The sequence below is a fragment of the Hypomesus transpacificus genome, chromosome 22 (assembly GCF_021917145.1).
Source record: "Hypomesus transpacificus isolate Combined female chromosome 22, fHypTra1, whole genome shotgun sequence".
In the NCBI taxonomy this organism is placed as follows: Eukaryota; Metazoa; Chordata; class Actinopteri; order Osmeriformes; family Osmeridae; genus Hypomesus; species Hypomesus transpacificus.
Window position 1 is genome coordinate 6,233,120 of NC_061081.1, and position 69,597 is coordinate 6,302,716.

At 48.2% G+C, this 69,597-nt stretch overlaps 6 protein-coding genes across 9 annotated transcripts; 2 read left to right on the forward strand and 4 right to left on the reverse strand.

Annotated features, from left to right (window-relative positions):
- Positions 1-21,061: 21,061 nt before the first annotated feature.
- Positions 21,062-39,699, reverse strand: galt (galactose-1-phosphate uridylyltransferase). Its single transcript, XM_047045449.1, has 11 exons — positions 39,582-39,699; positions 38,974-39,143; positions 38,761-38,836; positions 38,452-38,500; positions 37,844-37,973; positions 37,694-37,750; positions 29,361-29,483; positions 27,358-27,490; positions 26,020-26,103; positions 22,274-22,428; positions 21,062-21,783 (listed from the first exon to the last, which is right to left on the reverse strand). The coding sequence occupies exons 1-11, from the start codon at positions 39,613-39,615 to the stop codon at positions 21,715-21,717; spliced, it is 1,080 nt and encodes a 359-aa protein (XP_046901405.1). The 5' UTR covers positions 39,616-39,699; the 3' UTR covers positions 21,062-21,714.
- Positions 39,700-39,733: 34 nt separating this feature from the next.
- On the forward strand, positions 39,734-41,782 carry sigmar1 (sigma non-opioid intracellular receptor 1). The gene is made up of 4 exons (XM_047045450.1): positions 39,734-40,296; positions 40,505-40,705; positions 40,832-40,924; positions 41,050-41,782. Exons 1-4 carry the CDS (start codon positions 40,152-40,154, stop codon positions 41,277-41,279), a joined length of 669 nt encoding a protein of 222 aa, XP_046901406.1. The 5' UTR covers positions 39,734-40,151; the 3' UTR covers positions 41,280-41,782.
- Positions 41,783-41,973: 191 nt separating this feature from the next.
- katnal2 (katanin p60 subunit A-like 2) lies at positions 41,974-47,013 on the forward strand. Its single transcript, XM_047045817.1, has 14 exons — positions 41,974-42,031; positions 42,535-42,605; positions 42,710-42,876; positions 42,984-43,020; positions 44,518-44,638; positions 44,818-44,916; positions 45,017-45,103; positions 45,293-45,370; positions 45,609-45,707; positions 46,026-46,089; positions 46,202-46,320; positions 46,408-46,496; positions 46,637-46,747; positions 46,845-47,013. The coding sequence occupies exons 1-14, from the start codon at positions 41,981-41,983 to the stop codon at positions 47,011-47,013; spliced, it is 1,362 nt and encodes a 453-aa protein (XP_046901773.1). The 5' UTR covers positions 41,974-41,980.
- Positions 47,014-47,705: 692 nt separating this feature from the next.
- On the reverse strand, positions 47,706-51,215 carry hdhd2 (haloacid dehalogenase-like hydrolase domain containing 2). 4 transcript variants are annotated; one of them, XM_047045815.1, is made up of 7 exons: positions 51,131-51,215; positions 49,437-49,549; positions 49,034-49,242; positions 48,857-48,941; positions 48,513-48,729; positions 48,305-48,368; positions 47,706-48,220 (listed from the first exon to the last, which is right to left on the reverse strand). In XM_047045815.1, exons 2-7 carry the CDS (start codon positions 49,535-49,537, stop codon positions 48,120-48,122), a joined length of 777 nt encoding a protein of 258 aa, XP_046901771.1. In that variant the 5' UTR covers positions 49,538-49,549; positions 51,131-51,215; the 3' UTR covers positions 47,706-48,119. The 4 variants fall into 4 exon arrangements, with proteins under 4 accessions (XP_046901771.1, XP_046901767.1, XP_046901768.1 ...); XM_047045811.1 differs by having other exon boundaries at positions 49,034-49,245; XM_047045812.1 differs by lacking the exon at positions 51,131-51,215 and adding an exon at positions 50,554-51,115 and having other exon boundaries at positions 49,034-49,245.
- A 623-nt stretch (positions 51,216-51,838) lies between these two features.
- Positions 51,839-52,794, reverse strand: ier3ip1 (immediate early response 3 interacting protein 1). The gene is made up of 3 exons (XM_047045816.1): positions 52,704-52,794; positions 52,271-52,372; positions 51,839-52,168 (listed from the first exon to the last, which is right to left on the reverse strand). The coding sequence occupies exons 1-3, from the start codon at positions 52,792-52,794 to the stop codon at positions 52,113-52,115; spliced, it is 249 nt and encodes an 82-aa protein (XP_046901772.1). The 3' UTR covers positions 51,839-52,112.
- An 840-nt stretch (positions 52,795-53,634) lies between these two features.
- Positions 53,635-59,127, reverse strand: skor2 (SKI family transcriptional corepressor 2). Its single transcript, XM_047045689.1, has 8 exons — positions 57,292-59,127; positions 56,674-56,737; positions 56,309-56,386; positions 54,550-54,615; positions 54,322-54,420; positions 54,078-54,145; positions 53,887-53,949; positions 53,635-53,711 (listed from the first exon to the last, which is right to left on the reverse strand). Exons 1-7 carry the CDS (start codon positions 59,125-59,127, stop codon positions 53,890-53,892), a joined length of 2,271 nt encoding a protein of 756 aa, XP_046901645.1. The 3' UTR covers positions 53,635-53,711; positions 53,887-53,889.
- Positions 59,128-69,597: the final 10,470 nt, after the last annotated feature.

Genomic DNA, 69,597 nt, shown 5'->3' on the forward strand with positions numbered 1-69,597 from the left:
TGTGTGCATGCTTACACACCACAAATAGAGATGTTGTGTTTCCCCCACAGTCCGTGTGGGCAGTCTGAAGGTCTCTTAGTCTCACAACAAAGCTGCTTCCTGCACAGCTGCTCCTACAGTAATGTCATCATACCCACCCTGTCTGTGTCCTGCTCCTGGTCGTGACATCATAACCTGCCTGTGTCCTGCTCCTGGTCGTGACATCATAACCTGTCTGTGTCCTGCTCCTGGTCGTGACATCATAACCTGCCTGTGTCCTGCTCCTGGTCGTGACATCATAACCTGTCTGTGTCCTGCTCCTGGTCGTGACATCATAACCTGCCTGTGTCCTGCTCCTGGTCGTGACATCATAACCTGCCTGTGTCCTGCTCCTTGTCGTAACATCATAACCTGTCTGTGTCCTGCTCCTGGTCGTGACATCATAACCTATCTGTGTCCTGCTGTCTGTCTTACTTACAGCCATACAGTTAGAATTAGAGTGAGAAACACAACCAGACGCACACAAACACACACACACAGTCACACACGCTCACTCACACACACAGACGTACACACTCATACACACGCTCACACAAACCTGCGCACACACCCGCACAAAGACAGAGACACCCAGCTGAGCAGTATGGTGCAGGTGACAGTAGGGGACAGGTGTACTGTGACAGTTCCAGCTCCACAGGTTCCACAGCAGAGAACATTCTGGAAAGTCCCCTAATTAGAGTGGATGGAGTGCAGCTGTCTTCATCACCTGAGAAAAGCTTCTAAACTGCACCGGGGTAGTGAAGAAGTCAACACACAACATTTCAGTAACAGTAACAGTGATTCTGACTCACAGACAGGTAGTTGACAAAGTAAAAAAAGAGAACTGGGTGGGGAGGAGGGTAGAGAGGATGAGAAGGAGAGAACTGGAAAAGAGAGACAGCCATAGAAGACAGAGGATGTAACGTGGATGGGGTGTAACACAGAGAGAGACACCTGAAGAGAAGGAGTAGGAAAGAGAGAGAGGCAGGAGAGAGAGAGAGAATGGTGTGAGAAGGAAGGATAGACAACGAGGAAAAGAGAAAGAGGGGGGAGGAGAAAGAGAAAGAGAGGGAGAGGAAAGGAGAGAGACACAGAGTGGAGAGGACAGGGAACCACCCAGGGGTCTTCTTTTCCACCTCATTTGGAGATGAGTCATGTGTTGGACCCCAACACCACCCTGAACGCTGCTCTCGCTACAGGTCTACAGTACACAACAGCAGGAACAGAAGATCAGGGGAGCTGGAGAGGATAGAGAGAGGACCAGGAGAGAAGAGAGAGAGAGGACCAGGAGGGAGGAGCAAGGGAGGAGGGAGTTGTTGGAACAGGGAAGGGTCAGTAGAAGAGTAGAAGATTGTAGTGGTGGTTATGAAACCTCTTCTCAGCAGTCACTTACGCTTCCACACAAGTGCACACGCACACACATGCACTCACACACAAAGAGCCACAGTGTTTCCACTGCGTGTATGACTGAAATTAAACACCCTAGTATGAAGATGTGGTCAAAATAATGACACATAAAAGCCTGCCTTTCACCCCTTCTCCCCAGCCTGCCTGCTTTACACTCTTCTTTATTAACTTTAAATTGTCTCAAGCTGCAGAGTAGTTGTAACAGAGGGTTGGCAGACATGTTCCATGTTCCATGTGATGTGGGATCACAGACCATGATATTATCACCCTAACCGTAACCCTAGCCCCAGCCCCAGCCCTAGTCCTAGTCCTAGTCCTAGCCCTACCTCTAGAGAAACATTTAGGCATGAAGAAATAGTTAAAAAATAAAGAGTTCAAGAGAGCGAGAAGAGAGTTAGAAAGAGAGAGGAGAGATAAAGAGAGAGATAGGGAGTTAAAGAGAGAGGGGAAGGGTTTGACACAGAGAGGAGAGAAGGAGAATTAGGAGGAGGGAGAGGTACAGAGAGAGGAGAGTTAGAGAGAGAGAGGAGGAGTAAGAAAACAGGGTGTAACAGCTCTCTGTGCTCCAGTCCTGCTGACCTCTCACCTGCTCTCTTCCTCTCACAGTGTGGATCTGACCTCAGCTCCCCTCTGCACTGTGTTAGTGTGCACGTGTGCCTGTGTATGCCTGTAAGTCTGTGTGAATGTGCATTGGTGTGCCTGCATGAATGTGCATGTGTGTGTGTGAGTGTAAGGTGTGTGTGCATGTTCTGCTGCTGGGAGCCAGATGTGGGTGCATATAGACATCCTTTCAGGGACTGTGAGGTGTTTACGACCTGCAGGCTACACACAGTAAAAGACAGGACATGTGTTCACACACACACACACAAACACACAGGATGCAGCACAAGGACAGGCCGGGTGCACATATTCAAACACACACATACATATACACACACAGACACATGTACACAGGCACACACAGACACACAAAAACACCCATACAAAACACAATATTTGTATGAATGAGTGTGAGTGTGCGTGTGTGTGTGTGTGAGAGAGACAAGTCTTTAGGGTGTGTGAGGAGTGTGTGTGACAGGACACATGGGACAGGCAGGAAGCTTCAGGAACATGTTCATCATCCTGCTGCAGCAGTCTGACAGCCCCAAACACACATCTGGAAGAGAGGGAGAGAGACGTGGGGGGAAAGAAAGATAGGGAGAGAGGGAAGGAGAGGGGTAGGGATGGCGGGAGGGACAGAGGGTGGATAGGAGAGGAAAGGAGAGCTAGAGGAGGAGAGGTCGGGCGAAAGAGATGCTGCTTTTCCTCTGGCTGTTTTATGTGTCTCTTCGGTACGCAGCTATGTCTCTGTCTAAGAGCTCAGAGACCAGCTCTGCTCTCCGTTCCTCCTCCACTTCTACTTTCCTCCTTCACCTCTCCTGTCCTCTATTTTACTTTCCTCTCCTCCTCTCTCCTCTCCTCCTCTCCTCACTTTGCCTCTCCCCTCTCCTCCCTCCCCTTCCCTCCCCTCTCCTCCTCCCCTCCCCTCTCCTCTCCTCTCGTCTCCTCCCTTCTCCTCACTTTCCCTCTCCTCCGCTCTTCACTAGTCTCCCCACGTCTTTATCTTGTTATTTTCTGAAACTCGACTTCATGAACTTGACACAGATTCTACAGAGACCAGGGTGAACGCAGGGGCCTTCTGTAACACCCTAACCAGCAAAATTGTGTCTGACTCATTCTAATCTCTTAATCGAATCTAAATGATGTGGTGTTTGACAGTGCTACCATGGTAATGCACATTATGTATCCTTCCTGTCTGAGCTGGGGTCAGGGCTCAGAGATATTGTCACGTCTGCAGCCTAGTGCTTAAACGAGACCCGTGTCAGGGCTGGAATGCTTCAGGGTCTGCCACACCTGGTTCTGTTTTGGCTCCTCTGATAGCATCTGAGCGCGCTCAGTCAGAGTGTCCCCTGGTGCAGACTTTTCCCAGAGTTCCTCTGCAGCCACATCGGGAAGTATTCAGCAGCGAGTCTGGAGGGAGGAGGGGGCAGTGGTGCTGGCAGATGGGACGGTGCTTTTGGAATAATATACACACGACCGGTACACACAAGCACACGCACACACATACCTGTGTACACACTGCATGTTCTTCTCTGCCTGGGGACTAACAGTGGGTGGAAAACCACCTGCCTCAGAACTATCTCTCTCTGTGTCTCCCCCTCCCCCCTCTCTCTCTCTCTCTCTCTCTCTCTCTCTCTCTCTCTCTCTCTCTCTCTGTCCGTCTCTGTCTCTCTCTCTATGGCTCTCTCTCTCTCTCTCTCTGGCTCTCTCTCTCTGGCTCTCTGTAAGCTGATGTTTCTGTTTTGACTGTTCAGGAAGTGATAGTGTTTCACATCCCCCTCTCTGCAGGCAATAGTATGATTCTTTTGGTGTGTGTGTGTGTGTGTGTGTGTGTGTTTGTAAGTTAGTTGAACTGAAAAAGCTTTTAGTGGGTCTTGGGAGGAATAAACAGAGATATCTCCTACATTATCCTCTCTCTCTCTCTCTCTCTCTCTCTCTCTCTCTCTCTCTCTCTCTCTCTCTCTCTCTCTCTCTCTCTCTTCTCTCTCTCTCTCTCTCTTTCTGTCATTCTCTCTCCCTCTTTATCTACCCCTCTCTCTTTGTAGTTGGACACACGTCAAATCAGCCTCACAGATAAACAGTGCAAAAGTGCTGGTTCTGCATTGTTACAGGAAAGTAGATAAGCTAGCTATAATAACATGATTTAATAGGATGTGTGATAAAGGATTAGCAGTATCTAACCATGTAGCAGCAGTTGAGACAGAGGAGACTGAACGGTACATTTCCAAGAGTGTTAAATTCCAATTGACCCTCCACATACTTTGCAGTCATTAATATGTAGGCTTGTTATTTACCTAATTAACCAGTCAGTCACTGTATGTCTGGTAGAATGTGATAGACTACAACACTAGACACCAGAGAAACAAAGACCATCCATGACCGTTCAACTGTGTATTTTCCACACAGGAGTTTTTAACTATGGACAGAACCACTAATGGCCTCAGTGTCAAACAATTTATTCTTCAATCAGGGTTTTTTTTTGTAAACCAAAATCACGGCAGCAGCTGTGCGATAGAAATGATATATATTTCTGGAAAAGAAGAAGTTGTCAAATCCACAGCCCACTGAGTTAAAGAGGCTCTTACACTCTGTTCTGTCCAAGGTCCACTGCAGTTCTGAGGAACACGGATGAGCCAGAGTCCTGAAGTGCTGGACCAGACCAGCGGAGCATGAAGGACAATAAACCCTCATAGATACTGCAGAATTCAACGTGCTTAGCTATGCGTGTGTGTGGTGTGTGACTGTGCGTGTGCGATGTGTGAGTGTGTGTGTGAGATAATGTGTCTGAAAGGGAAGCAGCAGCTACCTGAGGAAGAGGCTTATCAGGTCCACTCCTCGTCATCCTTTTCTGGACACCCCTGTCCCCACTGTCCTCCCTTCCTCCTCCCCCCTCCCCCTGCCCTGGTCCTGACCCCTCCAGGGTCCAGAGGGGCTCCTCTTTCCCAACGCTGAGGGAGGAAGTTCACTTTTACTGGACCTGTGTGCGTGTGCTGATTGTGTGGTGTGTCGCTTTGTCTGTGTGTGTATGTGTGGTGCGCATGTGTGTCTCTGTGGGAGTGTGTCTGCTTGTGTGCGTGTTGGTGTGTGTGTGTGTTTGTGTGTTTGTGTGTCCGTGCATGTGTGTTTTACTGGACAGGACAGGCCCTGGGGTGAGGGTGGAGGCAAGGTTTTATGTGACGTCTGCTCTTGGTTACAGACCTCGGTTACAGGTTCTCTTCCGTGCCATTGGTTCTCCCCCTCAGCCTATAAGAGAGATGTTAGATGTTTCCTGGACCATGACTTGACCTCAGCTCGGCCTGCAGCAGCCAGTCCAACAGAACCAGGATCCCAAGGCCTCCAAGCCACCTGTTCATCACCCTGATACTCCAACTCTGGGTTTCCTAGTAGCTCAGCCCAGCCTAATGTGCTCCCACACACAAACCCCTCGCACTGCTGTGGTGCTGCTGTGCTGGGTCAACAGTGAGCAGAGACACCTGGAACAACAACCACAGCCTACTGACCTGACTGCTGACAGACCAGATGATCTACTGACAGACCAGACGATCTACTGACAGACCAGACCAGTTACTGACAGACGGGACAGAGCTGCTTTCAAACCTGGGACGGATGGATCCCAAGGATTTTATGGAAGCTGGCTTCTTGGAGGAACCTGTTCTACCAAGGGGTTCTCCTTTAGGAACAAACGGTTCCACCCAGCGCTTCTTTCTTCGGAGCGTGTGTCTCTGTCGGTTCTGTCTCTGAGGAGTTCCTGTCTGCCTCCCTGCCATAAATAAGGTCAGGGGAACTACCTCTCTCACATGAAAGGCTAGCCTCCCCACTGCTGCATGCTAATGCAGTCATATATCAATGTGTCCTGGGACTCCTGGGGAGCGCTGGCCAGATGTCTGGGGCTGCCAGGGGGCCAGGTGAGGGTGGAGGCTGGAGGCTGGAGCAGGAGGAGGTCAGGGGACAGCGGAGGAGGCCGGGGGAGTCTGGAGGAGTCTCGGTGAACATCGGTGGAACCTTTGGGAAACGTTTGGAGAACATCGAAAGGAACTTAGGGGAAGGTTGCAGGACATGAAACCAACACCCACAACTAACCCACAGCCAAACAGAGTTGTAAATCGATTTTTTACTAACCCTAATCCTAACCCAGTTCGAATCAGGAATGGCTCCGTTCTTCATTGTGCAAGAGTAGGAAGAGGCTCTAATGACACAGTCAGCGGGAGCTGTGCTGGGAGAAAACAAGCCAAGCACAGCAGACTGAAGCGCTGAGGCCAGAATAGAGAAGCAGAAAGGTTTCGACACTAGCAGCACCCACGACACTGCTACAGTCAGTGTTCTACCAAGGGACTGGAAGCTTCTATGAACACAGCGACAAACTGCAGCGTTGCATTATTGGCAGGGAGGAGGGAATGACTTTCCGTTCGTTGCTTTCTGGGTGTGTGTGTTTGTGTGCGTGTGTGTGAAAGAGAAAGAGAGAGAGAGAGCCTGCACAGCACTATAATGAGCGGTCAGACCTACATCTAATCCTTGCCCACACACCACATGCTCAAGCACACACACACACAAACTGTAAACACACGCAGACACACTTTTAAAGGCAGGTGAAGCAGGTGTCTACTGCAGGTGTGTCTCGCGGTGTCATGACAGGCTAACTCATCAAATGTTACGCTAGCATTTATAAACGCCGGGAGAAAAGCCTTCCCACAAGGCTGAAGTGTAACAATCATGTCAGGGTCTGAAAACCTGAAGGTCACGATCCAGGGTTCAAGGTTAAGGGTTTAGGATCCAGGGTTTTTTATGGTTGCAGGGATTAAGGATTGGTGTTTAGGAAACTCACAGCCTGTACTCTGAGCTTTCTCAGTGACTCTCTCCCCACATGCATACACATGAGCAGAGATGGAGAGCCTGAGGCTGTGCCTGTGTGTGTGTCAGGATCTGATCTGTGAGCCCTCTGGGTCCTGCCGTCCTGTGATCTCCAGGTCCGCTGAGTCGGCGCCGGGCTGATTAATGCATCTCCAGAACCCTTCTGGCACATCCCTCTTCCCAGGCCGGGCCCACGGGCCTCCCCAGACAGCACTAACACCAGCTCTGACAAAGACGGGTGGGCGACCCGGCTGCCGGAGGTATGACCCGCGCCCGAGTCCTCGTTGGTGCCTAATCACATGCAGATAGAGGGGAATTCCTCCACTGGAGGAGAACCGGGGCAGAACCGGGGCTGGTCGCGAGGAGCAGGAACCACAGACCGTGATTAATGAGCAGCTCGGCCCAGGGAAAAGAGAATAGATCTTTGTGCGTTTGTGAACTCGCACGCAGGAACGCAGGAACGCATGCAGGCGCACGCACACACACACGCACACACACACGCACACACGCACACACTCACACACGCACACACAAAGGCACAAACACGTGCATACACACACACACACACACACAGATGTAGCTCGGCAGACAGAAAGAACATTCTGGCTTTGATGCTCCGTCTCATTAGGTCTTCATGGGAAAGGCCTGTGTTGTTTGTGAAGCAGTGTGGGAACGACTCCCTGACACAAACGCAGAGAAACGTGGGGATCGTACACGGTCGGTAACACAACACACACCTAGATAAGAATCAGTCACCAAGGGAATCGGTGGAAACACTGAGTTGTGAGCGTGCGTGCGCACGGCGCGTCAGTCCCGTTCGCAGCGAGCGAAAAGCCACGGATGGCTGCCCTCCACTTTTGGCAGGTCTGAATTCCCCGACACGCTCGCGTTACAAATGTTGACTCTGCTCAAACCATCTCACACATCCAATTATGGCTTCACACACGTCCCTCAACACGCGCCTACTGGATGTCACTCTCCTTCCTGCTCTCCCTTATCCAAACACACACAGCCGGGTCGGGGAGCAGGACGACCCCTTTCATGTGCGGAGCCCCAGGAATGGCGGAGCGAGTCTTCGTCTCCACAGCGTTTATTTGTCCTCCTGAAGAACCCCGCACCTGTGTGCTGGATCACGTTGCAGCTCACGTCAGGGGGTGGGGGGAAAAAACCTGACACTTCTGGGGAAGGAGTCGGGTGCGTGTGTCACACACACACACGTGCATTCACGCGCCTCTCTCTCCCTCCCTTTCTTTCTCTGATGACTATTTAAAAGGACATCAATCCAACACAGGATATGTTGCTTTTACAAGTGGCCACGATGACGGCGTTTGATTTTGATTGGACGCATTCACGCTGGAGAGCAGGAAGTGTCTGAGAGAATGAGAGCGAAGGTCTGGAGAGCGTCAGGCAGAGGGCAGAGGGAGGGAGGGATGTGAGGATGGAGGGATTGAGGAGGATGGAGGGATTGGTGATTGAAGTAGCACATGTTCCAGAGGCTTTTGAGGGCTGGGTTATTTACCCTTTGGTCTCACAGAGGAGATGACAGGCGAGGAAAGGAGCAGTGGAGAGGTGGAGGGAGGAGGGGAAAGGTGAAGAGAAGTGAAAATATGACCGCTGAGGTGAAAGAGAGAGAGAGAGAGAGAGAGAGAGAGAGAGAGAGAGAGAGAGAGAGAGAGAGAGAGAGAGAGAGAAAAAGATTAAAAACAAAAGAGAGAGGGGAGGTGACCTGAAAGTACAGGTGTTAGACCAAAAGACTGGGTTAGCCAGTAAAGCTTCAAGTTCAAGTCTTTTATTTGTCAGATGCACAGAACAACACAAGGTCAGACTGGGCACTGAAATTCTTAAGACAAGACAACGCAAGCACCTGACATAACATAACATATAAGTACACGGAACAAATTTACATCTATGCTGAGCTTAGATAAGTGAACTTACTGAATATACAGATAGCAATAAATAAACGACTATACTAACCCTAACACTAAAACTTCTAAAATTACAGATAACAATAAATAGTACGCTATACTAACCCTAATGCACAAAAAAAAAAAAAAACTGTTTCAACCCTATAACCTATCTAACCTAAGTGGAGTACAGTGCAATAGTGCAAATTTGCAGATCAGTGACTATGTCAATGACCAAACAGGAGCCTGGTGGCGAGGTACAGTGAGGTACAGTAGTGCAATGTTACTGAAAGAGCAACCAGTAGCTGAAAGTGACAGTGTATAAGTGACTAGTGTGCAGTAAAAATGTCCATATCAATGTCCATTGAGAAGCCTGATGACCCTTGGGTAGAAACTGTTGTCCAGTCTGCGTGTGCGCGACCGGATGCTGCGGTAACGCCTGCCAGAAGGCAACGGGGTAAAGAGACTGAAGGATGGGTGGGAACAGTCTCTTAGAATCCTGCTGGCTTTCCTTAGGCAACGTGTGTGGTAGGTGTCCTGTAGGGCTGGGAGCTTCCTGCCGATGATGAACTCAGCTGAACGGACCACACTTCGTAGGGCCTTGCGGTCCCGGTCTGTGCAGCTCCCATACCACACTGTGATACAACCAGTCAGAATGCTCTCTATAGTGCATCTGTAGAAGTTAGTGAGGATGACTGAGTCCATACCAAACTTCTTCAGTCTCCTCAGGAAGAAGAGGCGCTTACGGGCCGCTTTGACCACCTTGTCCGTGTGAACAGACAGGTGAGGTCATTGCTGATGTTCACCCCGAGGAACTTGAAGCAGCTGACCTTCTCCACTTCCGATCCATTGATGAATAGGGGTGCATGCTCCTCCTCCTGCCGCCTCCTATAGTCCACAATCATCTCCTTGGTCTTGCTGATGTTAAGAGAGAGGTTGTTGTCCTGACACCATGATGTCAGGGTGTCAACCTCCTCTCTGTAGGCTGACTCGTCACTGTCAGAGATGAGGCCCACGATTGTTGTGTCGTCAGCAAACTTAACGAGGAGGTTGGAGCTGTGCGTTGCCGCACAGTCGTGGGTGAACAAGGAGAACAGGAGAGGGCTGAGCACACAGCCCTGGGGGGTGCCTGTGTTGGTGATCAACACAGGCTGAAGCTGAAGCTCCATGCACATTCACATCCCTTAGTGGTGTCTGAGTTAGTGTATTTGTGTGTTTAATAGTGTTGGTTGATTGCTACCGCTAGACCAAAATGCTTGAAGCCCCCTGAAACTCAAAGGCGGCAACCTCATCATGCTACAATAGTTCCAAACCACCTCTGCTACACAGCATCAGACATACACCAGCTACTGGAACCCTAAGGCCTGCTTCATCCAAACTCAATGTTGATATCAAATCGCATATAAATGCAAATGACATTTCCAATACAGAAGAGAAAGATGGGTTGGATTTGTCATGGTGGAGAGCAGCGGAGAAGAGAGGAGAGGAGGAGAGAGGAGGAGAAGAGGAGAGGAAAGAGGAGGAGAGGAGAGAGGAGGAGAGAAGGAGAGGAGAGAGGAGGAGAGGAGAAAGGAGGAGAGGAGGAGAGGAGAGAGGTTGAGAGGAGAGATTCATTGAGATGGGCAAAAGGCGAGTGGTCCTCATTACAGAGAGCTGAGAGATGGATAGATAGAGACAGAGAAAGACAAAAGAAAAAACTTTGAGATTAAACATGCATACATAGTGGCTTATAACAGACCCCTGGGATCAGAGTGCAAATGAGAAGAGAGAGAGGGACGGGGGGAGGGGGGGTAGAGAAAAAGGGGGTAAGAAAGAGAGGTAGAGAGACGGAGAAAGAGGGGAGGGAGAGAGTGAGAGAGAGAGAGAGAGAGAGAGAGAGAGAGAGAGAGAGAGAGAGAGAGAGCTAGAGGGGGGTACAAAGGGAGAGAGCAATAGAGTCAGACTTGGGAACATGGAAGAAAGAAAGGAGAGAGGGAGGATGGAATTAAGCCTTTTCCTCTCCCACTGGATGAGATAGGGGACAAAGAGCAGGCGGGGGCTGATATTGGACATGATATTAGATTCCAACCTTAATATACCAGGACTCTGGCAATATTAGAATCCTCTAAATGTGAAACCAAGGATATGTCACCAGGAAGCTGGAAAGTGGAGATAAAACTCTGTCAGGGAAGCTGAGGCTGAACTGTACTGGTAGGAATGGTTGTGGAGAGAGAAAGAGAGAGAGAGAGAGTGGGAGAGAGAGAGAGAGAGAGAGAGAGAGAGAGAGAGAAGGAGGAAGAGAGACAGAGACATAAGACAAGGGGAGAGGGGAGAGGGAGAGAGAGGAAGAGAAAGGGGAGATAAAGAAGGGGCGGAGAGCGCAGGAGGCATATGGATAAGGGTGAAGAAAATGTTCTGAAAGCAAACCTGATGAAGAAGCTAAATTGTGTCATTTAGAAGGATATCACATGCAAAAAAAATTCTCGTAATTTCTTAACAATTATTACTGCTGACCCTTTTGCCACAAAGTGTTTCAACTGTCATGATTTGTGCACAGGGCGTTTTTTGTGCAATGCTCCTAAACTGAATAGAGGTTACACAAGCAAATGATTTACCTGAGCTTGAAAAAAGTGGAGGATTTTTTATATTTACCCCAAACTGGCTACTGGCAGCTGCACAGTTCATGTTTTCCTCAATTGCTCCCTTGGGTCTCCTAAACCAAAAGTGCTTGTGGCATTGATAAAGTTGCAACCCACACACAACAACAAATCTACTGAGCAGCATCCGCACGTGTAGAGGTAGGTAGCAATGGATGATGTTTTGCAGAGGTGTGGCAGGACATGTAATATCCATAAAGACTCTAATCTACTCTCAATTAAATACATTTGACTCTCTCCAAAATGCAGTGCTGTACTATGTAACTACATCTCCCACAGTGCTCTCTGGCTGTGTGGGGTTTTGTAAGGACTGGATGCCTCTGAAGGTTGGTGGATCTGCTGGCTTTAATGAAGGGCTGGTTCCCCAAGGACCATCCTCTGTCCAGAAGCTTCTGTGTGGAGAGTCAACAAACATATCCTAGAACACGCACCCACAAATGGGATGGGGAGTTAACTTTGAAACTCCAGTTACACCAGGGAATACGAAACACAGAGATAGATCAGTGTGTGTTTGTGTGTGTAAATGTGTGAAGATTTTGAAAATTGGAAATACATGCCTCTACCCTGAACAAATATGGGTCCAGTATGTGTGTGTCTTGGACGCGTGTTTGGGCATCGCTGGGTGTGTGTGTGAGAGAGAGAGAGAGAGAGAAAGAGAGAGATAAAGAAAGAGAGTTAATAATCCTAGGATCTCTCTGTCTATGGTAATGACTCTACCATTACCACAGCTGTAAGTCCCACACGGCTGTGTGTGCTCTGGGCCATGCTGCGTCGGGAGCTGGCGTTCAGGGCTCCGTCTCTGAACAGCAGCTCTAATGGAGGAGAAGCAGCAGCCATCAGGACCAGCTCTCTCTGTCTGTACGCTCTGTTACCTCACTCTGCTCAGCAGGCTGACTCAGCACACGCACCTGCGCACGCTCCCCCACGCACGCAGAGGAGGAGAGGAGTGGGTCTGGGGGGGAAGAGAGAGGAAGGAGAGTGGAGCGGAGTAGAGAATCAGAAGGGGAGGGGAGAGAAAAGGGAGAAAAGAGCAGAGGAGGGGAGGGGAAGAGAGGAGGAGAGAGGGGAAGAGAGGAGAGGAGAGGAGGAGAGTAGAAGAGAGGAGAAGAGAGAGGAAGAGAGGAGAGGAGGAGAGGAAAAGGGAGGGGAGAGGGGAGCAGAGGAGGAGAGGGAAAGAGAGGGGAAGAGAGGGGAAGAGAGGAGAGGAGAGGAGGAGAGGGGAGGAGAGGAGGAGAGGGGGGAGGGAGGAGAGGGAAAGAGAGGAGAGGAGAGGGGAAGAGAGAAAGGGAGGGGAGGAGGAGAGGAGAGGAAAAGAGAGGAGAGGAGAGGGGAGGAGAGAAAGGGAGGGGAGTAGGAGAGGGGGAGAGGGGGGAGGGAGGAGAGGGAAAGAGAGGAGAGGAGAGGGGAGGAGAGAAAGGGAGGGGAGTAGGAGAGGGGGAGAGGGGGGAGGGAGGAGAGGGAAAGAGAGGAGAGGAGGAAAGGGGAAGGGGGGGTTTGGCTGGGAGGCAGTCCCCAGGAGGTTGGTCAGTAATATAGCTCTCTGCCTCTGGCAGGTGGTGACATAACATCCATCACAACCTCTCAGGCTGCAGCTCCCACTGGAGCCTGTCCACTGTGGCTGTGTGCCTATGTGTGTGTGTGTGTGTGTGTGTTTTTGGGGGGATAAGTGAAAAAAGGAAATATAGCCCTCTATCCTGAACAAATCTCAGTGGTATCATTTATCCTTTTATCCATCTATCCTGTCTGTCTGTCCGCCCGTTAGTCCATTTATCTGTCTGTCTGCTTGTTTTGAACAGTAGATCAGAATCGATTCAAGGCTTCCTGAGACTCTCTCGTGTAACCATCTGTGTCACTTCCTGCTGATTGCAGTCAGCTTTTAGCACGGCAGACATGCCATTGCTCTCATCCAGTGATGATGACACAGCATGGGGCGGCAAAAGTCTCTCTCCTCTTTCTCCTCTCTCTCCTCTATCCCTTTCTTTCTTCTCTCTCCTCTTTCTACACTCACTCCATCCATCTCTCTTTCTCTCCTCTCTCTCTCTCTTTAGGGTGTAACTTTACCTCCCCGCTGAACTACCTCATGCTGAAGAATAAGCAGGCAGTTTTTCTCTGAGACGTTAAGTTTAAACGCTGGTTTATAATAATCAATATCCTCCTCACCAGGCGTTAAAATGGGGGGCCGCTCCTAGGCTCGCTGGGAAACGGAACATGAATCACTTTCTGCCCTACGGCTCTTTAACTGGAGGGGGAGAGAAGGATCCGCCGCGAACACACACACACACACACTCAAGTATCTCACTGAAACCACAGCGCAGTCGTAAATAATATGAATATGCTAATCAAGCCACCAGGTTCTGTGGTACAGAACCAGATATAGAAACAAGGGGGAGGAGGGAGGAGGGAGGAGGGGTGGAAGAGAACAAAAAACTGAGGGAAGGAGAGAAAGAATGTATTCCTTCATTAAACCTTTATTTAGCAGGGAGGTCTCAGCTCCCTTTTACATGCGCACCTTGTCGTAACCACCAACAATGTAAAAACATAATGACTACTGACATAAAATATAGATGGCAAACAAACAAAGCAGAAACAAACGCCATGAGGTAAAACACATTACTGAATAATGTGTTGCTCATCCATATATAATAGTCACGCGTCAACGAAAACAAATGTGTGTGTATCATTTAGTACAAAATCCTTTGAAGGGTATTTGGTAAGGTTTGAGGCGGGGGGGTCCTATTTCAAGTACCTTTCGAAATAAAAGAAATAGAAGGAAAATGTATGGATAGTGTAAAAGAGAGAAAAAAAGGGAGAGGGGGAAGGGTGGGGAGCAAGGGGGGGAGGGGGGGGGGGGTCAGGGAAAGGAAAAGAGCTGTCATGGGTCCCTCTCGGAGAGAGCAGCCAATCAATATGGTGTGTATGACATGCCTCGTGAGACCCTCTGGAGATGTTGCGACAGAGAAAGGGAGAGAGAGGGACGGCGAGGCCGAGGGAGAGAGACAGAAGAGCGAAAGGGAGTGGGAGACAGAGAGGAGGAGCGGGAGAGAGAGGGCGAGAGACAAAGAGTGTTTGAAGATCTTGTCTTTATTAAGTAAAGACAGATGAGCTGATGTGCCTTGAGATCAGGGCTACCCCAGAGGGAGGTGAGGATATGTGCGCACACACACACAAACACACACACATACACTCACTCACACACACACACACACACACACACAGAACATGGTCAGTCATTCACATGCACATACAGACACACAAACATACACTGCACACACATCAACCTCCCCATACATCCATATATAGCATAGAAATCTATTGGCCCAGTGAGGTAGACATACCAGAGGACAGAATCTGTAGATATCATTAAAGCTACACAAGCACACACACACACACACACACACACACACACACACACACACACACACACACACACACACACACACACACACACTAAAGCCCTGTGTGTTGGAAACACCTGGAGAACTCTACAGGTTCATCAACAGGTTCTCTATCCACATATGACTCCTCTTGTGGGATCTCCTGTATCTCTGCCTGCTTCTGCCTGTCTCTGTCTCAGAGAGAGACAGAGAGAGAGAGAGGCAGAGACAGAGAGAGAGGCAGAGAGAGAGAGAGAGAGAGAGAGAGGCAAAGAGAGGCAGAGAGAGGCAGAGAGAGAGACAGAGAGAGACAGAGGCAGAGAGAGAGACAGAGAAAGGCAGAAAGAAAGAGAGAGGCAAAGAGAGAGACAGAGAGAGAGAGGCAGAGAGAGAGAAGCAGAGAGAGAGAGAGATGGAGAGAGAGGCACAGACTCCCCCCCCCCCTCTCTCTCTCTCTCCCCCCCTCTCTCCACCAACACATCTGGGATACATATAATGGATCTGTACTCTCGTTGGCTGTGTGTACATGCTGCTGAGACTGCCAGCACTGTTCAGTCCGGCCATGTTACCACATACCCACAATCCCACTTATGAAGCTGAGCAGCTGACCTCCTTTATGAGGCATGGCTGTCATTTCCTCCTGTAAACCAGAGAGGAACACAGTGTCCATCAGGCTGGAGCGGGACAGGACCTGGCCGTGGTCACGTGACCTTGAGCACATGACCACTTCACTGCAGATACTTTGGGACATGCCGATGGATGTTTCTGAGGCGGGTGAGTTGTGCTCAACATCTTATTTCTATCTGCTGTTACTTACATCGGAACCCCCCCCCCCCCCACACACACACACACACACACACACACAAGCACACACACACTTACCTCTGCGGCTCTTTTCAATAAACGTGGAGATATGAGGTTCTATAAATCTTCCCACCACAGAAGACTTCTCTCTAGAGCACAGACCACATTTTGTAGACAGAGCAGATGAATTGGATATCCAGACAGTGTGTGTGTGTGTGTATGTGTGTGCGCATGTGATGATGTGTATATGTCAGTGTGTGTCAGTACGTGCGTGTGTGGGTGAGAGTAGACAGAGAGAAACAGAAAGCTTCAGTTCCAGGTTCATTGGCCGACAGGTCAAGTGGGGTCCTTCTGTCCTCCAATGCAATATAAATGACTGTAGAACCCCCCCCCCCCCTCCCCCTCCTCCTCCTGCTGTAGATCCATAAAGTGGACCCCCCCTGTGCTGGACTACAGGGATGTTGTTGTTATATTAATGTCTGATCCTCGTTAAATATTAAGGATGAGTTAAATGTTCGTAACATCAAAAACAGCACAACCAGACATGAGGTCATGGTTCGGATGACCTGAACTTGATCCTAGAATGAGACATGCATACTGCACACACACACTATAAAGTATGTGACATCAATCTTGATGCACTCTCATTGGGCCCTATCTTGCACCCAGCGCAATTGACTTTGTCAACTACGCAAGTATCATTCCTAGTTTGCACTCGACGCAAAGCGGATTTTCCCCTCCACAGACGCACGACGTTACGCCCAAACCACACCCGTTAGTAATGTAGCTACTTCGGACCAACCCATTTGAGATTTGCGCCAGGCGCAAAGTCTTTATCCCACCGGCAAAATAGCAACCGCGACGGAGTCCCGCCCACAAAGTTACTTGCGCTTTGTGTTTTGATACTTGCTTTTCAGATAGTTAAAATAGGGCCCATTGAGTCACTGTGCTGAACTGATATCGTCATTGGCTGCACTACAAAATCAACCAGCCTGACCACTTCCTAAACAGAAGATGACCTGTCTGCCTGCCTGTCTCTCTGTTGGTCGGTCAGTCGGTCTGCCTATCTGCCTGCCCGTCCGTCTGTTTACCTGCCAGTCTGTTTGCTGGTCTGCCTGAGATAGATAAGAAGAGAGAGGCAGATAAAGAGCTAGAGACCTACAGTATATATAGAGATAAAGAGAGAGACGGAGAGCGAGAGACATACAGTATATATAAAGATAAATACGGAGAGCGAGAGACATACAGTATTTATATATGCAGATAGAGAGAGACGGAGAGCGAGAGACATACAGTGTATATATATAGCGATAGATAAAGAAGGGACAGAGAGCGAGAGACAGGGACAGCCACGTACAGAGTCCTGTTTCTGACATGTTACCCTGGAGAGAAACAGAAATTAAATTTAAATCAGAAATGAAGTCTAAACAGGCACCAGCCCCAGAGAGACCCCTCCCTCCCTCCCTCACACCCAGCTATCGTATATAAAGATAAAACAAGCTGGGAGAACTTGGAATGAATCCCAATGAACCAATCATCATGTCCTCTGCAGCGGTAGCTCCACACCACAGAGCAGCTTGGACCGAGGACGTGTGTCCAGGTCCAGACTCCTGTAGCAGTGTCCTCCACCCCCCTCAGAAGCACACAGTCAGCCTTAGTCACACCTACCAGTGTACTCCTCACACCTTTACCACTAGAGGATTGGGTGTTGGATTAGGTTTGGAACTTTGTCAAGGGCTGTTGCAAAAGCCATATGCTACATTGGACCAAAGGGTATGCGGAATTGCGGAGAATATCACTGCAATTCCAATACAAAAGGGACAGATGATTGTAAGACTACAGACTACTAAGAAATGACATAGCGCAGTTCTTGCAAACTCATCGACTGAAATCAGGTCGAGTCAGTCTCATAATCCCTGCTACGCAGGATTTTGATGTTCATCCTATTACCAGATATCCAAATGAGCCCCCCAGACGTCATTGATCAACCCTGATCAAATGTAACTACAGCTATACTCTAACACGCTCTTTTCCACTAGCATTGACGTGAGGAGAGCTTTGTTTCTGATTTGTAAAGGACATGTATTATTGTCTGCATATCATCTTTAATCATTTAGATTTGAATAATAGACTCAACTCAATTATCTTGACCCAAACATCTATATTCTGTCTTTCTTTAAATGATACCATTTAATTTTAATTGAAACCAAACCGTCTCTCACGTCAAATCATCTTAATCTAATATTTTCTTATCTTTAATAGATTCTTATAAATATAAATGTAACCAGCGTGTCGTCATTGTTATGGTCTACTCTTAGAAAGGAAAATAATTCACCCATTATTTCAGAATATTTCAATTAATGCAGTATCTTTTTTTTTTCTTGATTGGTGGTGCCTGTTAAATTGATTATTTTATTAGTCATGCCAATTTCTAAAAGTATCGCCACACCTCGCTAAACCCTATTATACAATTAATCCAAATCTCAATTATGTGTGGCTGTCGGGAGTGTGCGTGTGTGCATACAATGTGTGTGAGTTGCAACACACAGGTTTAGCTCTAGCCCAAACCTCAATCCAGCCCAGGCTAAAGCCAAACTTGTGGAGCCCAGTGGATCCTCATGAGACCTTGGGTCGTCCTTCTCTCTCTCCCTTGTTCCGGGAGCCACGTCAGTCGTGTGTATTTCTGTGGTTAGAGTCCCAGAGCTCTGGCACTGCAGCCCTCCTGGGAACATGTCATCGGTGCGTGCACTGTGCACGCATGCACCTACAGGCACACGCGTGTGTGTGCACACATCAGCGTAACATACAGCAAACTCATCCTTAATTATACAAGTGGAACAGGGCACTCGGGAGGTGGTGTGGGGGATTGTGGGAAGGTCCCTCTGGTTTGGAGACCGACGCCCTGATACTGCATGCCAGGCTAGCTTCACCAGGACAGCAGCTAGTGGTGTACGGTTGGCACCAGGCTGGCAGAAAGCTGCAGTGATTAGTCATGCTGTTCTCAGACTGCCAATACCTCGTCCTGTCACAATCAGGAAGGTCCAAAGGGTAGGGTGTGTGTGTGTGTGTGTGTGTGGGGGGGGGGGGATGGAGCCAGGTCTGTGGTCTATAGGAAAACTCTTCACACTAAAGAGCTCTCCACAGACTGGTTTTAGCCCCCTGTATTTGTGTGTGTGTTTGTGTGTGTGTGTGTGTGTGTCGAGTGTGTGACAAACAGATGGGAGCGCTGGCAGAGTGTTGCAGTATAACACAGCCCAGTGTGTCTGAAGGAGCCGTCTGAACACGTGCACAGAGGAGTGAAGCACCGTTAGGGGCGTTTCAGTGCATGCTCATTTACATGTGCCTGTGCACGTATGTGCATGCATGCGAGTGACCGTGGATGCGTGCGCATGTGAATGTGATTTTTGATTACATGGAGCATGAAATAGTTTGTTCAAATCGGATGCCTCCCTGCTGTTGTCTTGAAGGGTATGTTTAACTGAGTGATGGATTGGAGCCACATTCGCATCTGTGCTTGAATGTGTGTGTGTACTGTAGGTGTGTGTGTGTGAGTGTTTGGGGGGGGGGGGGGGGGGTACGTGCGTGTGTGTGGGAGGGGTATTCTATTTGCTGGCTCATTTACTTCAGGTGTGTCCAGGTGGAGTGGGTTGGCAGGCAGACTAGCCCCTCCCCCTGACTGTTACCAAGGGCACAGAAAGGTTGGTCTGCAGGAGAAATACCAAGGACGTCAGACTGCGGCTCCTAGCACACACACACACACACAGACATTACATACATACCACAGGCAAAACACTTGTCTGGGGTGGGAAGAGGGGCTGGATGGGGGAGGTGGAGAAAAGAGACATAGGGTAGACATAGGGTAAAGAGAGAGGGGTAGGACAATGGAGGTGGGGGGAGAGGAGAGACAGAGAGGAGAGAGGGGTAGGACCATGGAGGTGGGGGAGAGGAGAGACAGAGGAGAGAGGGGCAGGAACATGGAGGTGGGGGGAGAGGAGAGACAGAGAGGAGAGAGGGGCAGGACCATGGAGGTGGGGGAGAGGAGAGACAGAGAGGAGAGAGGGGCAGGAACATGGAGGTGGGGGGAGAGGAGAGACACAGAGGAGAGAGGGGCAGGACCATGGAGGTGGGGGAGAGGAGAGACAGAAAGGAGAGAGGGGCAGGAACATGGAGGTGGGGGGAGAGGAGAGACACAGAGGAGAGAGGGGTAGGAAAGACAAGACACCAGCAGAGCCCAGGACCCGTGTGAACAGGAGGAGCGCTCGTCAAGCCCAACCGTGACCAGGTCTGTCATTTCCCAGCGTGCCCAGCGGTCAAGTCCCACTGCCTCGACCTGCTCTGGAATCTCTCGAATGAAGACGGGCACGCTGCCAACATTCCCTCGGGAGGGATGACAGATGCTGTCACGGCAGCTGGAGTCAGTCAGATAGACCATACCAGACAGAACTGGAAACACACACACACACAGTAGTGGTCCAGATGTTGGGGTATCTGTCAAACATCCCAGTGCTCCTGGGAGGATGATTCTCTCCAGCGTCATCCTCACCCTCTTCTTCCGCCTCCCCTAACGAAGCACACTGGAGATCGTGTCTGTCTGACTGTGGGAGATATCATGGTATGGATTGTTTAAATAATGGTGAGAGAACACTGACATCGATACTGTATTGTCCCTTCAGCAAGAGCCGCGCTCCACAGAGAACACTGACATCGACCTGCAGCAGACTCTGGAATAAACACATATTTGTCTATGGATCTTCCTGGACTGACAGTAATGACATTCATGAATGAGGAGAGGAGAGAGGAAGTGAGAGGGGAGAAAATGGGGGAAGAGGGGAGAGGAAGGTAGAGGAGGAGGGAGAGGAGGGGAGAGGAGGAGGGAGAGGAGGAGGGAGAGGAGGGGAGAGGAGGAGGGAGTGGAGAGAGGAGGAGGGTGTGGAGGGGAGAGGAGGAGAGAGGAGGAGGGAGTGGAGGGGAGAGGAGGAGGGAGAGGAGGAGGGAGAGGAGAAGGAGAGGGTTACAATGACAAAGCTGTCTTCATGAAGAGGAGAGATGGATTAGCTTGACCACTCAGCCTCTAGTCGAGGTTTCATCCATAACAGGAATTTAATGAGAAACTGTACTCTGGGCTAGGATCGGAGTCAGGGAGGGAGAGGTAAGTGAAGCAAGGGGGGGGGGGGTGATGGGGGGTTGTTGAAGGGGTGTTGATGATGTTAGGAATGAGTGCAGAGTGTTAAAGAGAACCAGTGTTAGTCAAAATGCTGCTGATGCCACTGGAGCTGCTGATAGCTAACATATGGTTGTCCCTGACATGCTGGATCCTCACTGGGTTACACACACACACAATCACACACAATCATGCGTGTACACACGCACGCACACACACAGACATACATACATGCATGTATACACACACACACACATGCTTGCATGTACACACTCACACTTACACACACCCACGCACGTACACACTAAATCATACACACAAGTAAAGGCAAGCACACACACACACAAATACCTCATTAACTTACTTTCCTTAAGGCGATGGAAATAACTGAATGTTTCAAAAACAAATTTTAATTTCAGATCAGAGCTTCAGCTCCATCTGTAAACATGTGTTCAGGTCACGAAGTAAAGATGGGTAATTGGTTGATTAATTAACAACAAGAGCTAACATAGCCCCATCATCAATTATTCTATTAGAATCTGGCTGACAGAGCACAGGGAGGGAGACAGAAGCCTTTTCCCAGTCATGAAAACAAACTGACAACAGTGGATCTGTAACACACTACTAAGCCCTGCCTGGGAGGAAGACAAACATTTGTTATTTACCTGATAAGGTTGTATTTATTTATAACAGTGCAGTCTGGTTGGGGAAAACATTACAGTCTCTCAAAGTCTTTCTGACTTAGCCAGGAGAGCGTTTGTGTGTGTGTGTCTGTTTGTGTGTATGTGTCTCCCTGATATAGGTAGGACTGTGTGCACATCTGTGTGTGTGTGTGTGTGTGTATCGGTGTGCATGAACCTCTCATCCCAGCATCAACATCTCAACGTGTCCACACACACAGTAGATTGCATGAACCCCGACCTAAAACCCCTCCACCTCTTCCCACCTCCTCCAGTCTCCCCTCAAGCCTTCCCCCCCGTCTCTCTGGTCTTGTAGTGGACTTCTGGAAGGTTCCTTAGACGCTCCGCAGCCTGCAGAAAAGAGATGGGCACACCCCCATACACAGAGAAGACGGAGGGGGGAGAGATGGACAACATTATAGCTGCAATATTCTAGAAGAGAGCTGGGTGGGGGCAGGGGAGGTGGACAGACAGTGCTAAGGAGGAATAGGCTGGAGAGAGAGAAGGATGACAGGGGGGAGAAAGGGAAAGAGAAAGATGGCAGGGAGGACAGAGAGAGAGAGATGGCAGGGAGGACAGAGAGAGAGGGATGGCAGGGACGAGAGGGATATCCAGTCTCTTATTTTCCCCTCCTGTCTTTAGCTGAGGAGCACTCAGGTCAACCTTCAAATCAGGGTGACAGAGAGGGAGGCTTGGGAGAGGGTGTGTGTGCATTGTAAGCATGTGTTAGGCTGGAGGATGTGTGTCTGTATATATATATATATTGTTGATACATAAATATATATATATATACTTAAATGTGTATGTATAGTCTGTGTGTGCATGCGGTTGTGTCCCTCACCTGTTCAGGTGTGAGGTCTCTCTGCTCCAGTGCCAGCATCTCATACCCCACCATGAACTTGCGTACGGAGGCAGAGCGGAGCAGGGGGGGGTAGTAGTGTGCATGGAGCTGCCAGTGGCACTGGTCCTCCTGGAGGTGGGGGCCAGTGGGGGCTCCTGGGGGGGGGGGGGGGGGGAGGGGGGGTCAGTTACAGGACAGGTTACATTTCACAACGCCTCTCACGGGAGACGTAGATTCCTCTGGTGGCGTCTAGGGGTATGGGGGGGTCTTCACGGTGCTTATTAAGATATGAAGTGACTGTGAGAAACAGCAGTTTGGCTTTTCTCCCAGACCTTATCCCCCCCACCCCCACACACACAAACACACACAAACACACACAAACACACACAAACACACACAAACACACACCACTGAAACCTCTGCTGTCTGCATATCTGTATGCTGCCGCAGAGAACAATCTATGAGAGACAGAGTGAGAGATGCAGAGAGAGTCAGAGATAGAGATAGATCACTAAAACAATACAGAGAGACGTACGGCAAATACTGCGGTGTCATCCATCTTTCATGGAAGAGCTCATTTAGTCGATCTCCTCCCATAATGTGCGTGATGTGTTTGGTGCCGCCGGTGGGTAACAACACTCCCTGCTAGTTCACCCTCTTTCACGCCACAGGGAGGCCCTCCCCCTGGATATTAGCGAAACAAACGGAACCAGGAAGTAGCTGTTGACGAGAGTTGCACACCCACGCACATGCCAAACACGCTCGGATGGTGTGCCATCCTTGGTCTCTCCTGCACCCGAAGGTGAACGTTGTGTGCACAGCCGCCTCCCCCCGCCTCGCCCCCCCTCCCCCAGCCAGACTAACTGTTTCTGCTTCTGCTCCGTCTGTTTCCACAGCTAGACTTCCTGAGTCATGGATCGGTGGAGGATATCGATCAGGGAGCCGAGCGCGCTGACCGGGGGGGGGGGGGGCTAAAGGGATTGGAGATGTGCAGTGTGGAGCAGGAGTTGGCCGAGGAGGACCGCGGGGGGGCCATGGCTGTGACAGCACTGCAGAGCAGGGGCCTACTGGGCGAAGGTGGACTAAAACGTCCAGCTACCCCCAGTCAGGAACTCGCTAAAACAACGCTACGCCCGATTAATGTACAATTCATTAGGGCAAAGCAAATATGACAGAGCGGGAGAGGGAGGGAGAAGGAGGGGGAAGGAGTGGAGAGACGGGGAGTTCATTTTTCTGTCGAGTTTCTCCTGCAGGGAAATTACCAGAGCAGACTGAGAAAAATACTAGTTACCTTCCTCTGACTGGTGTGCGTGTGTGTGTGTATATATCTGAGAGCACCAAATGAGAGGCTCTGCAACCAGTTACGACTGTTCCCTCTCTCTCTATCACACACACACACACCTCGCACGCCTAAATGACATCCTCTACATCCGAGTGTGTCTGTGTGTGCGTGTGTGTGGTTCTGAAATTGCGTGCATGCCTGGCTGCATATTCAAACAAGCGTGACTAAAGGCCATCACCAGAACTTCCACATTGATAATTCATCTGGAGAGGCTGAAATAGGCAGTAAACCCACACAACAAGATGAATCAATCCGGAGAGGGGAGAAGAACGAGCCTGCATTCAAAACATTTTCTCCTCTACTCTCCTCTCATCCATTTCCTCTTCAGCCTTTCATTACCATGTCACTTCCTGTGTTAAGGAGGGCTGGCAGCCAATAAGCTCATTTGTTTACAGTAGTTATTATGGATCAGCTGATTGATGAGGGCCGGGACAGCCAATAAAAGGGTCCCACGGAGACAGGGGACAGGAGGGAGGAGAGGTGGGAGAGAGAGAGACGGCGGAGAGCAGGAAGCGCAGGAGGGGGAGAGCGGAGATGGAGGTGAGGACCGAGAGAGAGGACCTCCAATTACTGAGTGCGTCGAGAACAGTGCTGAGCTAGCTGACAGGTGATTGGTTGCTTTTCATATCAGAGTCGTGGTAAGTGTTGCACAGAACTTACATTCACACCTCCATTACACGCTGAAGGGGAGGGAGGGAGGGAGAACGTTAAACGAAAGGCTAAAATGAACGGAGAAATTTTCTCACTTTTTATCTCTTTACCCACCCACCCTCTCTCTTCTCTCTCTCCCTCTCTCTCTCTCTCTGTCTCTCTCTGTCTCTCTCTCTCTCTACCTGCCTCTCCTTCTCTCTCTTCCTCTCTCACTCTCCCTCTGAGTTATTGAGCTGTGAATGATGGAGGGATAAAGGACTGCTCCATTAATCACTGCTGTTAATGGTGTGTGTGTGTGTGTGTGTGCACGTGTGTGTGTGCATGTGTGTGTGTGTGTGTGTGTGTGTGTGTATAAAGGGTCAAAGGGATAGAGGGCTGTGAACATCCAGGGAAATATGACCTGTAGTTGATATCAGCAAGTACAATAAGGGAAGGACAAGCCATTTGAATATGATATATATATATAAATAAACGCACACACACACAATTATATATCAGACAGCCTTGGTAACCTTAGTTCTCATTAACTGTGGATGGGGCATGGGGGGGGGGGGGGGGGGGGCTGTGGGCTGAAGTAGAGAGATCCTGTAGACTAGACTTCACACACATGCTGTGTGGGAGTAATAAAAGCCAGCCTTAAACTGCAGATATCCTGTCATTCCTTTCTCCTGTTCAAATTGGAGAGGGGGGTAGCTGTTTGGTACAAAGTGGAGCGGGGGGAGTGGGGGGGTGGAGTTCAAACACACACCCTGTCAGAAGCCATTACACACTGGAGATGGTGGGGGGGGGGGGACTACATTGGGAGTTGGGGTGACTGTGTGTGTGTGTGTGTGTGTGTGTGGGGCACAGACCAGGCCTTTCAGCTTTACAGGCCCATTAGTGGGACATGATGAATGTATGGGGTCTGGTACAGAGATGTGTGAGAGAGCATGTCTGGACAAGTCCTGGTCAGACCTCTTACAGACACGCACACTCTCTCCCTCTCTCCCTCTCTGTCTGCCTGACAAGCTTATTCATTCCAGGCTAGCCTCGGTCTCCAGCAGGTAACTTTGTCTGATGGCTGATTTCCCTCCAGAGTTTGCCGAGCCGCTCTCAGACCAGAGGCACATGGGCCGTAGAAGAAGATGACTTCCTGTCTTCCTCTGAGACTGTTGGCCAAACTGCACTGACAGACACACACACACATCTCTTTTCGGCCGTGCCCTCTCCTCTCTTCTTCCCATCTCCTGTCTTGTCTCGTCATTTCATCTCCTCTCTCTCGGAGTCGTCGAACCCCGACACAGCTAACAGGGCTTAAGGCAGAGCTCATACTGAACTTGTCAAACAGCACAGCACCTGTTCACCAGCCCCAGTCAAGCACACGTTAATGACCTCCCTCCCCATCTACATGCCACCATGTCCTCTTCCTCCTTCCTTCTATTGCTCTCTCTCTCGCTCTTTCTCTCTCTCTTTCTTTTATTCATGACATCCTTCCCAAGTCTTATTTCTTCTGAGGTCCTCTTTTATTCATGACTGCTGTCCATCATTACCCTCCTCTCTCCATCTTGGTGAGGTCTCTCCTACAAGGACCTGTGGTTGGTCTGCAGATGCCTGCAGGCCATAGACAGCCCTGTGTGGTTGTGTGAACCACACAACCACACTGTGTCTGATGATGAGGTAAGGTACAGTAGTATAGAGGTATTTAATAAACAAGTAACACTGCAGAGATCTTCAGTACCCAGGGAATAATACATGATAGTAGAGTTGGTCTTACCGTGCCACCCCATGGAATAAGGGAAGGAGATCTCAAAGAGGTTGTCATATTTGGTCAGAAGTCTTTTCATAATGTCAGCCAAGCCTGTGGAGAAGAACAGAACAGTGGCTTGTGACGCACTCCTGTTATGCCTCACACACACTCCTGTTACCCCACAATCACTCCTGTTACCCCACACACACTCCTGTTACCCCACAATCACTCCTGTTACCCCACACACACTGCTGTTACCCCCCCCTACACACCCACACGCTGTCCATCACTGGAGACTTGCTCTATCCTCTTGCAGTTAAGGCCAAAGAAAACAACACTTCAATGAATACCCCTTACAAACACACACACACACACACACATATATATACACACTCATGTACATGTACACACACACAAGCACCCTAATTAACATTTGTAGCAAACTGATCACACAGACGTTGTATAATCTGCATTTTCTATCAACTGCAAGATGGCAGCATAATTTCGCTAAATGGGCCTTCTGCCTGTGTTTGGAGTGAATTAAGTTTGTCCTTCAAGGATGGAGCTGTAATCCAAACACTCCAAGTCCATTTCCTGACACAAACAACAGCTGCCTCTGTCATTTAAACGCTATTAAAATACAACCTGTCAGGAAAGGGAATCAAACAAACATGCAGACAAACAGGCAGGCAGGTGAACGTGCAGACAGACAGGCAGACGGACGTGCAGACAAACAGAAAGGCAGGTGGATGTGCAGACAAACAGACAGGCAGGTGAACGTGCAGACAGACAGGCAGACGGACGTGCAGACAAACAGAAAGGCAGGTGGACGTGCAGACAAACAGACAGGCAGGTGGACGTGCAGACAGACGGACGTGCAGACAAACAGAAAGGCAGGTGGACGTGCAGACAGACAGACAGGCAGGTGGACGTGCAGACAGACAGGCAGGTGGACGTGCAGACAGACAGACAGGCAGGTGGATGTGCAGACAGACAGGCAGACAGACAGGCAGGCAGGCAGGCAGACAGGCAGGTGGACGTGCAGACAGACAGGCAGGCAGGCAGACTGTATTTTGGGTCTGTTTGGTGTCTGGAGTGGCTCTTAATTCCTTTGCTCTGAAGCAGGTTATCTGTCTGACAAGCTGACCAACACATACACAGACACACACCCAGACACTCACGCACGCACACGCGCACCCTCGGCCTTGACAGAGTAGCTCCGTAATGTGACATTTATTTACATAGAGGATTAAGTCTGTCAGGCAGGGCCGGCCTGGGCCACTCATAGCTGTCAGAGAGAGATGGAGGAGGAAAGAACAAGTTGGTAACGGAGAGGAGAGGAGGGGTGGGGGACGTGACCCTTACTCTCTCTCTCCTGGACTGTCAGGTCCGTCAAGCGCAGGACATGTCTCCGCGGCAACAGCAGTGTCTGGAATGGCCAGGTGGCCCAGTATGGAACCACTACCAACCAATCAGGACTCTCCACAACCACTCGCTCCTGCAGAGAGAGAGGAGCGAGCGTCTTTATTTAACCAATCAGAGATTATTGACAAAGGCAGGATGAGAGTGTGAGGGTGTGTGTGTTTACGTGTGCGTGTGTGTCAGCAGTGTGTAGCAGAGGGAGGCAGTCGTTTGGGCGTTAATAATGATGGATGAGGAGTATGGTGGAGCAATTCGGAGGTGACAGATATCAGTCACACTAAGGACAACTAGATAGGGGGAGGAGGACATGTGTGTGTAAGTGTGTGTGTGTGTGTGTGTGTGTGTGTGTGGGTGTGTGTGTGTTTCCTGTTTGAGTCATGAGGCTGCCGCCTGCCCCCCAATCCCTGCCCTCCTCCTCTGTTTATCTCACCAAACCTTAACAGTGACATCATCATCATCATCCTAATCTGGCAGTCCTGCCACAGCAGCTCTGTTCCCTTGCCATGGATGACGATGTTAGATGTCGCCGTGGCAACAACTTTTCTTTTTCAGACTCATCCCAAACGTTCAGCCTCAAATTAATCATCACTTCTTCCTCTTCCCCTTCACCTCCGCTCATCTTATTTTCTGTCTGTGTGTGTGTGTGTGTGTGTGTGTGTGTGAGAATGTATGTCTGTGAACACACACATCTCCCGAAAGATACACACAGGCGTTATGCAAATGAACTGTGCAGGGCAGATCAGGATTGGACTCCGCGCTTAATTTGCATGAAATGGAACAATGCTGATTCGATTTCCTTTCTGGCAATAACAAGGTGATCTGAGCTTCGCTGCTACAGCTCCAGCTACCTGGCTGATTGGTTAATAACCCTCCATTAGGAATACATTAGTCTAGAAGGCACTTACGCAGACAGGCAGTCACAGAGAGGTCTTGGCTTAGTAAACGTGTCTGTGTACGTGTTTGTGAGTATGTGTGTGTCCGTGTCTGTGTGAGGGATTGTGTGTCAGTGGCACACATTAGAACTCTGCTGGGGCTCACATCAACAAAGACAGCGGCCGGGACTGATCCCAGCAGGACCAATCAGAATGCTCTCGGTCCTCCCTAATAGCTGTGGTCGCTAGGCGACAGCTCACCATATCCTCACCCTGGTCCGGCCTCTGATCTCTGACATGGCTTACTTCCTCTTCTCCGACACGCTAATGATCTGCCAATCAATCAACATCCCATCGCCGTGGAAACATCTGAGTTGTTAGTATAATTGTCAGCTAGCCACACCCCCAGGCTGGTGGAAAATGTCTTGGTGTTGGTCTTGGTCGAATGTTATTAGTTTGGGTTCTCAACAAATGCTGTGATCGATGCATCTTCTTTCATTCACATACACGGACACAAACAAGAATAAATGATCCCCCCCCCCCACACACACACACACACAGTCCTCATCTTTTATTCTCTGTGACAGATCAGTATCCGTCCCACACTGGGGGGGGCACAAACACACTCAGCATGACCACAAGTCCTGCACACACACAAACACAAGCCTAAGTGCACAGACACACACACACAAAGTCACTCACACACAAACAATCACTCCAATTATCTGCTTTATTTTCTATCTGCTTCATCTGCTTTATTCAATGTGTGTGTGTGTGTGTGTGTGTGTGTGTGTGTGTGTGTGTGTGTGTGTGTGTGTGTGTGTGTGTGTGTGTGTGTGTGTGTGTGTGTGTGAGTGAGTGAGTGTGCCATACGGCCAGTTGCCACCTGCTGAGGTGTGAAAGAGCTGCCATGGGGACAGCAGCAGGCTAAGGGGAGTCTGGGACAGCAGCCAATCACATTGAGAGTTACAATACTGACCAAGCTACTGCCAATCAAAAGCCTCATGGACTCTATCCTCTAAGTACTAAATCTAAGTGTGTGTGTGTGTGTGTGTGTGTGGGTGTGATTTGTACCTGTTTCTCGGCCTCCAGTCTGGCGTACTGTAGAAGTAGTGGTTCTCCATGTTGCTGTAGAAACTCTCTCTGACGCCTGTCGGCCAGCGCAGGCTCGTTAGGAAGGAAGTTACTGGCCCACACCTATGACATCACAAAAAGAGATACACAAACACATCAGAGTAAGGACGGGAGACAGGATACGACGAGATAATTTAAAGACTGATGAATACATGGATGGTGAATGGATGGATGTATGGTGAATTGATGGATGGTGAACGGATGTATGGATGGTGAACGGATGGATGGATCTCTCGCAGCCTGATTGAACCTATTTTATTATATCTTGTATCACTTCCTCTCTCCCTGCATTTTCGTACTTGCCTGGCCATCCCTCCGTCTCTCGAGGTTGACTGAAAACCAACTTTAGAAAGTAACGTTCTTTTCTCTGTGCCTGCAGCACTGAATTAGGGGGGGAGAAGGAACAGGGGACAACAGTTGGAGCGGAGTAGAGAGGTATCTCTGGCCAAGAACAAGCCAGCCAGACTTTACAAGAGAACTTTAAAGAGAAAGAGAGAGAGAGATGGAAAGAAAAGTGAAAGAGCCCTCCTTCCCTCCCCAAGGGAACCCGGCAACCATTACCAAACCATCTGACAGCATAACAACCTCACTGTACTAACAACAACAACAAAAAGAACACAGACTCATGAGCTGGTCTGATACAATGACAGTCAGCTTATTATCTCAATCCCCTCCATTTCTGGGACACCGCTCTTCCTGTTGCTGGAACGTCCGGCCTTTTCCGATTCTCCTTTCTTCTAGAAACCTACAGGCTTCTGCCATGTTTTCATCAGAGGAATCGTATTTTACAAGAATCTCTTCATGCCATATAAACTCCCCTTAAAAGGCTCACTAATCCACTGCTCCCCGCTCTGCTCCCCTCTCCCCTACTCTTCTCTCCTAACAATTCAACGTGTTTAATGCAATAAAACGGCTGCGGATGAGGCAAGGAGAGGAACAGAGGGAGAGAGAGAGAAGGAGAGAGGGTAGAACGAGGGAAAGGGCTGAAGAGACAGGACGGTTGAGCTCCCACCAGTCAGTCTGGATGAGAGCCAGCAGAAATGGGCAAAACACAGTCGGACCAAAAAAAGAAGAAAAGAAAAAAAACAGAGAGCAGCATATCACTTTACATGTAAAACCCAGTCCAGTAAAGCAGCCATGTTGCTCCATTTTAGAAAACTTCCACGAAGCCTGTCTCCTCACAGTTTTATGCACTATAAAAATCAAATAACACTTGGGCAAATCAAGGTCCTGTTTTACAAGCTGGGAAGTAAAATCTGTCCTGTTCCTCCCAGAAGCCCCTGGGGGAGAGCAGCAAAGTGTTGGTGTGTCCTGATCCTGTCTACAGAAACCTTGCCAGGCCAGACCGGAGGTTTGAGAGCAGACAGACCGCATTTCCCAGAGTTCACCTGCCAGTTCACCTCAGTGAGTCATGTCTACACACCTGAAGCCTGACCCTGGAACACTAACACACACATCAACAAACCCACCCAAACATCCACACATGCATATTATCTCTCTCTCTCTCTTTCTCCCTCTCTTTCACACACTCACACACACCCTTACTGTTAGAGAAATGAAGGATGGAACCTTTATACTGCGTAAAAGTATACTGTTGTGTTCAGCATTCCTTGCGTGCAAAAAGAGGAAGCCCCCCCAAAGGAACTCTAGGCAACACCCAGCTTATCTTTACAACATGCCATTGGGTGAGCCTAGCAGGGTCAAAACTCCAAAACACGCACACACACGCGCGAGAACTTTAGGATAAGAAGGGGTCCTTCAGAATTAAGACGTCAGACAACTTTGTACCACCATGGACTTGTCTCCTTGCTGCATGTGGCAAGTAATAAACTTCATCGACTGTGCACTACTTGAAAAAAAATGTTCCTGACATTACATTAACAAACACCCACACAAAGTCCACAAACATACACATGAACTCTCAACAAAACCATTCACACACACCTCCACTGTAACCAATGGCATTCCAGCAGCATGACTCCTAGCTCGTCCTACAGTGTTGTGGGTCGGGTGAGCCCAGTCAAGCTGACCCTGGTACCCTTCACTCTGCTTCCCACTACTACAGGCAGGGTGATTGGGGTGGTTGGGTGACCAGCTAACTTAGCTCAAATTTCCAAACTCTGTAAACAAAGGACGCACCGACTCAACAGGCCAGGCAACGTGTTAGCATGGAGAAGACACATGATCTGCCAATAGCTTGTGTGAGAGACCCTCATGTAAAGGCAAATATAGGAGGTCTCCTGAGGTCTTCCACTGGGAGGGTGGGGGTCATGGGGGCTGCATTAACCACCCCACGACGGGCCATTGGAGAGTCCTAATGTCATAGAACATCCATTAGCCTTCCACTCTGAGCATGTCTGGGTATGGGCAAGGCCTGAGTGTGTATGTGTGTGTGCTCTTAGGCTAGGCTTGTGTGTGTGTGTGTATGTGTGTATGTGTGTGTGTGAATGTATGTGTGTGTGTGTGTGCTGGTGTGTGATTATGGCGAGGCCTATAAAGAACCCTGTGAGGACTGACTCACCTTTGAGGAGGATATTAATTATGCATAACAACAGAAAGATGTGCTTATGCATTAAACATTTAGTCCCAGTTCATCAGATTTCAAACATGGACTGAATGTCCCTCCATTTGGCTGCAAATTCAATTAATTACCTCCCACAGCACGGTCCAGGCACAGCACTTGGAGTCTGCACTTAATGGATGTGGACCGGTCTGGTGGTAAGGTGAGCCTGGGTGAGCTGAGGAGAAGACGGGCAAGGCAACAAGGAAGAAGACAGGAGAGGAGAGGTAACAGGCTCCCGAACAGGACATCTCCACTCTCCAAAGCTTCAGTTGCACTTGATCTATCTCACTGGTGCACTGAGTGCTTTTTATGATGATTGAATTGATGTGACGACTTCAGGCCAGCAACCTCAAGTGTATCTGAAGCATATGCAGTCTGAAAGGCCAAGGCCAAGGAACAGCCCGTAAAGTACTGACCAAAGTCTATGTATGGCCCTCAGGATTCCATCTAGTCCTCATGTATTCCATCTCCTCTAGGATTCCATCTACTCAGTATTCCATCTACTTCTCCGTATTCCATCTAGTCCTCAGTATTCCATCTCCTCTTTAGTATTCTGCTTGGCTTTCACTTTTCCATCGACTCCTCAGTGTTGCATCCCACCCTTTGTACACTGCCTGGCCCTCAGTATCCCGTATGTTGATTTAACTGTCAGAAGTGATAGAGCAGAGCAGAGGAGAAGGAGAGGAGGGAGAGTAGGAGGGAAATGGAGGGGAGACTAATGTCAATCCCTAACAGCACCCCCCCCCCCCCTGTCCCTGCCTGGGGGGCTCGTCACTTTGTAAACACTCCCCTGTTCCCTGAAACTACCACCACCATGTGTGTGTACCTTGTGTATGAGCAGCCTTGGGACTAGTGACAACTACTATACTTCTCCCTCTAAAATATATTCTGCTCTCCTCTGTCTACACACACACACACACAGACACAAACACACACACAGCTGGTGTGAGTGGAAGGTGTGTGTGACCGACAGGTCTCTGAGGCAGAGTAAACGTGCGAGGTGAGCCGTCTCTCCAGTACCCGCAGCCTGTTCTCTGTCAGGTGGGCCTCACTGGGCCTGACTCCCTCTCTCCTCCTCAGGCTGTCTCTATCACCGTGGATAATGTCATTCAGAGACCAGAAGATAAAGCGCCCCTAACTGGCAGTCCCAGTCTGACAGGGCAGCTCTAATCTAGCAGCTCTGAGGCCCACAGCCTGGTGTGGAGCTGGCCTCCTCGGGGCTCCTGTCTGCTGACAGACACGTGGCAGCCCACCTACTGCCTGCTCCTCCTCAACTTCCACACTCTTCCCCCTCCCTCCTCCTTCTTCTTGATTCGCCGTCTTCCTCATGCGCGTCCTCATCCCCTTTCTTTATTCTGTCCTCCTCCTCTGTCCTCCTCCTCTGTCTTCTTCCCCCTTCCTTCCTTCCTGCCTGCCTGCCTGCCTGCCTGCCTGCCTGCCACTCCCTCCCTCCGCCCCTCCCTACTGCGGCTGGGTCTCATGAGTCAGTCCATTAGGGGAGCCGTGCACACATGGGCGTCCCCTGTGATGTTCCGGGCCTGATGCGTGTGCGCTCCTGGACCCTCATTGCCTGTCCGTCCTCCCCTCATTCCTCCTGTCTCATAAACGAGAAGGGATAGAGAGATAGATAGAGGGCCCCCCCCTCCCCTTTCAAATAAAAGAGTCTGAAAATGTGTTCTCTCCCGTTTTCTCACAGTCGGGGAGAGCAGGGGGAAATGACCCGACGCATTTCGATTGGATATCGTATCTATGTATTTTTAATCCTCTCTTGTTTTCATCTCGGAATATATTTCGGGAGATAAAAGTTCGAAAACACTACTTGAGCAAAAAGAAATACACGATAGACCTTGAGAAGATCCTTCCCCCGTGGCTCCTGACAAATGAGAACAAGGTCCAGAAGAGATGCAGGGAGAGAGAGACATGGAGAGAAACAGACAGACAGACAGAGAGAGAGAGAGCAGTCGAGAAAGAGAAAGGATGGAAAGAGAGGGAAAAGACAGACAGACACAGACAGACAGACAGACAGACAGACAGACAGACAGACAGACAGACAGGCAGAAAGCAATAGAGACAGAGACAGGGCGAGCGCGACAGAGAGAATCTTTCAGGATATCACTCGTTCTCTATGTCCTGTCCCTTCAGGCACATAACCCAATTCCTTCATCCATTCTTTACAACCATCTTTCGATTCTGTTTCAACTCTTTTGTGAGCACTCTCTCTCAGTGATGCTGTGAAACCTCCCCGTCCTCTCCAGGCTGCGTGTCAGCTACTCCCCCTGACTCCCCTCAACCCTGCTCAGGAGGGACACTCCGTCCTGGAAGAGTTTGCCAGTTTGGCCCTCATTCTCTGTTTATTAGCTACTCTCAAAAGGTCCACTCCCCTACACACGCACACACACACAAGGATTCAGTAGCTCAGCCTAGGAACTGAGTTCACACTGAGGCTGTCATCTATCACTGACTTGGCTCCCACAGACATACTGATACTGTGCAATACTGATTCAGTCTGTACCTGATGCCGTCCAATATCGATCCTTTTTAATACTGCTCCTGTCTAATGCTGCAGTACTGACACAATATAACACTGCAGTGCTGAAGCTCTTGAATACTGTAGTACTGATACTGTCTAATATTAGAGTACTGATACTGTCATACCACATAGTATACTACATACATTGTTACTTGTGTCCTCTGTGGTGCCCTGTTTTAACCAGACGTAGGCCTGCTGTGACCTGGCTGAGCAAGTCTAGGGACTGGGGAAGATCATGTGGTCTTGTACTTATTATCCAAACATGCTCCGAGACACCGTTGCCAGGGAAACAATGTCGGAGAGGGCCCTTAAGGACCATTTCCATTTTGGGAGGTGGAATATTAATCAGAGCGGGACTGCAGCAAGCTGGAGAGAGGGCACCACAGAGTCTCTCGACAAAGCAGGGGAGAGGGCACTGTAGACTTTATAGACCAGGAGAGAGGGCAGCACAGTCTCAGACCAGGAGACAGGGCAGCACGGTCTCTATAGACCAGAAGACCGGGCAGCACAGTCTCTATAGACCAGAAGACAGGGCAGCACAGTCTCTATAGACCAGAAGACAGGGCAGCACAGTCTCTATAGACCAGAAGACAGGGCAGCACAGTCTCTATAGACCAGAAGACAGGGCAGCACAGTCTCTATAGACCAGGAGACAGGGCAGCACAGTCTCTATAGACCAGAAGACCGGGCAGCACAGTCTCTATGGACCAGGAGACAGGGCAGCACAGTCTCTATAGATCAGGAGTCAGGGCTGCAGAGTCTCTATAGACCAGGAGACAGGGCAGCACAGTCACTATAGACCAGAAGACAGGGTGAGCACAGTCTCTATAGACCAGAAGACAGGGCAGCACAGTCTCTATAGACCAGAAGACAGTGCATCACAGTCTCTATAGACCAGAAGACAGGGCAGCACAGTCTCTATAGACCAGAAGACAGGGCAGCACAGTCTCTATAGACCAGGAGACAGGGCAGCACAGTCTCTATAGACCAGAAGACCGGGCAGCACAGTCTCTATAGACCAGAAGACAGGGCAGCACAGTCTCTATAGACCAGAAGACCGGGCAGCACAGTCTCTATAGACCAGAAGACAGGGCAGCACAGTCTCTATAGACCAGAAGACAGGGCAGCACAGTCTCTATAGACCAGAAGACATTTACATTTACATTTATTCATTTAGCAGACGCTTTTATCCAAAGCGACTTCCAAGAGAGAGCTTCACAAAGTGCATAGGTCACTGATAATAACAACAAGATAGCCCCACAGCATTGCGGGTAGTCAAAAACAAGAAGTACATATTGTGAACAACCAAAAAATAGTGCTAAAGGGAAGAAACCATAAGAGCATGTAGTTAAACAAGTTAAAATTACACAACATTAATCTCTAAGTGCAGGTGTACCTGTAGGAAAGCAATAAAATTAGGATTAACTAAAAAAAAAATACAACAGTTTAAATCAGCTACCACTAACCAACAATAGCAACAGTCTAAGCAAGAGTCATTGTGAACCTTGAGGAAACTAGCGTTGGGTTCAGCAAACCATTCCTAAGTACCATTGTACTCCCGGAACAAGTGCGTCTTGAGCCTTCTCTTGAAGGTGGAGAGACAGTCCGTGTCTCTGATGGAGGTGGGAAGTTGATTCCACCACTGGGGTGCCAGGCAGGAGAAGAGCTTGTGCTGGGACCGGGCGGTCTTGAGAGGTGGGACCACCAGGCGGTTGTCTGAAGAAGACCGTAGGTGGCGGGTGGGGGTGTAAGGCTGCAGGAGAGACTTGATGTAGTCGGGCGCAGTCCCGTTCACTGCTCGGAAGGTCAGTACCAGGGTCTTGAATCTGATGCGGGCCGTTATGGGTAGCCAGTGGAGGGAGATGAGGAGCGGGGTAACGTGGGAGCGTCTGGGTAGATTGTAGACCAGACAGGGCAGCACAGTCTCTATAGACCAGGAGACAGGGCAGCACAGTCTCTATAGACCAGAAGACCGGGCAGCACAGTCTCTATAGACCAGGAGACAGGGCAGCACAGTCTCTATAGATCAGGAGTCAGGGCAGCAGAGTCTCTATAGACCAGGAGACAGGGCAGCACAGTCACTATAGACCAGAAGACAGGGTGAGCACAGTCTCTATAGACCAGGAGACAGGGCAGTACAGTCCAGTCAAGAGTCAGGGGAGGATAGATGATAGGAAGAGGAAGAGAAGAGGGTAGACTAAAACGTCTGCTGCTAATATTTGCTCTGTTATTTACTCCTCTCTCTGAACCTCCCCCGCCAGCCTGCGGGGGGTATTAATAAGCAGCTCTTCTCTGAATCAATACACCAGTGGAGACTAGGTGCTGGATCCCTCAGCAGGCACATCTAACTTAATCAGTCCTATATGGGATTCAAACCCCAGGTCAACCCAGGCCAACCCGAACCTCTAACATTAGACCAGGAGGACACACAAATAATTCAGAACTTTAAATACAGACATAGATGTCTTATCATGAGAGTATGGAACCAAAGCGGTGGAGATGGAGATGGAGGGATAGATAGGGAGGCTTGGGTGAAGTAATCTACTGCCCCCTGTTGGTAGCTTCACATTCCAAAGCACCACATCACTGAGAATCAGTAAACTTTTAAATATGGTGGAATAGAGGCAGCTAGAGCGACAGGAAAGTCTGATCCAAATCTTCCTACCCTTATCTTCTCTGAAAATGTCAGAGAGAGAGAGAGAGAGAGAGAGAGAGAGAGAGAGAGAGAGAGAGAGAGAGAGAGAGAGAGAGAGAGAGAGAGAGAGAGAGAGAAAGAGAGAGAGAGAGAGAGAGAGAGAGAGAGAGAGAGAGAGAGACAGAGACAGAGAGAGACAGAGGCAGTGAACAGAAGAAAGGAGAGAGGAGAAGAAAGGAGGGCCTCCCTCTTTGCTCTTTAATTGGCGTCTGCAGACTTGGTCAAACACAAAAGTATGAAAGTTATGACCTTTTAAAATATCTTTACCAGACCATTTGTGATGACAGAGAGAGGGGAGGACTAGAGGGAGGGAGAGAGGGAGAGAGGGAGGGACTGCAGACGGCCAGGGAAGAAGGAAGGATAAATTGAGTGAAGATTCTCCTGAGCAGGGCGATACACCTCATAGAGCAGAGCTGTTGCTGGTTGGCAGGATGGGGCTAAGTGGAACAGAGCCAGTGACCTGTGTGTGTGTGTGTATATCTTACCTGACAGTGGGGGTGGGGGTTGGAACAACCCATCATGGCACCTTTATTCTCAAATATCTAAAGCACATTAAGAGCCAAACACTTGTATTACTGTCGTGCAGCTGGAAGTCCTCATGATCGACAAGACAAACGTGAAGTCCAATCCCATACCTGAACCCAGGGGTAGGTGGAGCCCAGATCCTTCACCAGGTCCGCCCACTTGTCAATCACCTTAACAATCTCCGACTGCTGCATGAGTGGCAGAGTGACATCAGACCAGGGATGGAAACACATCACCTTGCTGTGTAAACACACACACACACACACACTGTGAAAAGGGCTGGCTGATTGGCTGTCTAAACATGAATCCTGGCAAACCTGTGTGTAGTGTTGTAGTGTTACATCCACAGAGTTATACAACAAGAGTATACAATAACCCTTCTCTATACAAACACTATAGACAATGTATTAAGGGAACTGCGACGATAACTAGAAATTGTAAACTAACATAACAACAAAAGGATGCAACAGGGAGGATGCTTGAAGGCTGAATATTTTGTTGAACTGTGATCAAGTCCAAAACACCACACCCTCAAGTATAGCCCTGTGAAATGTTGGAACACCCCCATGGACTGGTGCATGTGCATGTCAACATAGAGGAAGTGTCTGTGTGGCAGGATGTCCTTGCTCACAGTATCATCTGGTGGCTATAGTGTGGAACTGCATGGCTGATAACGTAAGGGTGTAAGAGTGCAGTAGATCCTTCTGATTATTCTCACCAGACTCCTCTAGCTGCCCTGGACTGGAACAGAGGATGCTGGATCGGACCTGAGAGAGAGAGAGAGAAAGAGAGAGAGAGAGAGAGAGAGAGAGAGAGAGAGAGAGAGATGGGGAGAATTCAAATTGCAATAGCCTTATTGCACACTTGGGTTTTGTGTTTGTTATGGATGTATTGTTGTGCTCTCTGGGTCATGTTGATGTGTTATGGACCACTCGGTCATATCCAACCAACCCAAAAGGGACTAATAAAAGGTGTTTCAAAACGGAACTCTTTCCATCTCTCTTGCTCTGTCCTTACATCCTCTCACCTGGGTCAGGTGCATCAGGCTGCAGGGCAGGGAAATCATTTTCAAACTCAAAGGTGCTGTCATAGTCTGGGTTCACCTGCACAGACATACACAATAGCCATGCGGTCATGACAGAAATGACTAACAGCCATGACGAACTATGGCTACCAAGCTTTTGGACAACAGTAAATAACAGTGATTGCCATGATGAGACCTTGTTTTCTCACTCCTCACCTGCCCACTGGCACGGATACTGCGGGGGCAGAGGGGGTTGCTGGGGTCATGACGGGGCACGTTCTCCTGGGGGGGCTTCTCCACCTGCCCCTGCCAGGGACGCTTCATACGGTGAGCGGACACAAGGACCCAGCTGCCCTTCAGAGGGTTGTACCTTAGGTGCTGGTGTTCTGATGACACACAAACACACATATATATATATATATATACATACATATATACACACATAGAGATATACATCACTCTCACATAACTACTGCATTAACTGCTGACCTGTTTTCCGTTTACTTGATACAAAAAAAGAAACATACACAAAACTTTAAATAACACAACTGGTAACTTGCATCATGACTGATCTACTACAAATATGCAACCATGCCATTGAACAGAGGCGTGCTCATCCATATGCTTTAAGGATCCGCACAGACAAACAGGAACTAAATCACGTGGAACTCCTTGTGCAGAAATATATAAAAATGTGTGCTTTTAAAGTGTTCTTATGTCCTGTTCACTGTAGGCTACTGTGGTTCTCGCTCGGTCATGCAAACCAACGAGTGAATACCGACGATCGCCTACAGCATAACTACTCAGAATTGTATCCACTGTACCTTTGGGGTCGAAGCTGTCGCCTTTGCTGTTCATAGTGACGAACTGTCAAGCTATATGGATTGGCAGGCGCGTGATCGTTCCGTTCGATGGATCTGAGTTCCAGACTTCCAGAGTTGGAAGTCTACCTAGTTTGGTGTATTTAGTACGCAATAGTGTTTGAGATATAAAAAACACTGTGCTAAAAGCTGCTGGCGATATTTATAGCTAACATCTATATTCTCATTTTACTAATTAGATTAGTCAGCAATACATGTGAAAAAGAGCCTACTAAAACCAGAATAAATACGGTACGTCCCACATACACCCCAATCCACACGGTAGAAATATGCAGCGTACCCGATGTTTCGATAAGGCTCGCTTAGTTTTGCGCGATTCCGATTGGATACGCGTGGATTAACGCTCACTCTGATTGGCTACATCCCTTTTGTACATGCTCCGTCGGACCAGGAAGGAATTGAGGTTTTATGTATCAAGCCTACTCCGTTTAGAGCGCGTGTTTATCTGTCGTCTCTCCTCGTCTTAATGTTAGCTTGTCAGTGCGTGGGGGCTGATCAAGATAACTACAAACAATGTCTTTGATCAATGTAATTTTGAAACTAATAGTGCTTACGGGAGTGTCGGTTTTGATAGTGTTATTCCTGCGGCACTGGATGGACACAAAACAGTACGTTTTCACTCAGGAAGATGTTGCCAAATTGGCCAAACAGTATGCAGGTAAGTAAAAAAAAAGGGTATGTTTTGATGTTGATGTAGGCCTAAGCCCCAGTTGTGACATGTCATAGCTATTCCTGTAACACTGAAACCGACACAAGCTGGATAGCAAATCCTTATACTATCTAGCTAGCCACATACCGTAGTAAGCTAGTTGAATGATAAGCATGTCTCCCTGCCTCCACCGGTTTCTCTCTTCCCCCTCCTCCAGGTCAGGACCACGACCAGGCTTTCTCCAAGGTGGTTGTGGAGCTGAGGAGGAAGTACCCGGGTCACATCCTGCCAGACGAGGACCTCCAGTGGGTGTTTGTGAACGCTGGGGGATGGATGGGCTCCATGTGTCTGCTGCACGCCTCTCTGACGGAGTACGTGCTGCTTTTTGGCACGGCGGTAGACACAGGAGGACACTCAGGTAGAGACAGGAAACAGGAAATACTTTGGTACCGTCCCTGCCCGGCCATCATTCTCTTGGCCCCAGCCAAGAACCACATAACCAGACCAACCTGTTTGTTCGTGTGTGTGCCCTCTCCCTCCCCAGGGCGCTACTGGGCAGAGATCTCAGACACCATCATCTCCGGAACGTTCCGCCAGTGGAAGGAGGGATCTACCAAGAGTGAGATCTACTACCCTGGTAGGATCCACTGACCAGCTAGGCGACACTTCTCCCCCCCAGTCACACAAGACCTCCCCAACACTGTTGAAATGTGGGAATAGCTTTCTTCAGATAACAACACTGTCTTATTTCTCTCTCTCCAGGTGACACGATCGTCCACAGCGTTGGCGAGGCCACGTCAGTGCAGTGGAGCGCGGGCACCTGGATGGTAGAGTACGGCCGTGGCTTCATTCCCTCCACGCTGGGCTTTGCCCTGGCTGACACCCTCTTCAGCACCCAGGACTTCCTCACACTATTCTACACGGTGCGGGTGTATGCCAAGGGCCTCCTGCTGGAGGCCAGCACCCTGCTCACTGACACTGGGGTTCTCTGAGGGCAGGGAGGTTGGAGGGGGACAGGGGGTAATACCTCTGGGACATGTTCCATAAGCCAGATCCATGCTGAGGATGTGTTGTGTTTCAATACCATCAGAACTGTGGAGGGATAAGTGAACGAGATGGGAATCACCTGTCTGGAAGAAAAAATGCTGAAATGTGTTATATGCAGTCAACCAACCTGCCCTCCTATCTGCTCCAGTCCATTGTTTAGTGAAATGCCTGGATGTTGTTAGTTTTGGACACTTTAGGGGTGTCTGATAGGGTCCTGTTATCGTTTGTTTGTCCTGTCCACGTTGACGAACCATAGTCCCACGTCAAACGTAGGTGGTAAACACTAATTCACTTTTTACTTGATTGTAAATTGATACTGAACTGAATAAAAAGACCATACCAATAAATGTTTTGAGGTATGAAATGTGGCCGTTGTTTTATTTTAGGCGTCACGAATTGTTAATAATGTGTGTATTAAAGAATAAAGTATTTTTGTTTGTTTATGAAAGTGTACATATTTAATTTATATAGAATGCAATTTAAATTGAATTATGATGGTTTATAACCATACCAGACGAGATGTAATGGATCTTGTTAGTCAGAGTTCGGCAGCGAGTAGGGTGCTGCAGCCCTGCTAGACTATCACTGAAGTTACTTTTGCCGTAGATCTCGCAGCAGAGGCATACTGCGATCCTCACACAGGACGATGGAGCTCTCATATCAAGCGATCAAAACCGCAAATCAAGCTAGAGAGGCGGTGAGTGGAACATCGCCTTTAGCTTGATGTTGTCAAACGAAGTGAACTCATTATTATTACTAGCTTGATTAGCGACACTGTTTTTGTTGTGTCTAAACGTATGGCGGCCGCAAACGACATAAAGCGTGCAATATAGTAATGCAAACTGTAAGTGGGGGGGATAAACTAGCGAGCTACCTTATTTTTCAACAGCGACAAACTAATAAAGCTTTATGAACGGCTTAGCTATTACAACAAATGCAAAGGGTAATGCCCTGCATGTAATGTGAGTTACGCATGTCGACTGCGATTAGCTAATTAGCAAGCTAGCTAGCTAAAACTTTTTGTAGCTGTAGCTAGAGCTAACTAGATGCAGTGAGTGTGTAGTCAATGTGCGTCCACCGGTTACCTAGGCGATATGTCACAGCAAGCAGAGCCAAGAAATGGAGACATGTTTGGAACAGATACGGCGCCATCTAGTGGAGGGTTTTCTTTCATTAATGAAAGTACTTCTCTTTCACTAGGATGAGCTGAGAACAGAGACCAGGCGAAGAAATATACTAATACTGATCTATCACCATCTCACAGAGCAGGGGTAAGATGATCACGATTTATATCTACTACAGGTGTGTGTGGTTGTGTGTGTGTATAATAGAGAGAAATAAATGGGTAGGACCACTGTGTGTGTGTGTGTGTCAGGTACATGGATGCTGCCCGTACTCTGGATCAGGAGACTAGCGTGGGCCTGCGGAGGTTTGAGGTGTGTGACAATGTGGACCTGGAGACGGTTCTCATGGAGTATGAGAGCTACTACTACATCAAGTTCCAGAAGCACCCTAAGCTCACCAAGAAAGTCTTTGAACCAGGTGGTCACACACACACACACACACACACACACACACACACACACACACACAGGCATAGTGGTAAGCTAGTGGTAATGTTCTAACCCCGGCTGTTTCCCTCTGTGCAGTTGAAAGCCGGCAGCCCAGAAGTTGTGGCAAAAAGCGGTGAGTTATTACACCTGAACCACCTTCCATACCTCCACCCCACCACCCTCATCCTGCATCCCACCACCCCACCACCCTCATCCTGCATCCCTCCACCCCACCACCCCCATCCTGCATTCCCCCACCCCACCACCCCCATCCTGCATTCCCCCACCCCACCACCCCCATCCTGCATCCCACCACCCTCATCCTGCATCCCCCACCCCTCCACCCCCATCCTGCATCCCTCCACCCCACCACCCCCATCCTGCATCCCTCCACCCCACCACCCCCATCCTGCATTCCCCCACTCCACCACCCCCATCCTGCATCCCACCACCCTCATCCTGCATCCCCCACCCCACCACCCCAATCCTGCATCCCTCCACCCCACCACCCCCATCCTGCATCCCTCCACCCCACCACCCCCCCACCCCCATCCTGCATCACTCCACCCCACCACACCCATCCTGCATCCCTCCACCCCACCACCCCTATCCTGCATTCCCCCACCCCACCACCCCCATCCTGCATCCCACCACCCTCATCCTGCATCCCACCACCCCTCCACCCCCATCCACCCCCATCCTGCATCCCACCACCCCACCACCCCCATCCTGCATCCCACCACCCCTCCACCCTCATCCTGCATCCCACCACCCCACCACCCCCATCCTGCATCCCTCCACCCCACCACCCCCATCCTGCATTCCCCCACCCCACCACCCCCATCCTGCATTCCCCCACTCCACCACCCCCATCCTGCATCCCACCACCCTCATCCTGCATCCCCCACCCCACCACCCCAATCCTGCATCCCTCCACCCCACCACCCCCATCCTGCATCCCTCCACCCCACCACCCCCCCACCCCCATCCTGCATCACTCCACCCCACCACCCCCATCCTGCATCCCTCCACCCCACCACCCCCATCCTGCATCACTCCACCCCACCACACCCATCCTGCATCCCTCCACCCCACCACCCCCATCCTGCATTCCCCCACCCCACCACCCCCATCCTGCATCCCACCACCCTCATCCTGCATCCCACCACCCCACCACCCCCATCCTGCATCCCACCTCCCCACCACCCCCATCCTGCATCCCTCCACCCCACCACCCCCATCCTGCATCACTCCACCCCACCACCCCCATCCTGCATCCCTCCACCCCACCAACCCCATCCTGTATCCCTCCATCCCACCACCCCACCACCCCCATCCTGCATCCCTCCACCCCACCACCCCCTTCCTGCATCCCACCACCCCACCACCCCCATCCTGCATCCCTCCACCCCACCACCCCCATCCTGCATCACTCCACCCCACCACCCCCATCCTGCATCCCTCCACCCAACCACCCCCATCCTGCATCCCTCCATCCCACCACCCCACCACCCCCATCCTGCATCCCTCCACCCCACCACCCCCATCCTGCATCCCTCCACCCCACCACACCCATCCTGCATCCCTCCACCATTGACTCCTTCGAAATGTTTCTCTCTCCGTCTGTCAGAACCCCCTGTACTGTGGTCCCACCTCTCCCCAGGATAGGCTCGTCCCGAAGACCCCAGTCTGGGGTTAAGTCGAAGGCAGAGTCGAAGATGGTTGCCAAGGAGACTAGTAAACCCTCTAGCGTATGTTCTACTACTCTTCTAACAAATGAAGATGTTGAATAACCAAAGCACTAGCTGTTCTAGATCAGTGGTGGTTCTCTAAGGTTCTAGTAGGTCCAGTAAACGGAACTATGTGATGATAGAGTGACTCCTGGCTGTTGTGTATGTGTGTGTGCGTGCGTGTGTTTGTGTGTGCGTAGGGGAACGGTCACTACTCTCCTCCAGAGTCTTGCGACTTCGGCCTCAACGTCTCCTCCATCCCCCGCAATGGAGCAGGGGAGGGGCCTCTGCCACGGAAGGTGGCTGCCACACACAAACACACACACACACACACACAGGTCCAGAGAGGCTGGGACAGTAGTGAAGTTCGCTGTGCTGTGTGTCCCGTCTCAGGCTCAGCTGATCGACTACAGAGGTCTGATTCAGGACGCCCTTAAAGGAGCAGCGACCGACGTGGCTCCCCTGTCCTGCCCCCCAGACCCCGTGGTAACTACCCCGGTGTCCTTGGTAACCACCCCATCTCCAGGGTATCTGTCCCTGTCACCATGGCAACTACCCCTGCGCCCCCCCAAGCCGTTCTATATTGTTCTCACTCTAACTCTCTCTCTCTTTCGATCTCTTTGCCATTAAATTCTCTGTCTCCCTCCCCCCTCCCTGTGTCTCCCTCCTTCTCAGGAGCGTCTGCTGAAGCCCATCAGTGCGCTCATTGGGATGAACAGTGAGATGAAGGAGCTGGCTGCCATCATCAGTAGGGTGAGACAGGAGGAAGTTGCTGACCATCCCCATGTGATTGGACCGTAGAACACAACCCGTGCTGCTCCAGCTGCTGCAGTTCTACCACTAGAGGGCAGCAGAGAACCTCTGTTGTCCGATCAATGTCCTCTATGGTGTCTTCAAGCTGTATGTGTATGTGTGTGTTTGTGTGTGAATGTCTGCCTTCCTGCCTGCCTACTGTGCTAATAAGTCTCCATCTCTCTCCGCCCTCCTGAAGGACATCTATTTAAACAACCCCAACGTGCACTGGGATGACATCATCGGCTTGCAGGCCGCCAAGCGATTAGTCAAAGAGGCTGTCGTCTACCCTATTAAGGTAGCGCCCCTCCACCTGCTCTGGTATTTCACCTACCGCCCTGTACCCAGGCCAGGGACATTTCTTAACCTGACACTTAATCCATACTTGAATACCAGCCAATCACCAACTAATACACACCCTCCATCACAGTGATGACGACAAATATGGGGCCGCATCTTGACACACACACACACATACACACACACATATGCATTGAGGACCACCACACTGTAGAACATGGATCATCACTATTTGAGGATTTCAAGGATGTGACTGTTTAATCCTCTCCTCCTTCCTCTCCTCTCCTCTCCTCCTTGTCCTTTCTCCTCTCCTCAGTATCCTCAGTTGTTTACAGGGATCCTGTCTCCATGGAAAGGTTTGCTGCTTTTCGGGCCACCAGGTGAGACCCACTCCCCTTCCTTCTCCTCCCTCCGGCCCTCTTCCTCCTCTTCACCTCCGTTCCTTCTTCTGTTCTTCACCTCTCCTCTCTCCCTCTCCTCCCTCCTCTTTAGGTACAGGGAAGACTCTCCTGGCCAAGGCTGTAGCTACCGAGTGTAACACCACCTTCTTCAACATCTCCGCCTCCAGCATCGTCAGCAAGTGGAGAGGAGACTCCGAGAAGCTGGTCAGGGTGAGGGTCTCGTCTGACCGCACTGTGCCCACGTTTAGGATTCACACACACACACATACACACAAACACTTTTGTGTGCTCATGCAGGTGCTGTTTGAGCTGGCTCGTTACCACGCCCCCTCCACCATCTTTCTTGATGAGCTGGAGTCAGTTATGGGCCAGAGGACTGGACAGGGGTGAGACAGGGAGGTGATATGGGGGGGTGCAGAGTGGAGGCTGGGGAAGTTTTGAGGGGTATAGAACATGGACCAAACTTTGTTCTTCCCTACTCTCCCCCCCTTCCTTAATTCCTATATCATTGTGTCCTGTCTCCTAGAGGAGAGCATGAGGGCAGTAGGAGGATGAAAACAGAGCTGCTGGTCCAGATGGACGGTCTGGCTCGTTCTGATGACCTGGTGTTTGTTCTGGCCGCATCCAACCTGCCCTGGTGAGAACCCACGCCTCTCTACCCCCTTCCTCCCTCATACTCTGTCTCACTTCTCTTTCTTTTCCTCTGTCCTTCTCCCTCCCTCCCTCTCTCTCAGGGAGCTAGATCATGCCATGCTGCGACGGTTAGAGAAGAGGATTCTGGTTGGTCTTCCCTCCTGTCCAGCCCGTCAGGCCATGATCTCTCATTGGTTGCCGGCAGTCAGCTGCACAGGAGGGGTGGAGCTACGCACGGATCTGGCCTATGAGACGCTGGCACAGGTATGAGTGACCGTTTGGTTCTACATCTCAGACGAGGATCTCGGATGTAATGATCCATCCCTGGAAGGAAGGACATATGTGTTTCCTTTCCAGTTGAGCAGTGGTATTTCCTGTCTGTGTTTAAGGATACTTCCTGTTTACGTTCCAGGAGACAGAGGGCTACTCAGGTTCAGACATTCGTCTGGTGTGTAAAGAGGCAGCTATGAGGCCGGTACGCAAGATCTTTGATGCTCTGGAGTCCCACCAGGAGGGTAAGACGGGCAGGCAGGCAGGGAGACACACAAGCAGATGGGCCTTATCTGACTGTTCTCTGTTCTCTCAGGGAAGTCAGACATGCCTGTGATCGAGTTGGAAACCGTGACAACGGAAGACTTCCTGGAGGTTATCACTCACTCTAAGCCTTCAGCCCGCAGCCTGACTGACAGGTACAGCGCATGGGAGACGGAGTACGAATCGGTCTGAGAACACACGCGTCCAGAACACACACACAGGCGTACAGAACACACACACGTGTACAGGACACACACACGTGTACAAAACACACACACACATGTACAGAACACACACACGTGTACAGAACACACACGCATCCTAACCTGGTTCCTCTGGGAGTTTTCCCTTGTATATACTCATGTTCTGTGTATATATATTTATAATTATACTGAAGGTGTTCGCAGTTATATTGCAATGCTCAACAACATCACAATGAGCAACACTCAGTTTTGTCATTTTATTAAAACGCAAAAATAAAATGTTCATGATGCAATATTGTAGTTTGAGACATGATGCATTTCTCATGACAAACACACAAACAGAACCAGCTAGCAGCTAGTCATCAGGCTGGCTGCCCTGGGACGAAGGTTCTATGAGATGTTGCACTGTTCCGCTGGCCGGAGGACGGGTGTCCTGGAAGTGGAGGTTAGCTGACTGGAGAAGGACAGGTCTGGAGGTGGAACGGACCTGGTTCTGAGGAGGGCTGTCCTGGAGTTGAAGGTGAGTTGGTATTCTAGAGGGTGGGCTTGTTCGAAGCAGGACAGACGCAGGACGGAAGCAGTTGAAAGGGAGGGAAAGTTCGAGGCTTAGATGATGCCAGATGATAGTGAGCTGGCCGTCTAGACCAGGTGATGAAGGATGTGGTCTACAGCCTGGACAAAGTCATCACAGGTCAGATATGGAGGAGGGGAGATCTTCTCATCACCCTCCCTGTATTTACCTGCAGGAGGAGACACAGTTCATAGTCACACATTGTGTATGTCACAGGACATTGCACAAACACACTGAATATAGAGTCTCTCACCAGTTTTAACAAGGATTCCCATCATGCCAGCCTTCTGGGCACCGCCAACATCGTCCCGTGCGTCCTATAGAGGCAGAAAAACAGGAAGTGACCAACTGTGCAGTGACTGGACCTCTATAGGGCACAGTGTTACTCCCAGGAAGGGAGGGAGGAGTGCACATTTCTCGGGGTCTTCAGACGGGGCCCCAGGCGTGAGCAGACCACTCACGTCTCCTATCATGATGGCGTCCTCGGGACTGCAGCCCAGCTCTCGGAGAGCCTCCAGGAAGAAGCTCTGCTCAGGTTTGCCCACCACCTCCGCCTGCCGCTCCGTGGCGTACTCTAGTCCCGCCACAAACGGACCGGGCCCCAGCGCCAGCCCGTCCTGCCGGCGGTAGTACCGGGCCTTGTGAATGGCTATGAGGGAGGCGCCCTCCAGAACCAGCCTAAGAGAGGAGGGAGGGAGGGAAGACGAGAGAGTAAGCAAGAGCTGGATGGATGAAGATGGAGGGAGGAAAAAGAAAACATGGTGATACTCGATCAGGTGAGGTAAGCTACATGGGTAAGAGTTACCTGAAGGCCTTGTTCAGTGTCTGGTAGTTGAAGTGCTCGGGTGCTAGTCCTATCACCACAGCGTTGGGCTCGGACGTGTCCAGACCTACAATATACACCTTGTCTGTTATACATTGGATCCTAGCACACACACTAAGATACACACTGCCGCCCTCCTCTCCCAGTCCTAGCCCTCGCCTGAGAAGTCCTCCAGAGCGCTGTCCTCCACGAGCAGCAGGGGGCGCTCTCTCCTCTGCTCCAGCAGGCGACGTGCCGCGCTCAGTGAGGTGAAGATCTCCCGCTCCTCCAGGTCAAAGTTCAGCCGCTGCAGCCGCTCCAAGAGGCTCCGCCTACACTCCTTGGTGGTGTTGGTCACAAACTTCACGGCCACTGAGGACTGACGTAACCTGCTGAGCCGAAGAGGAAGACGACAGCTTCAGCCTCTGTTAGAGGAAGTCAGGGCTAGGATATGTGGTAGGGAGGATAGAGGCTAAATGATAGGGCCTAAGTTATAGGGCTTGGGATAATAGCATATGGTGAGGGTAAAAGAAAAATGGAGTATGGAGTTAAGGGCATGTGGGTCAGGAGAGGACCAGGTCACCTGCGGAGCGCTTCCTGGGCCCCCGGAACAGCACAGTCCTCTACATGGAGTGTCCCGCTTAGGTCAATTAGCACCGCCTTTAACGCCCGCCTGCTCGCCATGGCAGCACTTTCCTACAGTCAGAATTTGAATATAAAATCCTAGCCACGGGCATTCCACATAGACCACCTCTACACCAGCCACACATTATAGCAAGGACTATGGACTGATCGCTCCGATAATGGCAGCTATTCATTGCTCTGAGAGCAGTTTTCAGGCCTGCTGACAGTACACAGTAAATACTACTTTATTTTGATAATCATAATTCACTTTCTTTATCATAATTCACATGACTTTATCATAATTCACATGAGATGGAATAGGATTATCTGTGGTGAGCGGTATCTCTGGTACGATGCCCTGCGTGACGCTACAATACCCGGAGCTCTTTTACTTATGAATGCTGGATTCTGTCATGTAGTTATAAATCTGGGACAATTAATACTGAGCTCAGCACTGTGAACCCTTATTCAACCAACTGAACACTAAATCTGGTTCATGATCTGTACGTAACATTATTGGAGAGATTTTGACATTTTAGTTATTGTGTTGCCAACTGGGAGTGTTATGTGGCATAGATTGTATCTGTCTGGATTGATCGGAGCCCGGATCAGAGTAGGCCTATATGACTGAAACGGCCAGGACATAAAAGAAAAATACTTAACACATCGCCATGAACACATTGAACCAGAAAATCGGCCTGTCTTTTGAAAGTCAAAGCTTGTAGCTAGCTAACGCTAGCTTTAAGTATAACGTTAGCTTGTAGCATAAAACCGACAGAACATGTGAAGTTAGTTTGTAGTCGTAAACTTGATGAACCAACGTTAACCAGACTTGAGGGTATGCCGTTCTATGCTACTTGTAAAACATAACCCCGAATTTAGGTAAGAAGAGCCAGTATTAGTGCTAGAAACATTTCAAAATCAATTGGCGCAAAGTGTCAGGTAGTGCTAGCCAGCCAACTGATAAATAACAGGCAATAGCAATATATTTCGACGAATGTATGAAGTATTCAAGAAGTGCCAGGAACATTTACTTGCAAACGAGTAAACTATTTGAATGAGCTATTGCTAGCTACCTCTTCTGGGGCTTCAACTGGCGTGTGTTGTGTTTAGGGTCTTCTGGGAAAGCTGTCTGTAGATATGCCTATTAGTTTTCTTATCGTCTAATGTGAATTGTGAAATTGCTTTGAATAGTACGTTAGGCCTACCTACTCGCGAAAATATGTAGCCTAGTACTAGTCACAGTCACTTAGTGGGAGTGACACACGCACACAAATTCATACGTACCCACGCACACTCCCCATTATTCGTCCAATATATTAATCATTTAAGACGATTTACAGAATAATCGTTCATTAAAAGAAAAACATATGTAGCCTATCTCAATAACAACTCACAGATGGATCATAGTTGCATGTATTTTTGCATTAATCGATTTAATATAGCAGAAAGTATTATCAAAGCTAAAAAACCTCTTTCGCACGTTGCCAATCCACACCCAAAGCCTCTTTCAGTCACTAATTCTACATCAAAATAACAGTAGGCTATTGCTAAATATTATTCTCTGATGTTTTGCTGTAATACAAATGTTACACTCACACATTCCTAACCCCTAGCCAACAATAATAAATGAAAATAATTTGCACTTGTTACCAAACTATTGTCCACTGTAAGCCCCTTCTCCCGTCGTGTAAAAAGTGCCCTAACTGATCAGGGAAGGACATTCCATCTATCTCCTCGTGTGAAGTCTCCCTAATGCCCCATCATCACTTAAAGTCACACTATCTTGAGCTAAGATTAAGTCACGCTAATCTAAGATAAAACGGCTTTATACCATTAATCCCACCGATAAACATATGGTATTAATTCTGTCAAAAATATCCCTTACTTCGTGTATTTAGGTCCAAACTACCGTTAATAAAAACGTTTTCCCAGGACCACTGGCAAACACTGCCTCTAATACGGGCACCAATGGAGATTATGAGAAGGGGTTGTTTGTCTGTGCCACGGATCCCCTGGTTCAAATAAATACAGACAAGTTTGTTTCAGACAAACTGTGTGATCATGAAGGAATTAAAGCACTGGTCCTTTCAGTTTACAGACGTGTTTACTGCATAGACCTACAAACAATATGTTTGTTGTTTATAAAAGTTAATATGTTAACGTTTATAAAGGTTTAAAAACAGTTAGTAGCTAATGCTGCCTAATACACACTTCACTTTCCCAATCCCTGTCACGTAGGCCTACTGCATGTTGCCAGAACATTTTAGGTTATACATTCTTAGGTTCTTGTCCAGATTATGAACTGTTTCAGGCAAACATTGCATGAGATGTAGCAAGGATCGTGAATTAAAGCGTTCCTTTCAGCACATACGTGTTTATTAAACAAGTATAAAACATTTATCTTAAAAAATGCGTGTACAGTTTGTGCCTAGTCTTTCACATGTAGCGTAATCCTTATGTTGCATTGGCATCGTTAATCATGATCAGTAGCCTACTGATCGTGATGCCCCTATCTCCATCACTGTTTTCTCATCAGTCTCGGTTAATTCTGTCATAAAACTGGACCAGTTATTTCAGAGTGGCTTTTGGATTTCGGCTCTTGGAAGGTGTCCCGAGTCCATGACTGGAAGGATCAGCCGAACAGCAGCAGAAGAACGATGCAGACTGAATTCACTAAAATCAGCGGCACTGAAATCAGACATAGAACATTTAGAATAACCAGTCTGCTTTGTTTTGAAGATGATTTTGCTGTAAGAAGTGAAAATCTTGACGTTGACGAATTTATCATACCTCTCATAACAGTTTTGACAGAACGAATCAGGATCAGAAGTTGAGCGTTTATCGATGGGTCATCGCCAAACCCTCCGGTGCCATGTTGCGCACTCCACCCAACTGATGACAGAGAAGGCTCAGTTAGGTCTAACGACAAGACTGGCTATGTCTAGGACGTGGCACATTTAAACCTTGCTAACTTACATGCAACGTAGGGTTTCCGAGATCCTAATTCAATGCATTTTTAGGAAATCTGCAGGAGAACTGTTAGCCCATATCTACTTGTTCCTTACAGCCAAGAAAGCCTCTATCCAGCTACAAATCTCTGGCTAGCAGCAAACAAGGATGCATTATGTCAGCTATACAAGCTATCTATCTACGGCTTTGATGGCAAATGCAAACAAAACACCTTGCCACCTAACACACTTCTCACGTTTACAAACTCGCTTACTTTTGCTAAGGAACCTTTCTTCATGTAACACTGCAACAGCATTGACACAGAGAATAGCCGTTTGGATGAGAGTATAGAGTGTGAACGCCATTCTGGCAAATTTGTTTCTCCTCCTTCAGGAGCTCTGACAACTGGAGCATCTGGTGACGACAATTTTGTGCGCCCCGAGTTGTATTGCATTTTTATGAATTTATTTTTTCAGACCATAGATGACACAATTTTGGGGCTTGTTTCAGGTCCATTAATCCCTGACTGCGTTTTAATATAAGTAATGAAGCACATGCGTTCAAATATTATATAGACTTTTTTATTTATCCACATAAATAGTAGAGAAACTACAAGAACATATTTCAATACATTTTCATTAACCTTTTTGTAATAATAGCATTATTGATTTTGTGTTTCATGTTAATTTCTCCATTTACATCCTCTAAACAGGGAGACATAAGAGCTTGAGCTTCAGCGCTCTGAAACATAAATTCAACGCATCATTTTCTTATATACATTCGGTACATATTGTGAGACTACAACCAGGAGGCTGGTTCAGTCAGACTGAGACAAATACACGCACGCACACACGCACACACACACACATACACACAGGGGTGGGGGGGGATTCACTGTACAGAAACATCATTATCATCATTATCATGTATCAAGTAGGAGAGACATCAGACAGCCAAGGTGTGTGTCTGTGTTGGTCCAGGGCAGGGGGACGGGGGTGGAGGGGGTCTAGGACAGTTCATGTTTAGACACGCAGCCGTCTAGTCTCTAACACTGTCTCGTTTTTGGTCCAGAAGGAGCTGATGAGAGCAGGGGTGTAGGCAGGTCCATACGTCACTGGCTCCGTCGGTCTCTCTCTGGGGAGACGAGGTCACGTTTGTTGTAGTAGTACAAAAAAGTGTCAGATCTTTGAAGCAGAACTGTGTCAGGTGGTTCGAGCAGTGCTGTGCGTTCTGTACTTTTTCTTCCAGGCTGCACAGCTTCACAGAAACTCTGTGATGAGACCTGGGGGGGAAACACACAAACCCTTCAGAGTCCTGGTCCACCTATATCCTGCACCTGTATATATATATATATATATATATATATATATATATATATATATATATATATATATATATATATATATATATATCACTACATAAACACTGCCACACAATATACTACACTGTATACTTACCATTTAGCTTTTGTTGAGATGTGTCCCTATTTTTTCTTTTCGTATCATGTTCGCATAGGGAATCTGAGAATGAGGCAAAACAGAAACATTAGTTGCTTTCATATACTGTGTGTGTGTGTGTGTGTGTGCTTGTGGGTGTTTGTATTATTGTGTGTGTGAGGTAATCTAGAGGATGTCTGCAGGGATCTTACCATTTGCAGTTGCTGCACCATCTCCTCTCTGTAGGCCAGTTCTCTCTTCATCTGGTCCTGGAAGTTATCTGGAAAAGAACCCAATCGAAACTTGTTTCAAAATGATCATTGATTATAATGAAATTCAAGAATTCCAAACTAACAAACAGAAGAGTCAATGATAAATGAGGAAAAAGTAGAGTAGAGAATGAGGAATGGTGAGGAGGAAGCAGGAAGAGGGAAGTGGAGAGGTGAGAAGACTTACGGAACACGGGGAAGGGTGAGTTGCCTTTCAGAGCGTGGAATTCCTGTTCTAGTCGTCTCCGCAGGTCTATCTGTTCCAGCAGAACCTTCTGCAGCTCCTCTGTGGAACAGATAAGACAACACTAGAACATTAGTAACAATAGATCCACAAGAACACACATCAAAACCCAATATCATTAGAACACAATAACTTTACTTTAATTCAATAATAATAATTTACTGTTTGCACCTTTCTCCATGTTCTCGACATCCTTCTTCAGTGACACAGGGGATGGTGTTTCTTGCGTTTGGTCACCTAACATAAAATACACAAGGCATTTTGATTATGATAAAGTTGTACTATAATAAGCTTTACTAAACAATTGTTACAATCATCTCAAAACTATTTTTGAAGGCAAAACTTGTTAAGCCGTGAGTGACAGGGGACAAGTACTCCCCTCGTCCTCTAGATGTCAGGCTCAGTACATGTTTCCAGCCTACTAAAAATGTTTTCTCACACAGGAATTAATCAAGGATTAACTTTACACACTTGTAGTTATTGCATTAGATTCAGCAATAACAATTGTCTTTTTGATTGGAATTGAACCCTGAATTTTTCACCACTCAATATGTAAAACCTGGATTTTAGGCAACACAAAACCATGGTCAACAAATTGTGGGCCGTACAGAGGATTTAGTAGCCAACATTCATACCAAACAGTATTCTCATCATCATACAGATTTGTATGAGTGCTGCCTGAAGTCTATACGCTGCCGTTAGGCCTGATTGTGCGTCCGTGCCCTGGGCCTTCTAAACCACACTAATCATATTCCCTCCAACACCCCACTGCCTCCCTAATATCCACAGTTTTCTCATCACACCAAGCCTTCTCCCATGAATTTACAAACCTGGAAATGTACGTGTCTGTGTGTGAGCCTGTGTGTGTTTGGAAGCACGTGTGTGCGTGTGCGCAAAGTATGAGCTGTGACAATGAGGCAAATCGAATGCCTTAAATGAAGCGATCTGGTCCATTTTGTGTGTGTATAATCTTCATTCTCTTTCGCCTCTCTCTTTCTCCCGCCTCGCTCCCGTCCTCCCTCCTTAAGCCTCCCAGTGCTGGTCTCATTCAGCCTGCTGCTCTACTCTCTCTGTCTCATTTGACAAGCACATTTGCAGACAGTGCCTGAGGATAACAACCTCGTTTGACAGTCAATTAACCGTGAATAGTCAAAGCCAAGGCAGTTTGCATTACATAAATGGAAAATTAGATTATTTTTCTCCCAAGAAACAGAAGACTTTTTAAGGCAGCGCCTCGGCCGCTGTGGAATCAGAGCTCCTAATCACGTCCGCTTGCAGCCCTGGGAGACATGGCGCAATCAGGCAAAGGTGGTTTCATTTAATTTGTTTCGTGTAATTTTTTGAAATACATTATACATTATGTGAGGAGATCATTATGGGATAGATAATATAAATGTTGGCATAGATGTCATAAAACACTGGGAATGTCTCCCTGACAGATAAAAAAGCTCTGATCTCAGGGATGGAGGGCTTGGCAGAGAAAAAGGCAATTATATCCCTGCGATAATGTGAGGATGGAGGCTGCCACCTCGTCTCCGTGGAGACGATAGTCTGTTGAACTGTGATGGCTCCCACTAGAATACTTCCTGAACATTACGAGGCGCTGCTCCATTTTTTGAGGTAGCCTGTGTTATCTTGTGTTTCATCTGTTTGTGCAGTTATATTAATCCCTAAACTGCCGGTCTGGGAAAGCTGACTACCAACCCCTTCAGAGGAAGACGTAAGGCTCGGTGAAGTGGCTTTTTAACTCCAACTTTGTTTAGGTGTGTGTGTGTGTGTGTGGATAGGCATGAGTTTAGGGGCAGACAGTAGGGACACGTCTGTACCAAAGTCAAGACACTGTCGAAACATCTCCCCCCAAAATAATTATATTGGGCGAAAAAAAGTTCCAACCAAACCTACACCCTTGTATGTGTGTGTGCGTGTTTACCTGGAGTCTCCCTCCAGTACTCCTGTCCTGAGGCCTCACTCTCTGACAGGAAGAAGTTGCTCTGTTCTTTGTTGTCATCTAGAAGACAGACAGACGGAGGGAGGGAGGAGAGGGACAAACAGAGCAGGCACCATTACTCCACCTCATCTGGAGTCGTGAAGGGGGGTAACTGGAACTACAGAGAACATTGCCTCTCTGAGAGAAGCATCGGCGAGGAGAAGCAATGGGACGTCAAGCCAACATTACCGCCAGATGACCGACACACACTCACTAGTAAGAAACATGCACTTACGTGTCGGAAAAACACATACGCTAGTAGAAAATAAACACTAGAAGGAAACACAGGTCTGCGGTAGGAAACTCACCGGCGTGGCTGACGTTGTCTTTGGTGGCGTAGGCAGGAAGTCCTTCCTCCCTGTTTTTGTGTACCTGAGAGAGGAGCAGAGGACCAAGAGAGGGTTGGTTCTTCTACGTACAGACCAGCTCAACATTGAAAAGATGTGAACAATCTAGGTGTCTAGGGGTCTGGAGCAGGATAATACAAGTGTGTGTGTGCGCACAGTTACTAATGGTCCTGAACCTTTTGCTAGCTCCTCATTAACCCAGGGTACAAGCCCTCAGCCCCTTTATTTCTCTTTCTCTAAATCTTTCTCTCGCTCTCTATCTTTCTACGGCTCTCTATCTGCATCTCTCTATCTGCATCTCTCTCCCTCTCTGTCTTTCCCCCTGGCAGCCAGGGCTAATGTGGACTCGACAGGTTAAAGATTAAGCAGGCTAACAGGCAGGCATGACAAAGAGAGAACAAATAGAATGTCGCTATTAAACAATACATGACTGGGGCCATTAGCAAGGATCACAACACTGTGAATATCTCATTTCTACAGGGAGCTGCTGCTATCAATCTGGTTATGCAGATCAGATCAGGCCTGCCAGCGCAGCCATTTAAATAATAATTAGCTAAAGTGCCTTGAGGGAATATTTACGTTTTTGTAGGTGGCCTCCTCCAGTGGAGGGTGTGGAGGGCTGGAGCTGGGACTGGGGATGGCCAGGCTGGCGGGGGGAGAGGCCGGCAGGCTGGGGGGGTCCTGGCTGGGGGCTGGGGGGGTGCCGGGGTAGTCTCCGTTGTCCCTCCCTCTCTCCTCCCCCCCCTTGCCCAATCCTCTCAGGTGTAGACTGCTGCTGAAGCTGTCCTCCTCATCCTGCTTGGTCTCCACGTCCACCTCCCCCTCCTCCTCGCTCTCCGGCCCGTCTCCCTCCCCCTCTCCCCCACTCTCGCTGCCGTAGCTGCAGCTGGTGGTGGGAGACAGGTGGCGGTCCGATCCGAAGTCTTCCGTCACATTGCCGTGGAGTTTGGCGATGCTCTCCGCATCCTTGACGACAGGCCGGAAGGCGGAGTGATAGCTGCTTTTCCTAGCCTGGAGGGAGGGGGCGTGGTCGAGCAGCTTCAGCCAGCCCTCTGAGGTCACAGGTCGAAGGTCAGGGGTCACTGCCGGACACTCCGGTTCAAACAGGCCTGACCTGGGGTTGGTGCTCATGCCTGCGCCCACCCCTGCCCCGGGCTCAGTGGGCTCCGACAAGTCCAGGAAGGCTTGCCTGAGGGAAGGGCTCTCTGCCAGTGAAGAAAGGGCGCTGGGCTGGTGCTGCAGGTAGGTGGGCACTGGGATGCCCCCGGTGGCCCTGGGGGGCCAGAACATGCAGAAGGGCGGGTAGAAGGTGTCCTTACGCCCCGGCCACAGCAGCCCAGACAGACCGGCGGGTTTCTGGCTATTAGGAGCCTCGCTGTCATCCTTCTTCTGGGGGCAGAGGCCGAAGGTGGGGAAGGAGTAAGGGCTGGGGAACAGGGAGGTGGGGGGGAACTTGTGCAGCATGCCAAAGCTCTTACTGGGCACGGGGATGAGGGGGTAGCTGCGTGGGGCCTTCCTGGGAGAGAGGCTGTTCACATCCAGGTCCTCATCCTCCTCAAAGCGGCCCCTCTTCTGGCTCCCCAGCTCTGGGGATGACATCATGTGGGGCAGGACGGAGCCCATGCCCTTCATCTGTCCCATGGGAGCGCAGTGGGAGGAGGGCAGGGCACGCTTTCGGCTGCCCCCATTAAACATGGCCTTCACGTCCTCCCAGGCGAACGCCAGGTCGTCGGGCGGGGTCTTGTCGGACAGTTTGAGGTGGCGGCGCCAAGAGTTGAAGTTGGCGGCGTCGGGCTGCGTGTACTTGGCCTCGGGCGTGCGGTGGGAGTGGAAGATGAACTTGTTGGGCGAGAAGTACATGTTACAGTACGAGCACTTGATGCACTTGGCCCGTGAGCTGTTGTAGCGTGCCGGGATGAAGTTACCGCGGCAACCCCAAGCGCACTCGTGAGACACGTCGAAGGCAAAGTTATCGGGCAGCTTGGGGGGCGAGTTCTCCCCCAGGAAGGACTTGCACAGGCGCTCGGCCTCGCGCTTAGTGATCATGCCGCAGCGTCGTGAGGAGATGGGCATGGCGCCCGCACGTCGCAGTATCTCCAGCTGGACCGGGGTGCACTGCACACACGTGATGCCCAGTGCAACACGGCGGTTGTGGATTTCGTTGTAGCTGTAGTTCTTCAGCAGTGTGTTGGAGATCTGAGCCAGGCACAGGCGCTCCTGGTGGTCAATTACCAGGGAGACGATGGGCACCCCATACAGCACCACCTGACCCACCTGGTTGGGCTTCAGGGAGGAGGAGGAAGGGGAGGGGGCCCCGTGGGGAGGTCTAGGGGGGGTCAGGGGCTCTGGCTGGAAGGAGCTGGGAGGGGTCGTCATGGTGATGTTGTTGGGTCTGGGTAGGAGGGGTGTGTCCATGCCAGTGGGGTCCACTGCAGACAGGAAACTCTCTGTGACTTCCTGCTGGCAAGCGCAAAGAAAAGTATTAAGCACACATAATTCCAAACCTTTACCAGCTGAACCGCTGGTAACATGGACAGAGAAAAGATCTGACTCTTTTGACAAACATTATAACAACTGTACAAAAACAGGAATATTTAAAGGCTGTCAGAAGATTTTTTTTATTATTTTTATTGTTGCATTTCTCTGTTCATAATTCGGAAACATTATATTCATATTGACTAAAATGTAATGTTATTTATCTTAGTTAACACATTATTGTTGAGAATGTGCGTCTTTTACTGACGAGGCTGGATCTAAAAGAGAACTAGGGCAAACGTTTTAAATATGGAAAGAGGCGCGGACTGGTCTAATACTTCATGAACTGATCGTCGGCTCAGAGTTCTTTTGCGATTTAATTTACAATCCAGTCAATGCATTTACGATATTGACAAGATATTGTCTTGTCATCTGATTAGCCTATATTGTGGCACTATTTTGCCACGTTGAGAGGTTAAGCATGGCATGTTGGATAATGAGAGGCCTTTTAGATCCTCTCCCGTACCCGTATGTCATTCAGGTAACCTAAAACAGTTATGGAGCAACAACAGTTTGTGGTTTGACAGCTTCAGAAAGGCAAGTTCATAAGAGAATTCCGAAAGTGAAGTTAACCTGATAGTGGAGAGGTGAAACATTTGCCGACAAACACCGGCAAATTATTTTACATATGAGATGAAGCGAGACACTTTAAAATGTGAAACCATACCAGAAAGCCTTGTCTATCAGAAATACTAAGCCTTCTCTGAAACACACGAATAATATTAATACTATACATATAAATACCTACAATATTGTACCAAATTATGATAATACAAAGATAGTTTTACTCTTTTTAGTATAGCCTGGGGCCTGATGACCATATCAGTGACAACTGATATTTGCTATAAAAGAACTACAAAAGGTAGCCTAAATAGACTAAAATGTGACTTTTATCATTCTTATTTTGTTGTATAAATGTGGGCTATGTTACATAATTTTATTAATTTGTAACACATAACAGGTCACAGAATATAGTTTCTTACCTTGTAAAGATCAAGAGAAATCCCAATGTAAAAAAATCATAAAACACATCCCTGTACTCGCAGAAAAATCAATTAAGCTCAAAACACCTCAACTACAAGAGCCTATATTTTGCATTAATTACTACAAATTTCGATTCAGAGGGCGACACTCCACGAAGTTCAGTCCGAGGAAGTTAACGGTTGGTGAGTTGTGAGTAACTGCGTAGCGCTCGCCGGCTTTAGTCCCTTTAAAAGACGTGCCGCGTGCTTTGCCGCCGGTGTCGGACGGGACTTGATTGGCGTAGCTCTGCCCCTCTTCTCGTGCCACAGCTCAGAAGACTTTCCGCGAGCAGCCAATGACGTCTCACTAACTGCCACTCAACACTCTGAAGAGAGACTAGCGCACGAGCCTGGCCCGGGGCTACGGCAGGGGTGTACAACTAGAAACACACACAAACACACGCCGCATGTGGATGTGAGCTTGGTTTACAAACAACTCGAATACAAATACAAATCTGACATACCAATATAGCTTTTGATATTTATTGAAATATAAAGAATTGTTTAGGCTACTTTAGCGTATAGCTCACCAAACATATTTAAAGAATGGGCCATCATCAGTTATAAGATTGTCATAAATACAATTTAAATAACAGGTGTAAATCTGAATTGAGTTGAAAGCTTTGTCTCACTTTTTCTCATTTTACAAATAGGGCTGTATTCCAACGTCTGAAAAATAAATGGTCTAATGTAGGCCTATTAGTGACAATAAAACTGTCATTAGTCGAACTGAACTAATTTTTTTAAGGATCCCTGCTAAATAAACGTTGCCACAGCCCGCATAACGTAAATGCAGGTATGCAAATCTTCACTGTACAGCTTGGCCTAAGGACTGACATCATGATCATGATAATGTGATTGTTATGGTTCAAACGACATTTGGTATCGTTTGGTAACAATTTTCACCACAATTCCTATGTAGTCGTTCTACTGAATGAAGACAATTGAGTATTAAACGCTCTCAGTCCCAAATTCGATCTGCGGTGTCTCCTGCAGCGAGAGGCAATAACGGGCCGCTATTTCTTCATCATTACCGGGGCAGCATATGTTCCCCATCAGCTAGGATAGAAAACGGAGGTGTTAAACGGATCATCTGAAACGGATGACAGGTTTGCAGACAGAACGACTCGTCAATTACCGTAACCGTCCCGTATTGACGGAGCCTACATGGCATCTAACTTTATTGCATTGAAAAGGGGAAAAAATTGTATTGAAATTAATTGAATCCAGACCAGGCTTTTTAGACATGGTCGTGAATTGATCAATGAAGGGTTTGTCAATGTTTATACTATGGGTTTCATAAGGCCTTTGTTCAAATTTCAGAACAACAAAGATTGACATTTTTTTATCTATAGTTTGTTCAAACAAAAACACAGCATTTTTATGTGGGCGACATTACAACGTTCAAACAACGGTCTGCCATTTTCATTTATTTTTATCATTTTAAGGATTAGGCCTATATTGTATTTATAATATTTTTCCCTGTAATTAGGCTACGTCAATAAATATAAAAGGGTCCCTTTTGGACAAAACCTGAGCGGCTTGTGACAGCAGTGAGCTCGAGCCCCATCTGCTTGTCTTTAAACCAATTTAGATGTCACTGCTCGCGCTTTTGTCTCGCGGCTCCGCAGTGGCAATGGCATGAGAACACTATAGATGTAGGCTATGGAAAGGCGCTCGCTATCATTCTGTTTTCAAAGAGGACAAACTGCAATGGAAATGCAAAATATCACAAGAGTCCTGGAAATAACGTCCACAAATCTCACAATTTATTTAGTATAGAATACTGTTGTCGAAACATTCGAATTTACGTGGATATTTGGTCCTTAAACATTGCAACGTTGCAACATTGTTGTTAATTCAAATTGAATGAGATACGTCAACACTTTTCATTTGATTAATTAAAATGATATAGACAGCATGTTATGAAAAAATGTGGGTGCACTGACCGTTTTTGTGGCCTATAGGCTAACAATGTTATAATAGTATTAGGCTAGAGCAAACTCATCTAGTGCAGGTTCAGATGGAGGGAGAACAGACAGGCGGGCTAACACAATACCTTAGATGTAAGGTTAGACAATACGAGGGCACACATTCGAAATTCCATGTCTCCATAATGCATTAGACGTCATCTTTGTGAGCGGTCGCCCTACTGTGAAATTAATCACGCGTTTAAAAAAGAATTGCTTGTGTGACCTTTGAGGGTCAATAGAAAAAACTGATATAAATTAAGAGCTACAAGACTAAGTGAGCCTGAGACATTTAACATCAAATCAGTCTACAAACGTAACCCGCCCCGGGTGTGTCATTATCATATTAAAATATATCATCATCAGAACGGGAGATTATAGACCAATCTTAGTTGAAACGTCGAGGAGAAAAGCATGGGAAAGTCTTTAACTTTATTGTATTGCTGCTTCTGTAAGCTTGCCTACATGTTACACTGACAGTGATCACGGTGCTGGGGATTTAAAGGCAGATGTAGGCAAGAGGACGTCGCGCGGCCACTGGGCCCTATGCTGCGGATTATCATCCTTATTTAATACTTCTATCTCAAAATTACAAAACTAATGCTTCTTCATCTGTGAAGAATTACCGTGCAATAAAATTAAGATAGGCCTACATCTTAACTAAATTGAGGCAAAATATTATTAATACGGTTTACATTTACTTTTCCCATCAGTCTTGATTGTGTGATTAACGGGAGACATGAGGTGCTTTATAGTAGTGGGTTGGGGGGACTTGTCTGACGTCACACCGTCTATCGAATCGCCAGGCTGTAAAACGAATCCTTGTGGATGCACAATTCTATGATGAGATTATACCGTTTATATTGCGTCAAAGCCTCCACACTGTTGAGAGACTATAGGTCTAGATGTTGCATAAAAAAAACGTTTCGAGTTGTGTGTGGCTAAATGGTTATACTGTTTAAAGTTTCTAAACTATTTAGGGTGACACATTGCAAGAACTTAGACGTAAAGCATATGACTGTCTGCCGGTTCACCTGCGCGAAGCAAGGATTCTGACGCTCTCCAGCCTGTGGCTATTGGGCTATTGGGATTACATTGGCCACCAAAACGCTACCGTCATTTCCCAGGAGATAACCATGACAATTATACATTCATTAATAGGACTGAATAAATTAGATTTAAAAATCAAATGATGAATTATCAGGATGCAATAAATAAATCAATAAATTCGCAAAAACAAAACAAACATTGCAGAAATGAAGCAATAATAACAAAATATCTTCTATGAAGAAAGACCATCTCTGTATAGATTAAATACTGTGAATCAAACTGGAAATACCAAGAGAACAATTAATATTCAGAACAAATAAATAACAATAACTAGACTAACTAGGTTATGGTCTTTTATAGATAGGCCTACAATATACAACGTGACTTTTTTCATAATTAAAGAAAACAAAATATATAGGGCAATTTTTTTGTCGGCAATAGGTTATTAAAAACCAATATAGTCGAATGTCGACAGCCAGTACGCACCTCTTCCTCGTGTCTTTGGGAGATGGTGCTCAGGGCTTCCACCAGTTAGTCAGTGTGGCGTCCTTAAAAAAAAACACAAAAAGACATTATCTTGTAAATTATGTTGTAAAATAAAATAAACAAAATGGGACGATTACCAGTTTATGTACTTTTGAACCAATATGGTGATCAGGACCATGTGGACATTAGCCTTTAAGTAGTTATCAGAAAACTTCTTTATTCAGAAACCTACATCAAACTTGTATAGCTTTACTGTTTGTAAATGTAGCCTATAGGCCTATAAATATATTGAGCTTCCACATGCAGCAAAGAAAATGGGAACTATGGTGTTCATTTAAAAGGCATCCGGATAATAACCGGGCTATCAGGGACAGCATAGAGATTATGAGCTTTGCTTACTCACTGAACCTATTCCGGATCATAATTAAAGGACCACTCGACATGTAATGACCCCGGAACACAAGCAAACTTCTGGCAGTTATTCTAAGTGGAATAGCTAATGAAGCGCTGAACGAAATCAATTAGACGCAGTCAGACAGTTAGGCGCTGGGCAGGGTTGAGAGTAGGCTCACAAGGCCAGCCCCCTCAACCCCCAGCCCTCACCCCACCGCGGCCAGGGAGGAAAGGGAGGCTTGGTGTCTAAAAGCAGGATATCATTGATGATGTAGCTTGTAGACTCCCCATCACTTTCTAAAACTTGACATGAGCCACATAAATAACGCAGGCGCCACGCGACAGCACGTGCTTCCAAGTTCAGCTCTCGCCCAATATTCTGCAACTCAGAGATAACTTCGACACACCTACAGTGGAGTGCAATGGGTCTACATCAAGTATTAATCAAGTATAAATATTTTGGAATGTTACAGTCTTATGTTGGCTAGTCTAGACCAAACTTCCCCCAGAAGTGTGTACAGTGGGCTAGGGAAGGTAATATTGGACGTTGGGGAGGCACATTATCCTATCACACGATGTAGACCAACTTTAGTTTCTACAAATATAATCTATAATCAGAATAATAGCAATCAGCTAATGCCGGTGGTCGCGTCTGCAATTAAGCCCTTATTCAAATCCATGACGCTCCAATCAACAAACAGATTATGTGCATTAGGCCCCACACAACCATCAATTAGGCCCCTGTTCAATCAATGATATTGATTAGAATTCTTCTGTGAAAATGCGCTACTGTCCCTGAGGAACAGACAGTTAGCCTCCACTCAGAGACGTGTTACTTTATCAAACTAAAGCCTTAAAGCTGGGAATGCCCTTCAGCATATTGCCTAAACACAAAATATGAATCAAAGATGATAATAGAATAATATAAATGCGTTTTTTACCTTCCGGTGATGGAGGTCTTCATGGGGTTTTAGTCTTGCTCGTACCTATAGCTTATCGGAGGTATGTCAACCCCCCCTGCAAACACGCACGCATATGCTGGCTTTAGCCTCTCCGGATACATATGTCTCGGCTTGAAAACGTGGGATTCAAGTTAGCTGTTTCTGCCATCGGCTACCAGTCACGAAAACGATGATAGCTCCTAAATAGTTTTTCAGGTTATTCCATTTATACACTGGACAATGCTTGCGAGGCTATTGCTAAGCAGGTGTGTGCAGGGCGGCGGTGTGAAAGTAGACGCGCTCAGACCAAGGATGTACAGCGGGGAAACAAATTATTTTTCATCCAATACGATCACTCCGCACACCGCGGGGGTCAAATGGAGCTATAACAAGACACCTCCTGTACTTCCTGAGCGCTAGGATAAAATCTGGAATAATCTCACGTCTTCTGTTAATAGTTTTAACGTGTGACACTTGTCAGTATTGTGATAGGCCATAGCAGGTGCGGGAAGTAGGGGCCTATAATTTCTGGTTGGACTACAAAGTGGAAACCTATGTGCAACAAATGATCCAATTAGATATAACACTTGAAGTCCCTTGGGGAAAATACCCCCCCCCCCCAGATCAATTGTCTGAATATTTAGCAAAAGATGGCATGGATATGTTAAAAGTTGTGTACACCTATGAACAACACCTGCCACCACCCTACTCCACACACACACACACACACACACACAGACTCTCTCTCTCCACACACAAACATACACACAAACACACACACACACACACGCGCACACAAACAGCATACAACATAAAAGAGTAGGAGGGCAAGCGTGCTTCCAGCCTGTGTAAGTGTTCCGTGGCCCATCTCTTCCCAGCAACAGTCTGTAAACAGGCGGTAAACACTCTATAACCAGGCTCTCTTACTCTCAGCAGGAGGAGACACAGGAAGCAGAGAAAACAGCTCTCTTTATTATTAATGACCTGGCTTAATCTGTCTCTTAATCACCACTGTAGTGGTCAGGAGGACAGAGAGCTTAAAGACAAAGGGGGGGGGGGGATAGAGAAGGACGGATCCAGCTATAGGAGAAAGTGGTAAATCCATCTATCACCACATCCTTCTGAGAGATCACATCTTGAGAAGTGCTTTCACACCGTCCATCTCGGTCTCTGTTCTTGACACGGCAGTGCTGACATCACTGTTGCTCCTCAATACTGAACGACAGTCAGGAACGCCATCCACGGTGGTTGCTTTTGTGTTTGATATGTTTGGTGTAAGGGCAGTTGTGCTGAGAGAGAACCCGTGAAGGGACACGTGTCCCTGTAGATCTGTCCAGAGCACTGCTGCTGTTTGCACTCTCTCACCAGGACAGCCCTGGTCTCGACGCACTGGCAATGATCTCCATAGTGTCCTTCTAATCACCAACATTTGGATTGCTCTGTTCTAGATGCTCTCTTTGCTCCCTCTGCCCACCCCGACTTCCAGTTCTCCGCAGTCTCAATGGAAGATCAGGACTCATCCGTTGCTTCCCAGACCAGCATTAATTGTGTAATCCGTTGATCCGGTTGTAATCCCTTCAAACATGTCGCTGACACTCGAACTATGCTGTTTGCACGTGCTCATTGTTCCTACCAGCACAACATGAGAGGAAGGCAGGAGAGGAAACATACATACACACACACACACATACAGACACACACACACATACACACACATACACACACACAATTAACACGTGCAATTAATGCACTTCCTAAATTATATTTTCATTAATGTCATAAATGGAAATTTCCTTTTGTTTTGTAATGATTTGATTTGTAATTATTTGATATTGTTTGAAGTGTGTATGTGCTGGAGGCTGTTGCAGTAGATAGAGTTGAGCTAGAGAGAGCCTACTAGCCACACTAGTGAACCACAGTTTTAATAGTTTGAATAATTATTGTTCAGCTACTCAGCCCCACTATCTGGCTCTCCCTTAAATAACACTGTTCATAAGCTGCTCTGTCTGTCTGCTGAGAAACAGGGAACCAAACACACAGGTGCAGACACAGACTCACACCCACACACACACACACACACACAGACACACACACACACATTCACAAACACACACACACACATTCACAGACACACACACACATTCACAGACACACACGTAAACTTGCGGACACCCCTCTTCCCTGTTTTTCAAACATCATAACAACGTGCTATCACAAACAGGATCATATGAGACACATATGTAGTCATTGTTGTTCTACTGTAATCCAGCTGCTGCATATGTATCAAAACAGCTCTTTAAATACCCCTGGGATTATAATGTCACAGTCGCCATGGTTCACTATTCTGAGCTGTTGTTTTTTGAAGGGCCCACACAAACAAGCTGTTATCATGTGATTAGGAGAAGATGATGTTGATCATTTGACTAGATTAGAGAGTTGGGACATAATCTATTTTTCATAATAATAACAATGCCTGTGAACCTGTGATAAAGAGAAACATGTTTTCTCCCAAAGCTGCAAGGCAATGAAAATGATGGGTTACACTGTCATTTTTGTAGAATGCAAACCACTCTACCTTCAAAACATAGAGAAAGACACTGTGGAACAGGACAGCGCTAGTGTGGATTTGTGATTCAGCAAAAAGAGAGGCTCTTGATATTTGGGGAGTTTGTGGACTCAAATCCCTGCATAACCCTGAGACAAACACCATACTGCAATCTGGAGAACACAACATCAATGACTCGCATGCTAATCTACCCTCTACCACCCCCTGCTGCCCCTGCCACCCTCTGCTGCTCTTTTTCATCCCTTGCTACCCTTAGCCACCTTCTTGCGCCCTCACACACCCTCTGTTGGCTTCTCTCATCCTCTACAGCCCTTTGCCACTCTATGTTGCCCCTGTCACCTTCTACTGCCCTCTTTCATCCTTCTGTCACCCTCTGTTTCCCTCTCTCACCCCCTGCTGCCCTCTCTCACCCTCTTCTGCCCTCTCTCACCCTCTGCTGCCCTCTCTTACCCCCTGCTGCCCTCTCTCACCCTCTGCTGCCCTCTCTCACCCTCTGCTGCCCTCTCTCACCCCCTGCTGCCCTCTCTCACCCTCTGCTGCCCTCTCTCACCCCCTGCTGCCCTCTCTCACCCTACGCTGCCCTCTCTCACCCACTGCTGCCCTCTCTCACCCTCTGCTGCCCTCTCTCACCCTACGCTGACCCTTGCCACTCTCTGTTGCCCTCTGCAACCCTCTGCTATCTTCCTGTCACCCAGTTTGCCCCCTTTAAAAGGCTTTTTCTATAAACTTTTGGATTAACATTAAACTAAGAACATAAATATGTTGGTACCCATTTACACTGTGCATGTGTGTGAGATTGTGTGTGTGCGTGTGCATGTTTGAGCTCAGTGCCGATGCTTACAGAGCTGGCACTCTAAGCAAGGCTCAGTCTCCAACACTGACAGAGGGTTTTAGTTTTCTTAAGTGCTGGACAGTTTTGATGTTTTATCACAAGTCTTGTCATTAATGAGAGGACTCAGAGGATTAAAAACAACTCTTTCTGGGTGAGAAAGAGGGAGAGAGAATGAGAGAGAGAGAGTGATACAGAAAGAGAAAGGGGACAGAAAAAGAGAGATAGGGAGATCAGGAAGTTAAAAGTCCATAAAAAAACATGTTGACACATTAACATTAAAAACATATGCGAAACATTAGCAGGTCTCCAGATGTTACCGTGGTAATCCCGGGACAGAGCCATATGATTGGCCGAGAAGTTTAATCATGCGAGTCCATGGCATGGGAGGTAGCGGAGCTCTCAGTGAGTGAGGGACAAGAGAAGTCAACCCATGTCATAACTCTTAAGGAGATTAAAACTCAATTTTTCAGATACTTTGAAGATCATCTTTTCCGTCGCAGGGAGCGTTTAATGATCACACGATCACTTAAATTCTAATGTGTAGATTTGAATAAGCCAACGCTTGTTTTGGAGTGAGGCCAGGCCCGTTTCGTGCAGAGCATTCAGAGCACTAGTGGACATGGTCAGACATTACCCTGAACCTTCTATGAAGATATACTTTTATTAGTATAGATTATATTTGAAAAGTATATTTGGTGTGTGTTAAAATGTAGGTCAAACAACTGACAGGACTATGACATATTAACCTTTTCTATGTACTTTCCGTGTATTTATTCAACATACTGCCTGTACTTATATAACTCAATCTACCTAAGTGTAATACGCACATAAGCACTTGTAAAGCAAATGTTTTTATACAAAACACGTCCCACACATTAGTTTAACATGATGTACTTAGACAGCATATGTACAGTATTTACACGGCATATTTTTATACCAAGTTCACGGAACTTTTATACCATGTTACGTCTGGACCAGCGACTCTCACCAGATTCACTCTCAACAGATTCACGGCGCAGTCCAGTGCTGATTACACGCCATTGCGCGCACCTGTGGTTCTATTGTTCACCTGTTTATGATTATCGTTAGT

Bases quoted from the DNA above. Each gene is read 5' to 3' on its own strand.
- hdhd2 (XM_047045811.1), bottom strand. From the start codon at position 49,537: ATGGCGAGCAGGCGGGCGTTAAAGGCGGTGCTAATTGACCTAAGCGGG. The intron at 48,942-49,033 runs GCGAGGGCTAGG...TGTATATTGTAG, and splicing joins CGCTCTGGAGGACTTCTCAG to GTCTGGACACGTCCGAGCCC. The intron at 48,730-48,856 runs GTAACTCTTACC...CTCCTCTCTTAG, and splicing joins ACACTGAACAAGGCCTTCAG to GCTGGTTCTGGAGGGCGCCT.
- galt (XM_047045449.1), bottom strand. From the start codon at position 39,615: ATGAACAGCAAAGGCGACAGCTTCGACCCCAAAG. The intron at 37,751-37,843 runs GTATGGGATTGG...AATGTGCTTTAG, and splicing joins CCACCTACCCCTGGGTTCAG to ATATTTGAGAATAAAGGTGC. The intron at 26,104-27,357 runs GTAAGGGTCACG...TCTTCTCCACAG, and splicing joins GACAGTCCAGGAGAGAGAGA to GCTTGGCTGACATTATGAAA.
- ier3ip1 (XM_047045816.1), bottom strand. From the start codon at position 52,794: ATGGCGTTCACACTCTATACTCTCATCCAAACGGCTATTCTCTGTGTC. The intron at 52,373-52,703 runs GTAAGCGAGTTT...CTCTGTCATCAG, and splicing joins AGAAAGGTTCCTTAGCAAAA to TTGGGTGGAGTGCGCAACAT. The intron at 52,169-52,270 runs GTATGATAAATT...GTCTGATTTCAG, and splicing joins TGTCAAAACTGTTATGAGAG to TGCCGCTGATTTTAGTGAAT.
- katnal2 (XM_047045817.1), top strand. From the start codon at position 41,981: ATGGAGCTCTCATATCAAGCGATCAAAACCGCAAATCAAGCTAGAGAG. The intron at 43,021-44,517 runs GTGAGTTATTAC...TCCGTCTGTCAG, and splicing joins AGAAGTTGTGGCAAAAAGCG to AACCCCCTGTACTGTGGTCC. The intron at 45,104-45,292 runs GTAACTACCCCG...CCTCCTTCTCAG, and splicing joins CCTGCCCCCCAGACCCCGTG to GAGCGTCTGCTGAAGCCCAT.
- skor2 (XM_047045689.1), bottom strand. From the start codon at position 59,127: ATGGACACACCCCTCCTACCCAGACCCAACAACATCACCATGACGACC. The intron at 56,738-57,291 runs GTAAATATTCCC...CTCCTCTCTCAG, and splicing joins AGGAGGCCACCTACAAAAAC to GTACACAAAAACAGGGAGGA. The intron at 54,616-56,308 runs GTAAACACGCAC...ATTTTATGTTAG, and splicing joins GTACTGGAGGGAGACTCCAG to GTGACCAAACGCAAGAAACA.
- sigmar1 (XM_047045450.1), top strand. From the start codon at position 40,152: ATGTCTTTGATCAATGTAATTTTGAAACTAATAGTGCTTACGGGAGTG. The intron at 40,706-40,831 runs GTAGAGACAGGA...CTCCCTCCCCAG, and splicing joins AGACACAGGAGGACACTCAG to GGCGCTACTGGGCAGAGATC. The intron at 40,925-41,049 runs GTAGGATCCACT...CTCTCTCTCCAG, and splicing joins GAGTGAGATCTACTACCCTG to GTGACACGATCGTCCACAGC.